The sequence below is a fragment of the Lactuca serriola genome, chromosome 4 (assembly GCF_051521515.1).
Source record: "Lactuca serriola cultivar US96UC23 chromosome 4, Lser_US96UC23_V15, whole genome shotgun sequence".
Classification (NCBI taxonomy): Eukaryota; Viridiplantae; Streptophyta; class Magnoliopsida; order Asterales; family Asteraceae; genus Lactuca; species Lactuca serriola.
The window spans coordinates 84,536,329-84,608,417 of NC_136411.1; the positions used below are offsets into that span (position 1 = coordinate 84,536,329).

General features: G+C 34.7%; 5 protein-coding genes across 7 annotated transcripts; 3 read left to right on the top strand and 2 right to left on the bottom strand.

Moving 5' to 3' along the window:
• The first annotated feature begins 9,338 nt into the window (after window positions 1-9,338).
• LOC145102038 (putative heat stress transcription factor B-4a) lies at window positions 9,339-12,656 on the top strand. The gene is made up of 2 exons (XM_079039365.1): window positions 9,339-9,762; window positions 12,081-12,656. Exons 1-2 carry the CDS (start codon window positions 9,478-9,480, stop codon window positions 12,447-12,449), a joined length of 654 nt encoding a protein of 217 aa, XP_078895491.1. The 5' UTR covers window positions 9,339-9,477; the 3' UTR covers window positions 12,450-12,656.
• A 3,267-nt stretch (window positions 12,657-15,923) lies between these two features.
• Window positions 15,924-20,565, top strand: LOC145102040 (uncharacterized). The gene is made up of 2 exons (XM_079039368.1): window positions 15,924-16,411; window positions 16,593-20,565. The coding sequence occupies exons 1-2, from the start codon at window positions 15,979-15,981 to the stop codon at window positions 16,736-16,738; spliced, it is 579 nt and encodes a 192-aa protein (XP_078895494.1). The 5' UTR covers window positions 15,924-15,978; the 3' UTR covers window positions 16,739-20,565.
• Window positions 16,947-20,290, bottom strand: LOC145102039 (DNA mismatch repair protein MutS, type 2). The gene is made up of 5 exons (XM_079039367.1): window positions 19,815-20,290; window positions 18,687-19,545; window positions 18,085-18,609; window positions 17,552-18,016; window positions 16,947-17,472 (listed from the first exon to the last, which is right to left on the bottom strand). Exons 1-5 carry the CDS (start codon window positions 20,288-20,290, stop codon window positions 17,155-17,157), a joined length of 2,643 nt encoding a protein of 880 aa, XP_078895493.1. The 3' UTR covers window positions 16,947-17,154.
• Window positions 20,566-33,108: 12,543 nt separating the features above from the next.
• Window positions 33,109-37,815, top strand: LOC145102041 (transcription factor-like protein). 3 transcript variants are annotated; one of them, XM_079039370.1, is made up of 17 exons: window positions 33,113-33,265; window positions 33,640-33,769; window positions 33,885-34,057; window positions 34,150-34,317; window positions 34,519-34,587; window positions 34,796-34,889; window positions 35,030-35,133; window positions 35,220-35,265; window positions 35,350-35,409; window positions 35,510-35,578; window positions 35,915-35,998; window positions 36,290-36,373; window positions 36,613-36,698; window positions 36,928-37,018; window positions 37,103-37,183; window positions 37,298-37,372; window positions 37,504-37,815. In XM_079039370.1, exons 3-17 carry the CDS (start codon window positions 33,945-33,947, stop codon window positions 37,636-37,638), a joined length of 1,359 nt encoding a protein of 452 aa, XP_078895496.1. In that variant the 5' UTR covers window positions 33,113-33,265; window positions 33,640-33,769; window positions 33,885-33,944; the 3' UTR covers window positions 37,639-37,815. The 3 variants fall into 3 exon arrangements, with proteins under 3 accessions (XP_078895495.1, XP_078895496.1, XP_078895497.1); XM_079039369.1 differs by lacking the exon at window positions 33,640-33,769 and having other exon boundaries at window positions 33,109-33,265; XM_079039371.1 differs by lacking the exon at window positions 33,640-33,769 and having other exon boundaries at window positions 33,114-33,265; window positions 33,890-34,057.
• Window positions 37,816-39,088: 1,273 nt separating this feature from the next.
• Window positions 39,089-41,171, bottom strand: LOC145102042 (E3 ubiquitin-protein ligase AIRP2-like). The gene is made up of 5 exons (XM_079039372.1): window positions 40,902-41,171; window positions 40,330-40,480; window positions 40,159-40,225; window positions 39,726-39,960; window positions 39,089-39,627 (listed from the first exon to the last, which is right to left on the bottom strand). The coding sequence occupies exons 1-5, from the start codon at window positions 40,979-40,981 to the stop codon at window positions 39,417-39,419; spliced, it is 744 nt and encodes a 247-aa protein (XP_078895498.1). The 5' UTR covers window positions 40,982-41,171; the 3' UTR covers window positions 39,089-39,416.
• Window positions 41,172-72,089: the final 30,918 nt, after the last annotated feature.

The following is a 72,089-nucleotide window of genomic DNA, read 5'->3' on the forward strand; positions in this document are numbered from 1 at the left end:
CAAAAGTAATATATCTTGGACCAGTGGTTGCGAAATCCCCTTTTATATGACTCTTTGTAATTGGTTTTTGTTCACTAGCTTTTGCTAGTTTTCTTTTTATAATATGTGGCTGTTAAAAAAAACCTAAACAAGACGAAGACCTAGTTTAAACAAAATCAATTTTCAATAAACAAAACCCATATTACTTAGAGGTGGTTTGAGGCTTATCGGAGCTCACATATCACATACATATACCATGAGTCACCATAGAATTTAAGCACGAGACTGTGATATTGTATGGTTGCGTAGCTTGCATATTTCTAGATTTTATGGCCAATGGGTGTTAGGTTTTATGGTTGGTGGGTATATGGTTGGGGATTAGAGCTCGACGAGGAACGTGTGGAACCTATGTGGCATGATAAACATTGTCATGGTGTATGCACATTAAAGTGGTAAAGAATCACGATGTCCCCTTATCGATTCCCTCTCATCCGTCTCTTCTCCCATCATGTCACTCTATCTTTTTGCTTTATCCCTCTTCTCCCCCACTCCCTTACTTATGGTAAAAATGGATCCATCCTATATGGACCTAAGGTGGAGCTTGATACCTTTATCACCTTTCCTTCAAGCTTAAGGTTGCGGGACTGGAGCTCAGCAAGGCACATGTTGAGCCTAGGTGGCATGGAAAAATGGCGAAGAATCTCTGCACCCTTTGTCGAGTCTCTATTCTTCCTTATCTTCTTCCACCATGCAACTATCACTTCTTTCTCTAATTGTTTATCTATCTATCTATTCTTCCCCGCTCCTTTGCCCATTGTAAAAATGGCTTCATCTTACATTGAGCTAGGATCAAGCTCGACACCTCCATCACCACTAATTAGGTCTTGTATGGCTTGTTACTACTCTGTGTGTGTGTGTGAGAGAGAGAGAGAGAGAGAGAGAGAGAGATGTTTTTTCCTTTTTAATTAAAAGTAGTAAAATAAACACTTAAATTAAATTAAAAGGGGTATAAATATCATTTTACAAGTATAAATGACAAAGTTGATAAAATTTGAAATCATGACTAAACGCATAGATATTTTTATAACATGATCTTATGATCTTTTACAGACCATATAAACCAATGATGAAATTTTTGTATTAGTTTTAATTTTCGTCTAAATGTTCTCTTAATTTTTTTAAAATATCTTACGGATAATAACATATTTATATAAATTTATATATTAATCCAAACCGATCCCCACAATATCACATCTCAAATGGGGGCACTCTTTTTCAAACTAAACAATAAACAACATTGTTTCCATTACCTCCATCTTAGGTGTGGAGAAAAAGGTGCTTTCAACCGAACAAACTTACTTGGGTAACTTTTGTCACGTCATCACAACGTATAAAATGGTTTACTTTTTAGTCTTTATAGATGGCTATGTTTGTTTAAAAAAAATAGTTTATAAGTTATTATTTTAAATTATTTATATTAACATTTCAACAGGTTTATTGAGTTTTTTAAACTTTCTTCCAAATATACTATTTATTAGTATGAGATAACTTATTAAGATCATGTGTTTCACACTCGTCCTTGCCCCCTTTCTTAACAATTATCGAAACTCCTTTCTCAACAACTAACCACCATGAGCACCACCACGATCGTAGCCATTGATTCTTTTTTCTTGTTATTTTGTACTTAAAATTAGGACGATCTCAAATGAAGGTTTTAATAATTCGATTCAAGTATTGTTTTTAGAGTAAACCGATTTAAATTAATCCATTATGTTGGACCTAGTCTGATTCAAACCTAATAAAACCTTATTCCAAGCAGGATGATTATGAAACATAGTCTCGATCCTTAATTTTGACAAATCAGCCGTTTTTTTACACTTCGAAGAAACGATAGCTAAAATAATAGTTTTAGACAAAGTGTCGGCAAAGTGCTTCAACTTTCGAAAGTGGTGCCCATGACAAGAGTACCTACCTCTTTATCGATGGTGTCTGAAAGTCAAAAGAGAGCCAAATATCGTAATCGACAGGAGAATGAGTAGTACTTCACAAGCCTCTCATCGAATAGTAACAAGATTTTTCTATTTGCTCTTATTTTACTATTTTAGATATTTAGTTATAAAAAAGTTTTTCTGTCATCTACTAATCTCCAAGGAAGAGGACCCACTAACAAGTAATAGTTTTTTGAATTGTTTTCTTCATAAATAAGTATCGTGAATTAATAACAGAGATAATGACTTGATATGTTAAGATATTTTTTGAAATATACATATTTAGTCCTTATTCTTTTCTTTTTGTAAAATAAACTCTTATACTTTATTAATATGTACACATTAGGTCATTTTCACCGGATTCTACAGGTTTTGCTAACGTGGAAGGGTTTATTTTACAAAAAAAAAAAAAAAAAAAAAAAGAATAAGGACTAAATGTGTACATTTCAAAAAGTATCTTACCATATCAAGTCATTTTCCCTTTCTTTTATTTTGTTAAAATGAAATACTCAGGTGGCATCCACATATCCACAACGAGATTTTTCCAACTTTTATTCATCATGAAAAAGAGGGAGAACCCCGATCTCCGGCGACTCATTTGTGTGTTCCTACACATCACTAGTAGCAAGGAGGAATGATGACAAAAACAACAAGGTCGAAGGGGGAGGCAGGAGGAAGTAGAGACGGTAGTTGGCGGCAAGGAGCTGCTCTAGTAGCCCCCTCGTCGATTCTTTCTTCTTTTTCTGGCAAAATATCTCAAAAATGGAGGCAAAGAGAGACAGATCGGAGAAACACAACAGGTAAAGGGTGTTTGGCTGTTGTTGTTCGACCGGAAGGAAAAGAGACCAGAAAGAGAAGGGTCGCCGCCCTTTTCTTGTTGCTGGAGGATCACCCACCTCCGGTGACTAAGCTAATTAATTTCTATTTAGTGTCACGTGTGCTTCCACATCAGCAAAACCTGTAGAATCCGGTGAAAATAACATAATGTGTACATATTAATAAAGTATAAGAGTTTATTTTACAAAAAAAAAAAAAGAATAAAGACTAAATGTGTACAATTCAAAAAGTATCTTACCCTATCAAGTCATTTTTCCTAAAAGAAAATTCGTATATGACCGATATACCGGGTAGAGCCGGTCACAAGGATTGCGTTGTTACAAAAAAATAAAGTATAAGGGTTTATTTTACAAAAAATAAAAATAAAAATAAAGATTAAATGTATACATTTCAAAAAGTATCTTACCCTATCAAGTCATTTTCCCTTAATAATACTAAATATTCGGATCAAGGGCGTCATGACTTAATAATACTAAGTATTCGTATCAGGGGTGTCATGTTGATTTTGAAACTCATTTGCGAAAAATAAAATTGAACCTCTAAACATAGTTTTTTTTATATATAAGCCCAATTCATTTATACTAACATAAGTCATAACTATTAAGAAAACAATAAGATAAACTATAATCGAACATAATTACAACTTATATGAATCGTGATTCTTTGATAACATTTTTATAGAAGTAAAGTTCATAAACTCTTCACAATCTATACTTTCCAATATATTGCTATAAAAAACTATCATTTCTAAGTCATTAAGTTTTTCTTGTGACATTTTTACCATAAGTATAAATTTAACAACTTCAATATTGAGAAATTTGTTTTTGTAGACGCAACAATAATTATAATAGTTATCAAGACTCTATATGCATTAACTATATTAGGAAAAAGGGTAAATTACACCAATCGTCCCTCGTGCATATGTCAGAAAGCGTGTTTAGTCCCTATTTTCAAAAATTAACTCGGATCGTCCCTCGTTTGATTTCAACTTGCACGCTTCATCCCTCAAAGATGATTTTATTGCGAACTTAGTCCGTTCCAGAATTGAAATGACGATAATACCCTTGTGTTTTTATTTTATAATTAATTTATTTTTACCCTTATTATTATTAGATTAAAAAAAATAATAATAAAGCCCTTTCACTTTCCCCACACTTTTAATCATAAATAAACACACATATACGATGAGAGGGAAAGTGCAGACACAAATCGTCGGCCACCACCATCGTCTCCACCTCCGGTGAACCTTTCTCTCCATTTATCACCATCTCCAGCCAATTCCGTCAGCCCCAGAAACGAGGATATCAATTTCATATCGATAACTCTTCTCGGATTCTAATCTTCGATCTGCTTCTTTAACGGAAGAAGGTTAGGGGTTTTTTATTTTGTTGTAATTGTTGCTTGTTCGATGTCTTGTTTAGATGAAATAGACTCATCATAATGACTCTGGTGATCTCCTCTCCGTATGGACCAAGACTCCCGGCGGTCTGCTCTCTGTTTCCGACGGGTTCTACATAGAGATGGAGACGTTGCCGCCGCCTAGGGTTTTGATCCGCCACCTAGGGTTTCTGATCGAGCTCCACCTTCTGTTTGGGGTTCAGTAACATAAGAAATAAAGTGTGCATGATGATGGGGTGGTTGTCGGAGGTCCGATTCTTCACGTTTTTTGGTGGTTAGCATCATCGATCTGAGGTTCTTCGATAGCAGCGGGGTTTGGGGTGACCGCCAATGCATTTGATTTTGAATCCTCTTTCTTATACTACAACTCGTGAGTTTCTATTTACAGGTTTATAGTTTGATCTTCAGGTTTAGGGTTTAGTTAGCTTTGATTTCATGTTCTTGTTTATTAAATTTAGGGAGTGATCGGACATAAGACACATCTTCCAAAACAGGTGGTGGGAGAGAAATAGTAGTGAAAAGTGGTGGTTTCTGGTGGTGATAAGTGGTGGTTGACGGTAGTCATAGGTGATGATAAGTGGTGGTAGCTGAAGTTGAGAAAGAACCGGGAATAATTTTGACATTTAATCAATAATGGAGATGATGTTTATATTTAATTAAATATTTTTAATAGATTAATAATTTATAATTAATAAACATATAAAAAAGAAATAAATAAGGGCAAAATGGTCTTTTTATGTCCAGAGGGACGAAGCATGCAAGTTTTAAGCAAACGAGGGATGGTCCGAGTTAATTTTTGAAAATAGGGACTGAACACGTTTTCTGACATATGCACGAAGGATGATTGGTGTAATTTACCCTAGGAAAAAAAAACCTACTTTTTTTTATATATTTTAAAATATTGGTTGTGTTAGTAGTTTCATTCGGTAAAAAATCGTCAACCAACTTTAGCTATAGATAAAGTTAATTGGCGTCAATATCTGATCGTTCACCATATTTAAGTGTAGTAAAAACTCGTCAACCAACTATAACGACTTGGCGAGTTCAAGAGAAGAAGTGACATCGTAGTGCTTTCTGACTTGGATTGACGAAAATAAGATGTTGAATTGATTTTGGACCTTGATTACTAGTTTATTATAACAAATCATATGTAAAAAATTAGGCCCTCTTCACGATATAGGCTTTATGCGATCGCCCACCCCACACACCCATTAAGACGCCCATGACTCTGGATTACATAAAATAGTAAAAATAAGTTATCAAGATTATCTTTTTGATGTGTGTTAATTCAAATATTTTTGAAAATCATATTTTAACAACGTATATACAATTTATTTTTTAGAAAAAATTACATAAATGGTCCCTTAAATTTAATCCAATTCACAGCTTCGGTCCAAATTTAAAAACGTTGAGATAACCTATATCTATTGTTTCCTTTTTTGGCATTTTTCATCTCTGGTCCATGAAAATGAATATTTTACGTTTTCTAATATCTTTCTATTTCTTTTACTCATCTATAATTTTTATTAATATAAACTGGAAAATGGCCCACTCCCGCTCTTCTAGACCCATCGTCTTCATATCTATCCTTCACCATGGTCCTATTTTATCTCCCCACCAACTTCACCAAACTAGCATGATCTATTTTGGAGGGCAAATATTTAAAATAAATAAATAAATAAATAAAAATCAAACAATCTGGAATGGTTACTTCAATTTTAGGGCAATCACATCTCCAAGGAGTTTTTTTAATTTATGGGCAGTCGCTTATCGACCATAAATCTCTTACATGTTCACATCCTCCATTTTGACCGATTTGCACATTATTATTACCATCTCAATCTTCTCCAACATAAACGCATTAATCTATAGAAGGTGAAATTTTGTCGGAGATATGGTAAGATGGTGAGTTATTGTCGAAACATACTCTTTCGGAGTTCCACTTAACTAGGGAAAAAGAAGGAAAATAGATAGAAGTGAGAAGAAATTAATTTTTTTTTGGTGTTTATGAGTTTTATCAAAGGAATAAAATAGAAGAAAATTGAATGATTATTTTTCTGATAACTTTCCTTTCAATTTAGAAGAATTTAAAAAGAAATAAATAAAATGTTTAATTTGCTTTTTATTTCTCTTAAACTTAAAAACACAAAATACAAATTTATTTTCATTTGCTTTCTTTTCTTTTCACTCTTTACTTTTTTTCCCCATTTCTTTTCATTGCTAAAACTTAGGAACCAGGCTTAAGGGCATCTACAATGGAAGCTTAATATGAGTTGAATAGATGGTGATTATGATTTACTAGAGTTTGAATGAAATGTAGGTGATGATATGGATGATGATTGAATGGAAGAGTTGTGCGCTGATTGAGTGATTGAATGAAATTAATTTTTTATTTTTCAATTAAATTTGAAACCATATATATATGTAATCATATTCTCTTATCTTTTTATATTTGATTTTTATATTTTTTTTAATTAAACCACAAATAAAATTAACCATATTTTTAGGTATTATATTATTTAATGTATCAATTTTTAGGTTTTATTTTTTCACATAATAATACAAATGAAGTATTTAAAAATAAAAACTCACTTAAAAAGAAATATACCGTTACAAATCTAATAAAAACTAATTCCCATAAAATATTACATTAATCAAACTATTACATATTAATTTCAACTGTCATGGATCCAAGTAGCATGTCGGAGGAGAGATAACAATTTAGATTAGCCGTTGTGAAGAGGTCAAGATAAAATATAATCTGTAGATGTCAATTTTTTTTATTAATGTATTTTTAGGTTTTGTTGTTTTAATTTTTTTTTTTTTTTTGGTATTAAATGCTTTAGGTTTCATAAATTTTAATTAATGTATATTTAAGTATTGTAATATTTTCTAATTATTATATCTTTTATTTTTAAATTTAAAATTATGTTTAAAAATATAATGATAATGAGGTGGAATTTTATTAAAATGTATAGGGTTTCATGGAGTGTGGATGTTAAGAAGTAAAGTTAAACACAAAGTGAAATATGAATGTGACAGTGATGTATCAATCCATTAAACTTCTTAGAGTTCAATTGATTGTGAGTACCCTAAGTGGTTGCTAGCATAAGTCCAAGTTACAAGTAAGAGTTAATCTTATATAGGAACCATAGTAAACGATAAATAATAAGATAAAAAAGGGGGATGAGGGTGTGGTTGGGTAGAATGGGGGTGGGGAGAGTATAGAAGATAAAATTAATTATAAAAATATAAGATAGTCGTTTCACATAGACCAAAAAAACATATGAATGAGATCTATCAACTATTTAAAAAATGTTGTATTGAAACGGCCAATTTGACCAAAATACAAATTTTTGCAATTTACTCTTACATAAGATAAGCAATCACAAACAACTCCAATCGATGATTAGATAGTTTTAAAATATATAGATTATTTTAAAGAAATTACTACTGGTAACTAAATTTTATAGTGGTGTATGTATATATTATTATTATTATTATTATTATTATTATACATGTTTGACTAATAAAATTTTAAATAAATATTCATAAGCATCATTATAATTGATGGGTTTTAAGAAAAAAACGAGTTTTGGGTTCCAACTTTTAAATAACTTGATATTTTTATATGGATTATAGGCGTATTCGGCATGAAGTGTTTAAGAGCTTCTAGTTTCTAACGTTTGACAAAAAGTTATTATTTTAAAGAAATTACTACCGGTAACTAAATTTTATAGTGGTGTATGTATATATTATTATTATTATTATTATTATTATTATTATTATTATTATTATTTTTATACATGTTTGACTAATAAAATTTTAAATAAATATTCAAAAGCATCATTATAATTGATGGGTTTTATGAAAAAAACGAGTTTTTGGGTTCCAACTTTTAACTTGATATTTTTACATGGATTATAGGCGTATTCGACATGGAGTGTTTAAGAGTTTCTAGTTTCTAACGTTTGACAAAATGTTCCATATTTAGCAGAAAACCTCGTTTGACACTATAAATTTCTAACGTTAGTTTAAACAAAATGCTTCAAATCCAAATGCTATTTCATGTAGCTTTTAATCGCCAAGCTTCTAACGTTTATATATATATATATATATATATATATATATATATATATATATATATATATATATATATATATATATATATATATATATATATATATATATAAAAGAAACAATTATGGTAAGAATTTCTTACATTTTTGTAACCGTTTACTATTTATTTTTAATTTCTTGATTATTTTAAACATAAATTAAAAATAAATATTACATAAGTAATCAAAAATCAAAGATTTTTCTAGTTTCCAACGATTAATAAACTTGTAAGGATAATCAAACTTTTTTCAATTGTATGCATTAAGCTATTTTTTTGCACATATCTGTAAACATCAATTCACCAATGTTATTATATCAATAGGTAATGAAAATTTATCCTAAATTGAGAAATGCTATACCCATTTTTGTATATAATTCTAGACATATTTTAGTATATTTTACGAATTTGGCCAAAACATATTTTATAAACATGCTTCAATTTATAACATTTTTATTTTTACAAGTTAATTTTTTAATGAAAAACTACGGTGTAGAAAAAAGTTGGAGCAAATAGTTGTAAAAGTCATAAAATTAGTAACTTTATAAAAAAATGTAAAAATAGTTTTTGTAAAAAGTTGTAAACAAGTAAATTTATAGGAAAAAAAAAACAGTTTTTAAAAACATGTGAGTTGAAAGTTATAAAAAATTGAAGAAATTTGCAACAAAGCTTAAAATTTTAGTCAAAATTATACAAAAAAGAAAGTTGTTAGCATGTTGTACTTTCTATAACATGTCATCTGGACAAATTTGGGACAGTTTTCATGGTTTATTTAATAAAGTGTAAATTGATGTTTTCTAAACATTTAAAATAATTCATTGGTCAATAATGATTTTTTAACATTTTATTTTAGTTTATTGGAGAAATATTAAAAAATAATTAAATGTAAAAAATTACAAAATTTTGTTATATTGGCAATTCATTGTTATTATCTTTTCTAAATTATAAGAATTTATGAGTAGGGTATTTTTAGAAGGAATTATTAAAATTGTATCATGCATGCACTTGAGGGGCAAAAACCAAAGACAAATCACAAATGTGACATGCCATCTTCCCTACCTCTATATTCTACAAATACCCCACTCTCATTAACCTCGGCTTTAAACTCTTTTCTCGGTGTTCACTCGCCGGCAGATCAACGTACCTCTTCAAATCACCATGGACGCCGATCATCCGCCAGATCCATCAACATCTAGCCGGAGATCAACCACAGCATCCCCCAAGGCTAAACTCCCAGCACCGTTTTTGTCAAAGACTTACGATTTATTGGAGGAAGAAGAGGAGAGAGAAGAGAATTGCAGCGGTGGAGGGCGGATTGTGTCATGGAACACGGAGGGGAATGGTTTTGTGGTGTGGTCTCCGGCGGAGTTCTCCGAGCATATGTTGCCACGTTACTTCAAACATAATAACTTCTCAAGCTTCATTCGTCAACTCAATACCTATGTATGTTTTCACTCTGTCTCTAGTCTCTCTCTTTTTCAAATATATATACAGGCGAAAAATTATTTCTTTGATTTGTTTTTGTTTAAAATATGATGATTAAATTGGTTCGTTTAATCAAATCGTATTAAGAACAAACTGAGCCAATTTCTGCAGATTTTTTTCACGAACAAATCAAAGATATATACTCTATCGAAAATCCAAAATAAAAATAAAAATTAACTACCTTGAGATATAAATATTTTACGTCATATTGTTTTATTAAAATGTACTTACAGCATTGTTCATAACAAAAAAAAATAGCAATAAAGTACTATTTCTAACAAATATATCTGAAAAATCAAAGGTTACTTAGTCAGTTAGCTAGTCTTATGAAACAATGTAAATTCTTTTTCCTAAACCTTACCTACCGAAAAAATTAAGAAGTATGATTTTCAAAGTCAATATTTATCATATTTTGTTTTATATGTAGAGTGTGATGTATGACCTATATGGTAATGAATGTGTATAACACATACACACATACACGTACGTACGTTTTCATTAAAACTCTTTGTTTATTCATATACATTTGAACAATTGATCGATCATTCTTTACACTAATCTCAAGTTAGCATATGCTATATATATTATATAGTTATATAAATTCCACCCGTGTTTCTCATTTCTTAAATACACTAGCAAAACATATAAGATTCTTTTTGGCCATGAGACTACCTACCTAATTTGACCATCTTTGTTTATGTAAGTACATATGCATGTGTGTGTTTATATATTGTCAAGATAAAGTTATAACCCTTAGTGCAAAACGTATGGAAATGTAGCTAACCGTTATAAAAAGTTAACTTTGTTCATCTTTAGTTGGTAAATGGGTTTGTTCTTTAGGGAAAAGTGAGCTTCATGATTTGAGAAAGTGAGCATAAAGCCATTGGAGGAGTTATTAACATCGATGTGTATTATATATATAAGTCTTAATTATTTGCAATTAAACTACCGTATTTTAAAGAGTATTTAGTTGAAAATCTTTACATTGTAAGAACATGCATATATGATTATCAATTAATTTAGATTTTTGCTATTAGTTTTTTGGTACTTAATTGGATCGGTCTTTGACGAATCTCATTGGAAAACAAAGATGGGGGCTTTTGTAACTCATATTTTTAAACTTTTATTTGTATAGAAGTAAAATTCCATACAGAAGATCTCTGAGGTTTAAACACTTACACATCCAAAATATTACTATTAGGATATTATGATTACTCATACGTGGGTCTTAAAATGGATTGAAATAGCTATAGGCGGCTTAAATGATGATTTTTATCATAATTTATTATTATTATTATTATTATCTTTCTATAATGCACTCTAAAATAAACTTTTTAAAAGTAATTAATAACTTTCGGTGTACAAAAAGTGCAGTGATATATCTTTAATTGTTGATTATTGTTACTTAACGGATTAAATTGGTGGTAGCCGCCATATTTACTCTTTTAGAGGCAATTTTTAATAAGTTTTGAGAAATTTTAATATAATTATTAATATTTTTCAATTTCAATAAAAATATACCATTAAAACTATTTGAAATTAAACACAACTTTTAGCTTGACATATAATTTAATAATAATAGTTAACAATTAGTTTTATATCTGAATTGTCCTTTAGCATAGACCAGAAGGAAGAATCATGCATATCCGAAGCTCTTTCGTGATTCTCCCAATACATTTATTCCTTTGGATTAAAGACAGATAAAGTATTGTTTTCTTTAACACTTTGCTAGTCTTTTTATAATAGAATTTCCTCCATTTCAAAAAAAATGTATTGAAATTGGTATATATTAATATTTCTCTATGATTAATAATAGAAAACAATAAAAATGGATAAAATATTATATTTATTCAACAACAAAAATTTGATTAATTACATTTGTGTTTAATAATGTTTGTTTTGTTGTGGCATGGAAGTCTTGGCTGTTGAAAGCCAAAGATTCTTGCCCACGTGCCTTTAGAATATATGGTGGAATTTAGGGGCTTTTATAAGAATAGAACACATTGGTTGATTGATTGACTTCAATCTTTTGGTTCTCTTTGAATGTTCTGTAATTCAAAATTTTGATAATTATAATATTTATATATAGTGTTTGTAAAATTTGACTATAATATGTGATTATTGACGATGTTATATTTCTTGAAGAATGTGTGGATAATTGCTACACAAAGGTATTTTAAGAATAAAATATAAAAGTTACCTAATTTTATTAGAGCAAAAATCTGATTCTACACACACAAATACATATGAGAAAGTTTGATAGAAATGGTTTACAGGGATTTAAGAAAACAGCTTCAAAGAGGTGGGAGTTTCAACATGAGAAGTTTCAAAAGGGTTGCAGACACCTTCTTATGGAGATGAGCAGAAAGAAATGTGAGCCCAGTGTGTTTCCCACATACCTGAAGCCTTCATCAGGAGAAACCGATCATCATCATAATCAAACACCATCATCATCATCCATTGAAGAAGAGAGCATGGTTTTACTCATGGAAGAAAACAAGAACCTCAAAAAGGAGAAAATGGAATTGGAAATGCAAATACAACACTTTAAATCCATGGAAACGAAGCTCTTGGATTGTGTTTCTCATTACATGGGTAATAATAACCAATTCCAACACAATGATAGTAATAAATTCTTACGTTGATAATACTGGTTTCTTAGTTCGTTACTATGTCTATCAGTCATGAAATTTTACTTTAAAACTTTCTTTTTTAATCCTTTCGTAGCCTTGAAATCAACCAAAAATATATGGTTTTGAGGGGATGAATGTGTGTGTGTATATATATACACAAAAAAATTAAGCACAAGTATTAACAACTTAATTGGGTTTAATAAAAACCTTTTCTTTGTATTGCTTATTGCATAAATACATACAAAAACTTTAACCTTAAAGGCCCAACAGCACAATACAGCCGCCAAACCAACTGTATGTTAGCTACGTTTTGATAATCAATGATTTCCTTGTAATCAACATTGCATTACTGAAAGGTATAAATACAAGGAGGCCATGGGCTGATACATACAATACATATACTTCTAATGGGCTAAATACCAACTAATACATGAATATGAGTCCACTAACATCCCCCACAGTTTGAGCACGAGGAGAGTTTCGAATGTTTAAACTGTCTTGAAATCATTAAAAAGAGTAGCCAGAAGTCATTTGGTAAAGATATCGGCATACTGAGCTGAGGACAGAACGTGAAAACACGAACACGACCACGGGCAACTAGATCGTACACAAAGTGAATATCAATCTCGATGTGTTTTGCTCGTTGATGTTGAACTGGGTTGGAAGTCATGTAAACGGAGTTGATGTTGTCACAATAAACAATAATGGTTTTGGTAGGCGGACATCCAATCTCCCGAAGTAAGTTATGAACCCAGCAAGTCTCTGCAACAGCGTTAGCAACGCCGCGATACTTGGCCTCTGCACTGGAGCGTGAAATGACACCTTGTCGTTTAGACGACCAGGATATAAGATTATCACCCAAAAATGCATAATATCCAGAAGTGGAATGGCAGGAAACTAGACATCCCCCCAGTCTGCATCTGAGTACACACAAAGATCGGACGTAGAGGAAACATATAACTGTAAGCCATGGTCTAGAGTCCTGCGAAGATAGCACAAAATGTGTTTAAGGGCATGCATGTGAGGTTTGCAAGGATCATGCATGAATAGAAAAATCTGTTGAACAGCAAAGGCAATATCTGGTCTAGTGAATGTGATACTAAAGTTCCCCAGCCAAGCTGCGGTAAAGCGAGGGATCAACGACTGGGGGTCAGTAGCATCCAGCTTATGTGTGGCCTCAGCAGGTGTGCAAGCTGGATTGCACTGGAGCATATGTGCGCGCTCGAGAATCTCAGAGGTATACTTATGTTGAAAGAGGAAAAGACCCTGCAGGGAACAGGTGGTAGAGATCCCAAGAAAGTAGTTAAGAGCGCCAATGTATAGGAGTAGATATGTTGTATCGGTACCCTGATGATAAATGAAGAGAAAGGAATCAGTAAGATTGTGTTTGAATCCCATGTGAAGAACATGCTGAGTGAACCGCTAGTACCAGGCTCTGGGAGCCTATTTTAGGTCATATAAGGATCGTTGAAGGTGAAATACATGATCCGGATATTGCAGATCTCGAAAGCCCGGGGGCAGATGCATGTACATAACCTTCTGAAGATGACTGTGAAGAAAAACATTCTTCACATCAAGCTGGTAAATCGGCCAGTGGAAATAGCAAGACCAAGAACAGTATGAATAATAGTTGGTTTGACAATCTGGCTAAAAGTCTCATCACAATCAATCACTTATTGTTGACTTCGATCGTTTGCCACAAGACATGCTTTATAGCGTGATAATGAACCGTCAACATTAAACTTCTGTTTAAATAACCACATGTTAACATGAATAACTTTGTACAAACATCTATTAATTTTATTAAGCCAATATACGCAATAGAGGTTGTTTGAACAAAGTTTTTTGGATAAATTTAATTAAATTATAATCGACATGAAAATATAAAAAAAAAATAATAGACGTCTGGTCGGGCGAAGTTCATATGGATAATCATATATGTACATTTATTAATTTTGTTAAACCATATACACAATAGAAGTTATTTTAACCAAGCTTTTATAGGATAATTTAGTTAAATTATAATAGATGCAACAATATAGAAAAATATGTACGACAAAAACAAAATATATCAAGTTCAGTAAGTTCCCTTAGTAGAACAACTTATTCAAATTATTCGATATGTGTCTAAAATCTAAATGAACTTAGCCATCATTGAGAACACGAGAATGAATCTAATCACATTTTTTCATTGCTATTTAAGCACTTCAGCATACCAGCGTGACGGTAAATGTAATATTCATATATTAATATGTAATGCCACCGCCTCCCTTTTCTCCACCACCTCCACACCAGCATTGCCACTGTCACAGCCATCACCTCCTCCCTTTTATCCCATAAACACCATAAAATCTCACAAAGTATATAAATAATGCAAATAATCACCCATGCAAGCATGTTATTATTTTGTCAAACTATGTCGAAAAATGCTTTAACGTCCGACCAACCGAATTTAAAGCTTGGTAACGGGATTTTACAATGGCTGCAAAATTAAATTTGATATCTTTTGATTGATGGAATTCACGGATTTCACTTGATTTAGAATTAGAATTGAATATAGATAAAATGGAAAATGTAACAGAATTGAGGGGAATTCGAAAATTGGTGATAAAAACGAAGACATTGTCTCAATCCGTTGATGCAAACCATCCGTGTCAATTTTTCATGAGCTCCAGCCCTTTGAGAGCTTTCGGTACATTAAGATGAACATCACAACTTCCAACGGATCAAAAGTTATGTATGTTTTAAGTTGGAGATCTTGGCACACCTTTTGTCGGACTCTCGCTTATCCATAAAGGATAATGTTTATTATTGTTTAAGGTCTCAATATGTTCTACATCATAATGACCTAATCTCATATACATCATGTACAATTACAACATTGAAGATCATTTCTGGAAGTTTAATAGAAATTCCAAGTTAATTACAGCTATAACTTATAACAACTCTAAATTTTCCTAATCCAAAGTATAAGGTTTCACATATTGTTTATCAGAAACACGAACTCTTGCTTCATCCACAATGGACAAAACCGGTTCCAATAGTAACTTGGTAAGAACGATTTTCCATGTTGTACATATAAGTTGTCGTACAGTTTTGAAAAAGGAGTAATGATTACATGACCATTATGCCCCTTGAAATGTGTCACGTCTCAACCGTTTCTCAATAGATACAAAACTAATGACTATGTTAGTATGAAGGTAAAGTGTAAGCTAATCAATAGTTTGTGAAAGTTCAAAACCGTAGTCAAGGGACTGAAATTGTAGATTTAGCATACGTCTAGGGATGATTTCTGTAGTTTACGGTAAAGTTTATAAATGGATTATTTACATGAAATCCCATATGGTTTTCATGCACCAAACGTCAAGGAGAGAAATGAGATACTCATGTGATTTGTTTTGTTACTTGCACCACCCTCAACTATTATCACCTTTATTTGCTCACACAAAACAACACAAACAAAAAGCCCATATCTTCACCACATAAAACCCCAATATTAATAACTTCCCACGCCCAAAGGACTCATTGAGTCATAATAACAATGGCAACATCTACATCTACTAGACAATGGGTCTGCTTAGCCATCTTAGCCCTCATGGGCTCAACCCTAGCCATGGCTCACATGGTCAAGCCTCCTAAAGTAGCTGACTTGGATCATGAGGAAAAGCCACCTAAACCGACCAGATTACCTAAGCTCCAGATGGATGATAGCGGTGAAGATGAAAGCTTACGGATGGATGATGGAAATGGTGCCCCGGCTAGCGGTTGCGACGGCCACCAGGCTCAGGCGACCACCCCTGGTTGGGAGGAAGGTGGAGGAGGAATCTATGGAGGAGGCCATGGTAGTGGCGGTGCCACCTTCGGGTTTCATAAGATCAACCCGTTTCCGGCATTCCCGTTTGGAGCTTTCGTGCCAGAGGTGTCCTCATGGGGAGAGGGAGGTGGCTATGGTGGTGGATCAAATGCCAAATCAGGTGATGCTTAAGTATGCTACTCTATCTATCTATATAAATTCTACAATCAAATAACTAAAATCCACGTTAACTCCATTTATGTACAAACATATATATAAACAGACTAAGACATGTACTAAATAACTGATTGTTGACCCACGTGGCATTCAGTCTCACAGTTTATTAAATGATTATTTTACAGGTACAGGTAGAGGCGTACAATGTCATTGTTCAAATGGCTATGCGATGCACTACACCATGAGCCCCATCAATTTTCCACCCATGGCCATGGATCCCACCATGAAAAGGGCCGGTCCTGAAGACATGGCTCCAACCTCATCACCCTAAACACCTTTTCTTTTCTATGATATCACTAATTATTGTATTTTCTCTCAAAACAACTTTACTCAATTTATCATCTTCCGATAAATAAAAATTATTAGGTATGTCGCATTTATTTTTGCTTCTTTTGTCTACTTTCGGAGACCAAATCAAGTCACAAAATATAAACAAGTATAGTATGACTATGATGTAAATACATTAAGCACATTTACACTAATTTTCAATTTAGTCACTTAAATATTTATAGCAGTGATCAAACCATTATAAATTTTTGGTCATTTACAAAATATCCTTTTTCCTACGATTTAAATACAAAAATAATCAATACGATTTTCTGTATTTTTCCTAAATAAAAAAGCAAATTCTTAAATGACATTTTATGCACATTACCCAAAGAAATGTTATCCATACCGCATATATATTCATTTGATGTAAGCAACTGTACAGCCATAATTAGTCGGACCATCCTGTTCAAACTTGACAACCCGCGGATGTTTTTTTAATATTTGGAGCGCGCATTCCTTCACAACACCCGTACCCATCCCATGGATTACAAACAAAACCGAGTTAGACCCGCTTATATTAATCGCCAAATTAAGATTGTGAGACGCTTCCTCCACTCGCATACCGCGTAAATCAACCGTGTTTTTTGATGTCTGCAACACCGGTCCATACGAAACCACTTCACTATTGCTTCCCTCTGATAAATTCTTAAGGCTTTTAATCCTCCGTGTCCCTCCCTACACACACATATACATATATACTTCTCGATCAAATTAGTTATTTAATAAAAAAAAATGTAATTCCCCTATTGCATACCTGTTTTTTTGTGTTTGATTTTGAATTAGCAGTCTGAATGATATCAGAATTGGGAAGAGGTGTTATGGTGTTTAGATTCACACGAACCCTAATTTTTCCATATTGAACAAGGGCAGTGCCATCGGTTGTGCCAGGTGGCTCGACTATGGTTGCCTGTTTGTTTCCTAATCCGCTCACAATTACTTGATCTCCAAGCTTTACTGTAAAAGTAGACCTATCGGTTTTTATGACAGATGAGTCTTCAGCATTCTTGTGAGATTCAACAATTGATGAAATGGCAGATTCGGATTCCTTAAGAAGCGTATTAAGTTGATCAATACTTGTACTTCTAATTCCAGCTTCAAAATCCTCCACTATTTTCTCTAACTGAGATTTCACTGTTGCTATTTCCTTTTGGATTTTTTGAGTTTCCTTCGCCTTAAGAGCAGCCTCACGTCCCACAAGATCATCCGCCTCATCCCTTATCTTTACAATGAAAAAACAGAGTGTAAAGTACAGAAAAGAGTTCACTATATCAAACAAAGAAAGCGTACCTCATTATACAGAGTCATGGTATTCGAATATATATCTGCAGCTCTGTTAGCTTGAATTTCTAATCTGTTTTTTTCTTCCATTAACGACTGATAAAGCAAACCTTTTCGCTTCTCAGCCTTATCAGGCATTAATCTTTTCACCCATGTTTGTGCTCGTTCAACTATTTTTTCATCAAAACCAATTGATTTAGCAATGGTCAACGCGTTTGACTCGCCTGTGCTTCCCCAAAGTATTTTGTACGTGGGTTGTAAAGTCTCTAAAGAAAACTCCATTGCTGCATTCTCATATTGGGAATTCTTTTCCTTTAAAAGAGATAAATCTGCATAATGTGTAGTTGTAACTGCTAGGTTGACTCTATCTTTAAGATACTCTAATATGCTGGTGGAAAGTGCCACCCCTTCTGATGGATCAGTTCCACTTCCAATTTCATCGATAAGAATGAGTGATTGTTTTGAGGTCACTTCCAACATCTTGCAAATTCGTGACAGGTGGCCACTGAAAGTTGAGAGGCTTTGTTCCAGAGACTATAATTATAAGAATGAGAATGTCAGAATGTTGCTTCTTTTTAACTACAAGTGTAGAGTATTAGTGTATTTATTACCTGGTGATCTCCAATATCTGCTAGAATAAGATCAAACCATGGAAGAGTTGGTTGATTTTTAGCAGGTAAATACATGCCAGCCTTCAGCATAATAGATGCCAATCCTAATGTTTTCATAGAAGCAGTTTTTCCTCCAGTGTTAGGCCCTGAGATCACAACCACTCTTGTTTCATCTCTGACTTTGATGTCAATAGGAACAGGAAATGGGAATGAATCAAAAGATTGATGATCAATCACTCCTTGTTTCAGAGAGGCTTCAAGAAGCAAAGGATGGCGTATACCTTCAATATCTACAGAACCAGAGCCACATATGAGTGGACATACTCCATTGATCCATCGAGCATGAGCAGCTCTTGCAATTGCAAAATCAACCGCTAGAACTCTATCTAACAAGTACTTAATCTCAGACTCTGATTGTGAAATTTCAGATGTGAGCAACCCTAATATGGCTTGTTCTTCAACCCTCTCAGCATTTGAAAGCCTTACTTCCATGTTGTTCAAGTCTACAGCCTCTTTGGGTTCCATGAAATATGTCGCTCCAGAGCTGCTAACATCCAAAACGACACCATTTGGAAGTAATGATTTATGAGAAGCTCTGATGCCAACACACATTCTTGACCTACGTTTGGTTACCAATGGTTTGTCAATACCTCCGGATAGAAAAATCTTAGTTGATATGTCTTTCAACAGAGAGTCCAGATCTTCCATGTTGCTTTTTCTTTCTGATCTAATGATCTCTAGATCTTCACTGGCTCTGTCGAGTATGGTTGAGAATTTGGAGTCTATACAGTACTCTATTTTCTGCTCCAGATCCGTTAAAAAATTGCAATTCTGAAGAATTTCAAGCAGAGGATAGTACCTGGTTAATGCAATGAAGATGATATCCAATGAAACTAGTTCTAACTGAAATAGAATGTGAGAAGGCACCACACTCAACGATTTGTATTTTACGATTCTCTTTGTATTTTAGGGCTAATGTAAACAACGGCTTGGATCAGGAATCAAATGCGCTAGAAGAATTGAACGGATGATGCTAGTTTAAATTTTATATTGAATTCGGTTAAAAGTATAAGGATTTCAAAGAGGTAACAGAATTGAAAGCAAAAACCGACCTAGTGTATAGTATACCTTTCCGATTGGAGAGAAATCTTCTTCAACTGTTCGAACAGATCCCTAGCCGATCGCAAAGTCCGTTTTACCGCAGAAATTTCTCTTATGGAAAGCAACTGACGAGCGACTGAAGACTCGATGATATCCGAAACATCTTCGATTCCGGAGAAATCAGGCGGAAAAGGAAGCGCAAATGCAGCGGACGTCTGATTGAGGAGCCTCCGGCTCTCCTCTGGACTCCTTCCTATAGGAACAAGACCATCTCGGGCAGCCGAAGTTCCCATGGTGGTAGAAGTGAAGGAAGAAACCTGGGTACACACCGACGGCCATTCGAGAATCCTGAACGTCTCGTCCTGGAGTGACTCCGCGAGTTTGAGTCGGCGATTCGTAGTATCCGCCGAGCATTTAACTAAACGGGATTGGGTTTTGAGATTGAGATATGAGTGTTTTAGTTTCGTGGGAGTGGTGATAAAGAATAAATTGCAGAGCTCCATGGACGAATGGAGCTTGGATTGCTATTCTCTGTAAGAAGTAGTAGGACATAATCTTATCCATGCCGGTGGAGGAAAAACGGCGCGGAGTTTACTGAATTTTGAGTCAACAACATTAACGGTTTTAGGTTTTCTAACTTCATATCCAAATAGGTTTTCTAACTTCGAAATTATTATTAGATAAAATTGTAAATATGATCGATGTGTTATGTGTTTTTTGGCTTTGGTTTTTTTGTTTGGATTGCTAGTATTTATGAGTTAGTTTGGTTGCGATTTGATTTTGGAGTATTTATTTTTATTTTTTCTTTTATTTTTTAAAATCTATTTATTTATTTTAGTAATTAAAAATAAGAGGGTTTCTAACGCTCGTAGATCCGGGCTAGTCAATTTAAAGACAATGAGCATCAAAAATAAGTTTTTGATGAAAGATTATTTACGAAGGTTAATCTTAACCAAGTTTTAGAATATGTCTCAAGGGTTCCATAGATATAAAGAACGCCGAAATCCGAGTTATAACGAACAAGTTATGACCCGTCGAAGTTTCGCGACGGAACCGGCACGGCACGGGGAAGCGTAAAAAGTGAATTTATGATAGAAGACTTTTTAGCCTTAGTAATCTAAACCAAAGTCGCAGAGTATGTTAAACCGAGAAAATCTACAAAAAGAACGCCCAAATCTGATTTCGTATGAGGAAGTTATGATTTTTCAAAGTTTCGGCTTAGCAGTGTACAACCCGAAACTCGAATTTTAGTTCGAGCGGTTTTTGGCTTACGCGACCTAAATAAGAGTTGAAGATCTCATTAATAGGAACTCAACGGTAAAAAGACAGACGAAAACGGAGTCCGTATGAAGGAGTTACGAATTCTTCGCGGTCATTTAGCAGTCTAATCTCCTCCTACTGTTAAATTTAAGATCGGTCGAGAGTTAGCCGATGGAGTCAAAATAAAAGTTGTAGATCTTATTTTTACCTATGCGTGGATATAAAGAACATCGAAAACGGAGCTTGTATGCGAGAGTTATGATTTTCAGCCTATAAATAGAGTGTCGGGGCACCCTCATTTCTCACATCTTCCAACTTCTCTTTCTCTCTCTACACTCTCTCTCTAAGCTCCCTAAGCCCCCCTAAAGTCTAGATAAACCCCCTAGCACCCGAAGGAAACCCCGAGGCTCCCAAAGTCCCGAGAAAAGAGTCTTTCGGCTCGGAAACGCTGCTCCAGCGAAGCCCGATTTTTGAGAAAACTCATTGTAAGTGAGCTACGCCTAACCTATCTTTAGTATAGCTTATGTTTTAATATAGTAATATTATTAGGACCTTAAAATAATTATTTGGACTATTATTATGAGTTATATTGAGTATTATTTAACGTTTATATAATAATAATAATAATAATAATAGCTAGACTATTAATTAGTCGCGGTTAACGCTGGACTAAACCCTAGTGGTATTGATACTAGGTTTTATCGAGGGATAATTGTTTTTGAGATAACGAAGCGCTGTTCAAGGGCAGAATCACCACATTTTCAAGTGAGTGCATAGTTCCTTTCATGAACATGATTTTAATACAAGTATTGATTGAAGTATTAATTATATGTTTATGTGCGAGTTAATTGATGTTGCCTGAAATACGTGTTAAAGAACATACCTGATTATATGATGATTTAGGATAAAGAGTAAACCTGAATTAATTATGAGGAATATTGAGTAGTATTTTCTTACGAGTACAAGTGAGTTATACTCATAGAATATGTCATCAATCCGTGAGCATGGATTAGACATAGTCATTCGTCCCTAGTCCGAGAGTATGGATTAGGCATAGTCATTCGCCATTAATCCGAGAGCATGGATTAGTCATCCATCCCTAGCCCGAGAGTATGGATTAGGCATAATCATTCGTCATTAATCCGAGAGGATGGATTAGTCATTCGTCCCTAATCCGAGAGTATGGATTAGGCATAATCATTCGTCATTAATCCGAGAGTATGGATTAGTCATTCGTCCCTAGTCCGAGAGTATGGATTAGGCATAATCATTCGTCATTAATCCGAGAGTATGGATTAGTCATTCGTCCCTAGTCCGAGAGTATGGATTAGGCATAACCATTCGTCATTAATCTGAGAGTACGGATTAGGTAAAGCCATTCATTTCTGATCCAGGAGTATGGATTAGGTAAAACGGTTAATCTTAGGTTTGAGAGTATGTGTGACATCCCCAAAATCTCGGCCAGAAAAGACCGATTTTCATTTATGCTTTTAAATATTTTCAGAGTAAATCCTTTTGATTTGAAAGAGTTGCGGAATTTGTTCCCAAAAACAAAACATGATAAAACAATGTTTACCGAAGCATTTCATAAAAGAATTGTATTTTCATTATAATCAAAACTCGGGGTGTCATGTTCCGATACAGACCAATAAGCATAAACGAATACATTACAAGTCATATAACAAATATAAACATATGCAGACTTGTAAACAAAACAACTTGATGGTTCATCCATCTCATGCCCTTCCGCCACTTCCTGTAATACAATTTAAAACTGAGTGGGTCAGGCTTGGGAGCCTGGTGAGCATATAGGGTTTTCAACCCACAATAAATAATCATATTTAATTTTCACCAATCAACAATAACCCAATTACCCATTCCCGTTATTCTCACTTTATGTCCCTAAGACAACTAACATAAGGGACCTAGTCTAAGAATATTTCATCGGGGCGACAACACATGCTTCGGGGGTACCTCAGCAATATAAGTCAAATAAGGCAACCATGAGGGGGATGGAGTGCAGCGAATGAACACCCAAGTTCATTAACACCTACAGGTGGCGAACCTGCTAATGTTTCCACAAGACTATCTAGAAAAGTATGTGGTCGTCATCTAAACTCCGCTAGATGACTAAATCAAACAACAACGAGGCCTCTCATCTGTTTATTACACACCAACTATCTACCCATGTTCTACCCAACATATTAGTAGATAAAAATATACATTTGTATACATAGTTTAAAAACCTGTATAGCATGCTTTAATCAACACATATATCACATAACAGATGAGGCACACACACATAACACATATCTCATAGAGAAATAAGCAGATCTAAAAGATAGAAGAGAGTGAATACACATTCACACATAACACAACCAAATATATACACATAGCACATATTTTATTTGAAATACTTCGTATTATTGTATTTGGAAGAAAATAACTACACACTCACTTGATCAGAAGATGATCGGACAGCTCTACGACTTGCAAAAGTAGTAATCCTCAGCAGATCTGGAAGATCTCTTCAAAAATCGAACTTCTCGCGGGCATAGCTTTGGCTCGAGAACCGCACTTCTCGGGATCTTCGGGATCTCGGGACTTGCTTCGGAACTTGGGAATATTACCGGGGCTTCGCGGTACTTCTGGTACGCAAATCGATGCAAAACGGGAGAGAGAAGAGAGAAAATAGCAACCCTAAACGGTTGGCCCTTCAAATCTATTTATAGGGCAAATTTGGCCCTTGCCACGTCGTGGCAACCTTGTTCCACGTTGTGGGCTTGGTCGTCACTGCATGCGTCATCCCAAGTTACATCTGGGGGCCTTCCGGAGGTGTCAGGACACTTGCCACGTTGTGGCAACCTTGTTCCACATCGTGGGCTCTGACAGTTTTGGGGTTTCGTGCCCCGAACTTCAGAAATTCATAACTTTCGCATACGAACTCCGTTTTCGACGTTCTTTATATCGCCGCGAAGGTGAGATTATGCTCTACAACTCTCGTTTAGACTCCATTGGCTAATTTTGACTTTATTTTTAATATATTATAGGTATATTACTTATATATTATCTTTAGTAGGCAGGGACAAGAAAACTCCGTTCGAAATTCATAACTCCTTCATCTGAACTCCGATTCCGTCTGTCTTTCCGTCATTGCACTACTATCAATGAGATCTTCAATTCTCATTTAGATCACTAAGGATAGATATCTATCTACCTTAAATTCACTATTTACGTCGCGCTGGGTCACGCTGGGTCGTGCCGGTTCTGTCGCGAAACTTCGACAGGTCATAACTTCTTCGTTATAACTCGGATTTCGGCATTCCTTATATCTCCGGAATCCTTGTTTCGACCACTACAACTTTATGAAAATATATCGGGCTTATCTCACACTTTAATTTTGACGCTTATTTTTATTCTTAACTAATCAAACCACATAATTAAGCAATTAAGCACAAAACACATAATATTCAAATAATACACTTTTATTATGTCAAAACGGGTTACAAAGGTTAACCTAGACTATTACATTGCTAAAAATGGCAAGCCCAGAAACACAGGCGTTACAGTATGGATAGTCTCGTTGTGAGGATCGACGAGGTGGGATAAGAGTTGCTTATACATATATGGTGAAATTGTACATTTTGTGAGTTCTAAATTATATATATGATATAACATTATGGGATTGAAATCCCTATGTACTCACCAGGTTTCCCAACCTGACCCACTCAGTTTATTTATATCACAGGTATTGATATGAAGTCACATTACACTGAGAGATTAAGGAGATATAAATCACTAGTGATAATGAATGTAAGTTCTGTTTATGCTTATGTTTCTGTATTGACGATGACATCCCAAATATTTTAAAATGAATAAAAATACATTTCCTCGGAAATGCCTTGATAATGTAATTATCATGTTTTTCTGGGAACAAATTCCGCAACACTTTTATTTAAAATGTTACTCTGATTTTTAAACAAACCATAAACAAAATCGGTCTTTTCTGACCGTGAAAATGGGGATGTCACACACTCTCTCCCTCCAACCACCCCTTCACCACCTATCTTACTAGCCTTCATCCTTCATATCTTGGCTCTACTATCGTCATAAAAAAACCACCGCTTTATTCCCTCATCACAGAACCGTCAATCTACACCATAAACCACACTTAGCTCTTTTCACAAACTTGACCAAACACCACCCAAACCCATCCTTATACATCCTTTTTACCGCCACCGATTACAACCAAAATACCAATTGAAAACTTTCACCATCAACCTTCTAAATCAGCCACCAATCACCACCATAAACACTCCTTCGCCCCTTCCTTGAACCACACCATCAACCACCCATTACCACCATCGTTAATCATCATCAACCTAGCCATGACTTTCACTACTCTTAATGATCTTAGTCCTACCAAATCAACAGAAGAAATACACCCATGTTCTCGTATTATTGCTAACCTGAGATCTCTATTCAGAACAAAGAATAAGAAAGGGGAAGGAGACCTGTAATCGATTATGGAGAAGACACCGTGTAGGCGTCGATCGATTGGAAAAAAAATTGGAGATTGTCGATTGACTTTGAGAAGAAGAGAGGTTGTGATTCTCAATGTTGATCGATCGTGGGGTAAGCCACAATAGTAAATGGCAGGAAAAAACCCAAAAACTCTAATCGCCTTCTTCGTCTTTAGATTTTGAGATAATTTTCAAACCATCTTACCCATTTCCTTTTTCCAATTCAAAACCCTGACCCTTCCTCTCCATCTCCTTCTTCTTTATAATCAAGAATTGTGGAGAGTTGGGGTTCCATTTAAACAGGAACATACGGAGAGAGAGAGAGAGAGAGAGAGAGAGAAAGAAAAAAGAGAAAGGGGATAGAGAGAAAGAGAGAGAGAGAGATGTCTATATATTGTAATAAAACTTTAAATTAAATATAGACAAAAATGAAAAAATGGTCCCTGTGGTATGCATTTTTTCTGAGGTTCAGTCCAAATTTTAAATTATATTAAGAGGTCGGTAGCGGTGGTGGAGAGAAAGATGAAGGTCTTACGCAACAAGGAGATACCTTTAGTAAAGGTTCAGTGGCAACATCGAAGAGGCCCCGAGTGGACCTGGGAGCCGGAGACGGAGATATGGGAGCATTATCCTGAGTTATTTGCAGCATCATACTTTGAGGATGAAGTCTAGTTCAATTGGGTGTGAATTGTAACATCCCGATGATGAGTTATTTTTTCAATTTTAACCATATATATGAAGGAATATTTCATTTTGACCCTTATGCATGAGAAGGATTGCTTAAATGGCCCATAGTGGCATTTTGGTGATTTTGGCCAGAGAGTTAGTACGTTATGCGTACTGCGGCGGGTCCTAGTACGCGAGGAGTACACCGCGTATGTAGGGCGTACGTGATGGATTCTCAAACCCTAATTATCAGGGTTTGGTCCATATATAATCATCATTTACTTCTCATTTCTCATTCCCTCATCAGCCTCCACCTGAGAAAACGTCCCTCTAGCTAACCCTAAGTGAGAAGAGTGCATCTTGAGCTCATCTTTGTGTTTTGGTGGTATTATTGAAGAAGAAGAAGAAGAAGGTGGTGGGAAGCCTTTGGAGCTTGGAAGCAACTTGGATCTAGGATTCTCTCCTTGCTAGCAACCTCCAGGAGGTAAGAAGCTCATAGCTTGATCATTTTATCTTATAGATCTACCCATTTCTTCATTTAGGGCATTTTTGGTCCCAACTATGATGATTCTTGAGCATGCCATGCTCTTAGTGAGTCGTTCTTTCAGACCTAATGAGGGGTCTTGAGTCATAAAAATGTGGTCTTGATGCTTCGTTTTCCCCATGCATGCTCTAGAAGGTCTTAAGGTGTTAAGAAGTTGGGATTTTGTGTATTAAGCACTTAATGGGCATGTAAAGTCACAAAGTTGGAAACTTTTTGACTCTTATTGGTATTTTGGCCTTGGATCTTAAATTGAGACATGAGAGCTTAACGTATTAAGCTCTTATTGAAGAAAAAAGGAATATGTGTGTACACTGTGCGTAACCCAGCGTACGCCGTGCGTACGGGGTCAACCGCCCAACTCCGGTCAAAGCTTGAGTACACCCAATATAGGAAATGAGTGTGCCCCGCGTACTCAGCTGAGTGGACCAAGTTGGCCCGTTGACCTTGACCTTTGACCAGAGCTTTAACCAGATAGACCTAGGGGTATATTAGATATTTTGAGCTGATTAATTGAGATTAGGTCATTGGTGTTGGTTAAGTGATCGTTGAGCCAATTTTCGAGAACGAGATTTATTCAGCTTGCATTCAGACTGTGAGGTGAGTTTTCCTCAATGTACCATGGGTTGAAGGCACCAAGGTCGACCCATTAGTTTATGTATCATGGTTATAGGATAGTGATATACGGTCATTTGGCTAAGTAGTAGATTTGCATGATTTTTTGTATTTGTTGGTTTCGTGTTTAAGTTTATATGTTTCATATGTCGACATATTGTGTTGGTTGAGGTCGTACTGCTTTGTGTTGTAGCCAACAAACCCAGGAGCATTCCAAATATGAGTTGAGGGCCCAATTGGCATGCCAGACTCAAGCATTCCAAATACTAGTTAAGGGGCCAATAGGCCAGCCAGACTCGTACTGAAGGCTCAAGAGTAATCTAGACTTAAGATGTGACATCCCCATTTTCACGGCCAGAAAAGACCGATTTTGTTTATGCTTTATAAAAATCAGAGTACCTCTTTTAATAAAAATGTTGCGGAATTTGTTCCCAGTAAAACATGATAAATACGTTATCAAAGCATTTTCGAAGAAGAGTATTTTTATTCATTTAAAACATTTGGGATGTCATCTTCAATACCGAAACATAAGCATAAATAGAACTTACATTCATTATCACTAGTGATTTATATATTTTTAATCTCTCAGTGTAATGTCACTTCATATCAATACCTGTAATATAAATAAACTGAGTGGGTCAGGTTGGGAAACCTGGTGAGTACATAGGGTTTTCAACCCATGATAATATAGTTAACTTGTTTCTTCACATAATACATGTCAAACAATTAACCCGATTACACATCTCCATTATCTTCATTTGATATTCCTTAAAGTATTACCTTAAGGTTCATCTACTATATCGTATTTACCTCTCATCTCTTTACATCGTATTTCCTTATATGTTCGTTCCTAAGGACTTTTCCTAAGGATCATCGCCTACATCACACAGACAATAATGGTTCGGGGATTACTCCCTTAATCCTCACCTAGTAAGGATTGGAGTATCATCGCATGAATACGTAGTTACCACATCACTTGAACTCGTATTTCATCACCTACAGGTTATGAGTCTGCTGGTGTTTCCACGGGGTTGTCTATAATAGTCCGTGGTCGCCATCTATACTCTGGTAGATGACTACATCTCCAAATTGCCGGACAAGGTTATAGTATCTTCCATCCTACATCACCAATTCATCATCACCTATCTATCCTAATTATCATCACGTATCTCTCATCATTTTATTTCATCACACACCAACTATTTCATCTACCCATATTTTATCCCAAAATATTTGTTGATATAAAATAAATATACAGTTTAACTCATTTAAAACATGTATAAAATCATTCAACCATCATACACATCAAGTATTCAGACAAGATGCACACATAGCATGTAATTTATATAAAATACTTCATATCTATGTGTAAGATGAAAGTAACTATGCATTCACTTGTTAAAGTGGTGACTCGGTACTCGGACAACGCTTCGTTATCTCAAAACAATTTTCCCTTGACAAAACCCAGTATCAATACCACTAGGGTTTAGTCTAACGTTAATAGCGACTAATTAATAGCCTAGCTATTATTACTATTATATAAACATTAAACAATACTTATATAACCTATAATAATAGCCCAATTACTTATTATAAGTTCCTAATAACGTTACTATAATTAAATAAAAGCTATATTAAAAATAGAATAGGCGTAGCTCACTTGTAGCAGGTTTTATAGAAAACCGGGCTTCGCTTGGAGTAGAGTTTCCGAACCGAAAGACCCTTTTTCTCGGGACTCCGGGAGCCTCGGGGCTTCCTTCGGGAGCTAGGGGGTTTACCTAGGGTTTAGGGGGGTTACGATAGGCCAGAGAGAGAAAGTAGTGAGAGAGAGTATGATTTTTGGTGTGAAAATCCGGGCAACTTCGCACCCTTTTTATAGCCTGCGAGGCCTCTCACTACGTTGGGCGTAGTCTTCACCTCGTACAACACGCATCGGATACAAGGTGGGGCGACGTGGCTCGTTTTGGTTCGCAAAAAGGAGCAGTATGCGGGGCGTAAGTAGAACGTTGGGCGTACTGAAGGCCAGGTGTCATTCATCCGACGTCCGTTTTCGTCTGTATTTTTATCGTTACACTACTATTAATGAGATATTCGATTCTCGTTTAGGTTGTGTCGGCTAAAAACCGCTCGATCTAATATTCGAACTTCGGGCTGTACACCGCTAAGACGAAACTTCGAAAAATCATAACTTCCTCATACGAAGTCAGATTTGGGCGTTCTTTTTATGGACGCTCTCGGTTTAACGTATTCTACGACTTTTTTTTAGATCGCTAGGGCGAAAATCGATTTATTGTAAATTCACTATTTACGCTTCCCAGTATCGTGCCGGTTCCGTCGCGAAACTTCGACGGGTCATAACTTCTTTGTTATAACTCAGATTTTAGTGTTCTTTATATGTATGGAACCCTTGAGACATGTTCTACAACTTGGTTGAGATTAATCCTTTTAAATAATCTTCCATATAAAACTCATTTTTTTATGCTTGTTGTCTCTAATTGACTAGCCCGGATCTACGGGCGTTACATATGATGAGGATCTTGCAGGGGTATTCCAGACATAGGTTGAGGACCCCAGTATATGTTTATATATGTGTTGTGTTGTTGAGCATAACAACATTACTATATGTACATGCAACCCTAATTACTTTGGATCTAAGTTTTTCTCTAGTTATACATACAAATAGATCTTCCAAAGCAATAACCCTAATACTAGCAAACAATTTCAGAAAACCAATATGAAACTAGGGTTTGAGTGTTACCTTTCTTGTTATCTCGTAATAACAAGTAATCCACCGATGATCTTGGCTCTTGAAAGCTTGAGTGTCCCAAGTGTTGCAACTCTAATGGAGTCACAAACACCAAAAGCAAAGGATGAGTGAGAGAGAGAGGGCAAATTTCGGCTAAGGTTTCCCATGGAAGCAATAGCCGAAATTGGGAGGTCAGGGGGTCTTTAAATAGTTGTGGTTGCTAGGGTTTTCAGGTGGAAACCATAATCCTTGCTTAGGCTCCAAGCAATCCATGAACCCTCTTTCTAGAAGGCCTTGGACGATTTCTATAGGGCCTCCTATAGATTTTGTCCAACCCTTTCAAAGGGAGTCCATCAGCCCAATACTGCAACTATCATTGATTTGCAATATCAGTCCTTGCACTTTTAACCAGTTCCTTTAATCCCAAAATTAATACCAAATTAATTTCTGATTAAATACTAGTTAAATAATATGATTTCTAATTAATATATTATTCTTATAATATATTAACAAATCATTAAACAACCTTTATCTCTAAAGTTATCCTGTGAAGTTGCTATGGTGAAGGCAACCCAAAATGATCATGGTACTATCAGATCAAGTACATATCAATTATAGTTATGGGCTTAGACACCTAATCCAACAATATGTTGTGTGTTTGGTACTTTGGAGGAACTCACTATGCTTTGGATTACAGTTTTAGTTTACAGTTTCAGGTACTTCCGAGGATTGTAGGAAGGCGAAGGTGTGATCGTACACAACTTCTTGTTTTATGTCACTTGGTCTTGAGAAAACTCTGCTTTGAAATGATGTTTTTGAAACAATGACTATTTTTGTAAACAATGTTGATTAATGGTTTATTTTGAAATTTTAAATTTATTGTGATTTTTGGGATGTCACATACTTACATAGGATCTTAAGCTAATTGATTTGTTTTCTTCTTATTTGTTAAGCATGTAATTACCAACGATTAGGATGTTCTTTAAGAAAAAAAACATAAGAAATATAAGTTGGATCTTAAGATTATCAATCTGTTTTCTTCTTATTTTTGGGGTATTGAAGTTTTTGGCAAGAAACAACGTGAAGTTCTTGAAACTTCTTCTTGTTAGGGACCTTGAGCACCCCAATTTGTTTTTTGAATGACGTGAGCCCCGTAGAAAAGGAGCTTTTGCATCATTGTAAAGAGAAATCAGAACAACTAGAAATTGAAGAAAAAACGAGATGTTTTCTTTATTGATGAATCAATGAATCGTATAAGATCCATGAAATGATTTGCAATGTTTGGCATACGAGCCTTTTTTGTATGTATATTCTCCCATGATTACTACATGATACACTTATCATTTTATGATTTTATGAGTCGTGAGGTTGGACATATGAGAATTTCTCGAGAAAATGGTTAGAAGCATATTACATTGCATCAACTCTTATATTGACTTAACTGATTTTTTTATTCTTACTTTAATGATGTTGCTTGCTTATGACTATAATGATGGTATTTTGATTATGATTGTAAGATGAATAATGACTTATGACTTTTATTTTAGAAAGACTTGTGTTTTACACTAAAGACTTTAAGAGTTTTCAAGGAGTTAAAGATTTTCATAACCGTTTGGTGAATCAAGATTTTACTTTTATCAAGAGTTTTTATAAATGAATTTTGGGATTTATTATATGTAAAAGGATCATGTAAATTCTTTTTATTTCAAAAGTGTGAAATCTCGATATTATTCACTAAACATTCCTAATGGCTAACCTATTAATGACATGGATTTAGATGATAGTAACAAATGAAGAGTTATAAGAATACATACATCAATATTATTCATTAGGCATTCCTAATAACTAACCTATTAATGACATGGACTTAAATGATAGTAGCAAATGAAGACTTGTAAAAATACATGGATATTTAGAAGGTCACTTGGCTGTGAGGTTGTTTAAACTTATGTAATGATGTGATAATTGTTTCACCCTCTTATTTGTATGATTAGATACTATTAAACTTGTATTTTAAAGATTGTGGAACCTTATTTCCATAAATGGTAATTCTAAAATGATAAAATGAATTTAAAATGATTTTAACAATTAAATAAAAAGAGGGGTGTTTCATTGTTACCGTTCTAGCGGATCTCGTTGTCAATAGCAGATCTCGTTGTCAATATTTTGTATTGGTTGATTTTAATAAACAACATATAAATTTGTTGTGAAAGATTAACTTCTATTTGCTATGTACAAGAGTTAATAAACCTAAATATAAGTACAAAGAATTCTTGATGTAAGAATTCAATTAGCGTGGTGTTATTTATATATTTTTGTAATTAAAATAACATCAATTACAAAAATATTGTTCAATTCATTGGTATTAAACATGGGTAGGGATGAGCATGAGACGTAACAGTACCAACCGATACCGTTCTCGATTCTCAAATATTGAATTTATTCGAAAATCAATCCTGAATATTGTACCAAGTTAATGTTACCAGGAATGATATCAGTACCGAATCCTGAATTTTGTGATTTTGGAATACCAAATACCGTCCCATATTTTTAAATGCGGTACGGTTTAGTTCGGTATCGATAGAGATCAACATTTTGGTAGAAAATGACTCACTTTCATTATTATTTCCATTTGTTTTTACAAGAAGTTGACATAATATGTCAAGTCAGCAAAAATGGCCACTAGTATAAACTAAGTATAAACTAATTAAAAAGAAAAAAAAAACAAAAATAAATAAACATGTAAAAATAACAAGTTTGCATGAAAAATCGGGAGCATAATTATTAAAAAAGCATCCGTAAAATAAACAGTTTTATGAATTTCTTACAAATTCCACTTTAGAGAAATAAAAACTGTTCTAAAAAAATTGTTGTTATAAAATAAAAAAAATTACATGGAAATATGAGATCAAAATACAAAAAGTTTAGGAAGGAAGTAAAATTCGTAAAAACTTACCTAAACCTTTTTCTTTTTTTGTTTTTCATGTTGTTCCTTTTTCCGTTTCTCAACTTTCTTCCAGCCGCATTACACACGAAATCGCTGCTGGACCGCCATCGCCGCTATCTTCTCCGATCATCGTTTCACAAAGTCTTCCTCGACACCGTCAATCTCCTCCGAGGAATTCAGGTAATAAATCGCACAAGTCTCGCCCTTTCTCCCACTAAATCGCCGCTGGACCCCCATTTTGTGTTTCTAAGTTTTTTGAACTGAAAACCTACTCGTCAATATACACGAACTAGTAAATTATAAATATTATAATGAAACGACTGGAAACTATGAGTAGATCAATGACATATGGAAACAAAGAAGTTTTCTACCAGATATGTATCCTTTCGATTTTGCATTGCATATAAGGTGTTTGAGAGAATTCCTTAGTGGGCTTCCATGCAATTTTACTTGGCATTGCTTACAGTATGGTTTGCATCTATGTTGTCTGTACCCTGTGATTTGTTTTGATTTCTCGTGCTTCATGATTTATTTGGCATTTGTGGAAATAACAGAACACCATTCAAGAAACACACTGTGTATTTCACGACTAAATGTCTGTTAAGATGCACATAATTGAATTGTCAATTTGTATCACATTCCTAAAGAGGTGACTCACTGTGCTTTAGAACACCAACTTTACAGGTCCAATCATTTCTCTAGTTTGTAGACATTGTTTTGCCAAATTAATTTTCAATATGTGCTTCAATTTCACAATGAATTCCAACACAATAATTCGTTAACATATGATTATGAGCAGGAAAGGTTCACAAATTCATCCCTATAATCAACACACCTTCTATCTTACAAGTTGATCAAGATGCCTCAAGTGAAGATTATAGCTAAGAATTTCATGGACATGGTGTCTTCCTTACCTGCCATGAAGCTCGACAAGCTATACGAGAATGCCTTCATTTGTGAAGCTATTCTCAGGTTATCTCTTTAAGTCCATCACTTTTTCATTGTTAATATATGTTTGATGTTTGATCATTTACACAATGTGTTAACCACATTTTTTTGTTCAGGTCTTTGCCACCATTGGCCAAAAAGTATGTTCTCCAGTTGTTGTACATAGATGTGCCTGTGTCAGCCAGTTCATTGCAAGAATGGGTTCTTGTTGATGGTGCTTCAAAGCATAGAGTTGCTGTTGATAGACTCATTCAATTGAGAGTATTTACTGAAACTGTTGATAGGTACATGTGTTTGCTTAATTCCCTTTTACTTATTTCTTTTTTCAAACAGAGTTCCCTTCACCTATCTGGTTTATCTTTTGATGGATGATTTTTAGTTCATTAGATCATTTCCTACTTCATTTTCCATTCAATTCAAGATTATATAAAGTCTCTCCCTTTTGAATTAAGTCTATTTGCTCATGTCCTGAATTGTGTCTGCAGGAAGAAGGAAGCCACTTACAGGTTAAACCTGATGTTTCAGATGAACCTTCGGAAGCATGTTGTTCATGGGTAAGTCATATGACTTAAATCACTTAATTTAGTAAGCTATATGAATGTGTCTCGTTTTGACTTAATGCAGAAAGAATGACTTAATGGGAAAAAAGCTTATATACCTCTATTGTTGAAACTTGTATCCCAACTCATCTCCAATGCTGATTGCTTATGTGTGTGTGTATGTATGTATGTATGTATGTGACATATGAGGTGGCTTTTGTAGTGGTGTGTTGCCGAGAGAACCTATGGCTGCAAATATAACAGTAAGACTCCCAAGCTTAGAGGAGTTAGACAACTATGCTGCTCAACAATGGGAGGTATGAAACCTTTGTATAATCTTTTTATGTAGTTTGTGTTACTTTCATTAAATTGTGAAGAATATATTTCGGTTTCTATCTTAAATCATTTTGCAGCTTCAGTATGTTCTCTTTGATGACTTGCTATTGTGGCAGTTTAGTGTTTCTTGCTGCATCTCATAAACTCTGCTGAAGTTGAGGTTACAACAAAGAGCATCAGTCCTTCCATGATGAAAGTCTTCCAACGAGGCCTTTTAAGTCAAAGGTGGGTTTTCAAAATTATTTCTTAAAATTATACCATTTTTCTCTTTAAAATATGAATCTTATGATGGTTGATTCACATTTCCATAGGGACAATGAAGGTTCTCGGCTCACAGAAAGTGGTTTTCAGTTCCTGGTATGAAAAATATGTACTTGAATTTTATTTATATTCTGTATTTTATTAATTATTGATGTCCTTTTTTTTTTTTTTGCATTACAGCTAATGGATACCAATGCACAACTCTGGTATATCATCAGGGAGTATATCAGTAATTCTGAGGTATTCATATTTTTTTGCATCTGTATCCAATTTTGACAAAAAAATTTCTATATTCTCTAAATACTATATTTTGAGTCCTTTTTGAAATTTTTGTGAACAGGACAGAGGAGTGGACTCTGCAGATCTGATCTCATTTCTGCTAGAACTTAGCTTTCATGTTACTGGTGAGGTATCAAAATTTTTTTTTAATATATATTTTAAAGCATAAATGTGATTTTTTAATGTAATATACCCAAAGGAGGGTTTTGGTTTTTCTGGAATTGGAATTCAATTCCATTCCAATCCCGTGTTTGTGGAGTACGGAATTGAAATCAATTGGAATTCACAAATTCCTTTGACTGATGGATTTCTACTTTCCATCTTAAAACCCATGGATTTCGATTCCCAGCATTTCATCCCTCCTTACAGATACTCAAATACCCTTTTAACCCTAAAATTTCACAAGTCAATAGTAAATATGTGTTTCCCTATTGAGGCTGATATTTTAATTTGAAAACAAAAACAGGCATATAATATGAACACTTTAGACGAGATACAAAGGATAACAGTTAAAGACCTTGCAGACTTGGGACTCATCAAACTCCAACAGGTGAATGCTACTACATTCGTTTTCCCATATTTTGTAAGGGTTAAACGCAAGAAATGGCAATGTACTTTCATGTCCTTTTTTGTCATTTTCGGGTCCTACTTTCATTTCTTCCTGTTACAGTTACAGTAGCACTGTACTTTAAAAAGTCTACCCAATTATAGCAATTTCATCATTTTTCACTGCTATAATTCGGTAGATTTTTTAAAATACAAGAAAGAAAATTTTAAAAGTAAAAAGTAAAGTGTAGATATATTAAAAAATCTATTTCATTGGCATCTTTTGTTTCTGTAGGGGAGGAAAGATAGTTGGTTCATTCCTACAAAATTGGCTACCAATCTCTCTATTAGCCTATCAGATGCATCATCAAGGAAACAGGTACAATATCTCTAAATTCCTGTTTGATGATTTTATGAAATAAAAAAAAAAGTTCCCATATGCTGATGTGGCTACAAAATTCCAATATGTTAAAATTTTCATATAGGAATAAAAGGATTGTTTGCATATATATATATATATATATATATATATATATATATATATATATATATATATATATATTGAGAATGTTGAAAAGAATTATGATTTTTATCAGCTGATTTTGTGCTGGTTTCTAGGGATATGTTGTTGTGGAAACCAACTTCAGGCTCTATGCCTACTCAACCTCTAAGTTACATTGTGAAATCTTAAGACTCTTTGCAAGGTACTCTCTTTATATTTTCTACATGTTCTATTTGCCAAAAACTTCACATATTGTTTACTTGATTTCTTTTTTCGGACTGTTAAAATCATATTATTTTTTGTTAGTTACGTTATATGGTGGTTGATTTTTATCACACGATAAATTGTGTAAAACCAATAACTTTCTACAATGGATAAATTGTAGTTATTCTAGACAGAGGATTAATATTTTTTATGTATAACTTGCGCAGGGTAGAATATCAACTTCCTAACCTGATTGTTGGATCCATTACAAAAGAGAACCTCTACAAAGCCTTTTCAAATGGCATTACAGCAGACCAGGCAAGCATCAAACATCCAAAAAAAAAATGTAATTAATATTTCATGAGTAGGATTGGATTAATGTTTTTTTTTCTTGATTTGCAGATAATTTCATTTCTTCAGCAGAATGCTCATCCTCGTGTTGCAGAAAAAGTGCCATCTGTACCTGAAAATGTCACAGACCAGGTTACTCCAAATTTCCCATTATCATAATCTTATCTTCAAACAAACATATAAAAAATAAATAAAAACATGTTATTTGTGTTGGATTGATATTTAGTATTTGATAAACAACAACAGATAAGGCTGTGGGAATCAGATCTAAACAGGGTAGAGATGACACCTGCTCATTTCTTCGATGATTTCCCATCAAGGGTAAGAAAAAAAAGGTTAAATGCAAAAATTAGCAACTTACTTTCATTTGTTTGAAAGTTGGATGCTATAAAAAAATAAATAAACAAAAGTAGGTTGCTATTTTACTTGTGTGAATTCATTTTTTTTTGTAGGATGTGTTTGAAGCAGCTTGCGACTTTGCAAGAGAATACAGCAGTTTGCTATGGGAAGACTCGAAGAAGATGCAACTTATAGTCAAAACTGAAATTTATGCACACATGAAAGAATTTCTCAGCCATCAAAAATAGCTCTGCTCCCTTACTTTATTATTATTATTATTATTATTATTATTATTATTTTTTGATAAAGTTTCCAGATTTAGTGAAAATAATATGTGATATATCCGTTTCACTTTGTAAATCTGATATTTCACATGCATATTTGTGTATCATGTGGTTTTGCACTGATGAAAATGGTTAAATATAGCAATGTTGTAATGCATTTATGTAAATATTTATGAGGATAAATGGGTAATCAAACGTATTCCAACAAAAAATGCAAGAAATAACTAACTATTTTCATTTATTTCTTTATTATAAGCCTCTTGTTTTAATTTCATTGTCTTATCGTATGTTACATATATTTATCAAATATTACATAAAGTAGTCCATTTAAAATTGGAGAGTTTAAAATATGATGTATGTTTTAAAAAAACAAATGAAATTGAAAGTTTTTTTTATTGAACATTTTATATATAGTACAGATAATAAACTAGCTAAACTTTAAAAAAAATGGATAGGCTTTACCATATAAAAAACTTTATATTTTTAATTTTTATTTTTTTTTAAACCTAAACTTCTTTTATTCCAGAAAACTCTTGCATATTTCTAACTTTTTCAATTACAGCCAACAAATTGTTTAAAAATTAAATTATTATTCAATTTCAAATTAGAATGCAAAGAACTTAATTAGCAGGCACAAAACCTCAGTCTCTAAAACCTTATGTTTGCCAATTGAAGGTTTTACATCTCTTATTGGAAATTGAATAATACATTGTTCAAAGATTTTGTTGACTCTGCTATTAAAAATAAGTTAAAAAAAAATCTAATAAGATTATTATGGACTATCGTCACTTGTAAAATTGAAAATGTTTCTAACAGAAAATTCATGAAAGCTGAAATTAGATACCAAACATATATTGAAGTTTGTAAGTTGTCTTTTCTTTTTGATTTTGAAAAACCATATAAGATACTAAGTTAACCAAGACCGTTTTTTCCCCTGCTGTAAGTTGTTTTTTCTTTTTGATTTTGTAAGTTGATTTTTGATCTATTGCTGCTTTCTTTGAACATTAGCAAATAGATTTTGATAAATGTTTTTTCTAACAAGATATTATTTCTCTTGAACTAAAAATATGAAATGTTTCCTTCGGATTATGATGTTGTAACATGAGCTAAAAAAAAAGTGTGTCAAATGTGAGTTTTTTCAAATAAGAAGTTAGAAGTTTTTCCAGGAAAAAATAATGTAAAACCAAAAGATCATCAGTAAACCAACTCAGAAAATAAGAAAATACATGGGTTTCTTTTTTTTTTTTTTTGAAAAAAAAAAATTGATTTAACCAAAAACAATCAGAAAATACAGGTGTTCTATACAATTAACCCTTTAGAAAAAGGTTTGCTGTTAAAAAATGATTTTAACAATCGATTATAATTAATAGAAAAGACATTTATACCATATTAAAGATAACCCCAAAAGAAAATATGAAACCAATTGTCAAGATTATCTTCAACGAGAACTCCAAAAGCTTTGTGAACCAAACTCCAAATCTATACATAAATTTACCATCAGCAAAGCTTAAGATTCCAACTCACTCACGATACCAAGGGCAATACAGACATTTAGCGTGTCACCATTCAAGCATATCATATCCATATACATATTTACTACATACAATTACCAAACAACCCTTTTTTATGTTGCAAGTAAAAACTATCTCCACTTCAAACCCCCTGCCCACAACAAACTCTCAGGCCGGGTTTCATCTAACCACCAAATAAAGAGGGGTAGATACGTAAATTAGTCAATTTGCTTACATCAAATGCGAATCATAGGTGTCAAAATTTGAGTCAGGGACAACAAGAGGCAGCTTGTCTATATACATGAACAATCTTTTCAGATTTTCTCTTGTTATTGTGGCCATGTCAATTGTTTCCTTATAGTCAACATACACCCACAACTCCCCCGAGTCAACTCGCTTTAGACTCACCCGGCAAAACGGGCATGATAGCGACCTTGTACGCCTTCACAAAAATCAACATTTTTTTTAAATTTTTTTTATTTTGTTGCAAAAGCATAATATGCATATTCAATTATTCATTGATAAGATAAAGAATCATACCAATCGTTATAGCAGTTTGAGCACATGGCATGGTTACATTTTGGTAAAACAAGTTTGCCATTCATCTCCATGCAAATACCACATTCTTCTTCACGTTCAATGTCAACATCAGAACATCGATTATAATCTTCATCTTCTCTTTTCTTATACCTTTCCATGCATACCTTCTTCTGTTTTTTCTCTTCCGAATCACTCACACCACTTTGAAGTTGCATCAAAGATGGATATATAATACCTATCCATCATATCATCATCCTAAACATCAACTCCTTAAAACAATTAAAAAAAAAAAAACACCATAGTAGATGTAAAACACAATCTTCTTAAAAAAGATAGGACTCGGAGTGACACTCATGTCAATGGGACAAAAATAGATATAGAAAACGGTTTTGTTAAGCTTTATAATTGGATATTAAATCATATATCAGTATACCATAGAATTCTCTTATGCTAGCCTTCCTTTCATGAGTAGACATGGTGGTGGTGCCATCTGCATAAACCTGTAGTGTATGCAAGCTAGAAACTTTATGAATGGAAATTAATCGAATCATATATCTCATAATTCATAAATAAAATGCTAGAAAAAAAAAGTTTGAATTTTGACCTGAAAAATCAGGATCCGCAAGAGTCCAAGAGCACCGGCCAGGTGGCAATCAGACCATTGAACGAAGAAAAGAAAGAACTGTGCAGCCGGGCTATAAGACATTCTCATCTGAACACAGGCACCATCATACTCCCTTGGGAAATCAGATGCCCTGCACCTCATGAACCAAACCATGGATTTTAGGGTTTTTTTTTGAGCTATACCCTCAAATTGACAAACAAAGAGCAAATCGTAGCATGAGAATCAATGTTAATTCATACAAGTTGAAAGAAACAGATTGAAATTCAATTAGTCTTGGAATTTTTATGATGGAAAGCTGCTTTTGTTGATTAAAAATGGTGAGATACCTTTATCCCATATAGAAGCAAAGCAACCACTAGAGTCGAACATAAACCAGATACATGTGTATTTCTGACTATGAAATAACTCGTGAATCCATATATAAAAAAACCCCAAATTCATCTAAGAGATTAAAAGCCCAGAGACTAAATTGAAGGATTTACGAATAGAACATTGAATTTCGTAAAAGGAAATCACGAGAGGAAAAGATAAGGGAATGGTTGACTTCTTACAGAGTATTAGCATGTTGAATATCTGCTTCAAGGAGTTTGAGAGAATCCTTGAACGATTTTCTCATTGATCCCACATACATCTCTTTGTTTCTTCCGCGAAAATAATTACACAAATTCACACACCATCTACTGAGATTCGTGATGACTTTCTCTCTCTAAAAACCCTAGAATTGTTTTCTCTCTCTAGGAGTGGGGTGAGATCAGTGGTAACTTCTCTCTGTTCTCGAGAGAACTGAAGAAGGAGAAGAACTGTGTCACTGTCAAGCTGACACGTGGATAAGAAGCTGGTGGAACTTTGAAGTTTTTAGATTAATAGGATCTAGTGGTAATTATAATACTAATAATTGTATAAAAAAGAATTAAAGTGGTTATTATGAAAAGAATCAATTATATTAGATTATCCTTCAGTTCACTATTCCAAATAATTGTTTTGTTTTTGGTATTAAATTTATATAGAATTTCATACCTAGTCCCTTAAGTTTTCCTTAAGTAACTTCTCCTCTGATTTTGTATTATTGATTTGCATTTCGTCATGAATTCTGTTTCTTTCTTAACGTAATACCACTTATGTTAATTGCAATGTTATTAGCACATTTTTTTTAGGAAATTAAGTAATCTAACCAATATAAATGAACAATTTGATGACAATAATTATTTTTTTTTTAAATTTTATAAAATGACCAATTACTCTGGAATATCGTATTTCGGAGTGGGCGGTGATTGATAAATATCGTGTCCAGAACCTGACACCTGTATATTTCGGTCTTAAAAATTGTATTTTGGACTATGTGTTTTGAAATAGTGTATTATGGAATAATTATGTTCATTTCGGATTTCATGCAGTTATATAATTTCTATATGGTTAAAAGTAAAAACCCATACAAAATTTAGATATTCCGGACTGGTTTCTCGTAGTTCGAACTTGTATATGCATTCTAGAATGAGAAGTTAAATATCCTCCTAATTTTTGTTCCTACAAATCCTCCTACCCAATTAAATAGTGACATGTATAACATTTAATGCCCATTTATTGAAATTTTAATATACAAATATGACACATGTCATTATTTAATTGGATATGAGAATTTGTAGAAACAAAAGTAGGAGGATATTTAATTTCTCTTTTGGAATACATAAAATTGTTTCGAAAGTGAAATGCAATTAAATTAAAGAGTAAAACTCACCTGGTTTGTTGAATCAGTTGTAGATAAACTTAAACAGCTTTGTCCAAAATACCGGTAGCTAGAGCTTCAAAATTTCGCTCTTCGGAATGTTTATTTCTATTTTTGAGTGTCTCATATATATATATATATATATATATATATATATATATATATATATATATATATAGTTGTTCATGTTTTTTAGATAGTACTATTACTCTATTCCAAATCACGCGAGCAGCCATTAGCCATTACTAAGAAATTTTCATATATTCATTGATTCGAAGTATTTTTTATTTGATTAGTTTTAATCGTCTTTTTTTTTAATAGAAAAAAAGAAAGACAATGAAAAAATAGATTTTGTAAGCTACCAATGTATCCTTTATTCGTACGAAATACCATACGAAATAGAACGCTTAGAATGGATATAAAGAAATTCTTTGATTGGTTCTTCCCAAAGGAATGATCTATTTTATTTGACTGATGGGGCCAACAAACAATTAATTATAACAAAAAAATATCTAAAACAATCTAAATTAGAAATTCAATAATAACTAAAATAAAGAAAAGGTATATATATATATATATATATATATATATATATATATATATATATATATATATATATATATATATATATATATATAATTGAGCTATTTTGGTCAAGAGACCGGTTAATTTTCAAAAAAAAATATTGGTTATTATTTTTAAAAGTAAACTAGTATGTGATTAGATTACTCAATTTTTCTTTTTTGTTACAACTATTGGTCGTATTATATATGCAAAGTATAAAATGTTACCAAATCCAATTTTAGTGTACTGCTTCAGGCATAATAATTCTCAACCTACTCTAGATATTTGTCCTTTTAATATAAGGTGTTTGGATGGAAAAAATATAGACGAATGATCCAAATAAATTGAACTAAATCCATGAATCTAGAAAATTCTTGAACAAAATCCTAACAAAGAATAAGGGTGGAAAATGTGAATAATTATATCCTAAATTTTAATGATCTAATTGTCTTTGAAAGAAAAAAAAATGTGTTCCTCGTCATGAACATGTTTGCTTGCGATAGTTGTGGGCTCTTAGGAGAATTGATGAAGTGCATTATTATTACTTGTATATCTAGGAATTATTTAAAAATGTCGTTGTTAACAATGATTGTACTTTTACCAATATGTATGGGTCCACGAGGCTTGTATTGCTCTCTCAAAACCTTGTTTTCATGTTTATAAAAATAAAGTAACCAACTCATCAAATATTAGATAAAGTATCGAAAAAATCACTTCTATGAATAGAGTTTAAGTAACATACTAACATTCAACATTAACTACGGATAAGCATTCAGGCTACTCGATGACGATTTAGAGTATGTGGATCCAGAATTCGGGATGTGGTGGGTTTAGCTCCATATATGAGACATGGAATTGGTGTCGACTTCAAAGTTGGGTCCCAAGTGAAATTGGGTCCGTGATTCTTGATTTTTATAGATTGTTATTTTAATCAGCTAATGTATTTGTTGTATATTTTTTTAGAAACGGCTGAAATTTGCTGTATATTTATATTTTTGAAGTATTTTTCTTTTAATTTGTAAAAATGGTAATTTTTGACTTAGAGCCGGTTTGTTGTATATTCACGCTCAATAATTTTTATAGATTATAAGGGTTGACAAACTAGCTTGTAGCTTATAAACAGGAATATGACTTATACGGGAACTATAGTCTTTTTATGTAAGACAGAGACCAAGTTCGTAACAAAATTAAACAGTAGGGACCATCCGAGTTAAAAAAATAAATTAATTAAAAAATAAACAGTAGGGATCATCCGATGATATACAAATATGTGTGGTCTATTAATTTTTTTAAATATATAAAAAATAAATACATAAGTAAGAAAATTAATTAAAAAATAAATTAAGACAAAATTGCAAGTTTGGTCCTTGTGGTATGTCAAAAATTGGATGTTTGATCCAAAAAGTTTTGGGGTTGCACCGGTGGTCCAAAAGGTTTGATTTGTTGTGGAATTGGTCCAAAGGCTTAACAGTCGTTTGTGCCCTTTGTTAGTGTGAGGGTATTTCTGTCAATTCACACCCCTTCTTTTAAAATCTTATTAAAGTAGGACATGCTTTGAAAAGATTTATGTCAAGTGGCTAATTTTAATTTAAAGCTACAACTAGAGGGACTGGTTTTGCCAATTTGATACAAAATTTGGGTAAAGGGACCAACACGGTCATCATCTTAACAAATCGGGGGAAAAGTCTGTCTTCATCAGATTAAGAAAGAAGGAACGAACGGAAGCAATCAAAAATCAATGATTGTTTTGGTCCTGTAAGACAAACGATGGAGGAGGGGTTCTTCACCTTCGTGTCTGATCGGAGAAGAAAAGGGAATGAAAGCAGCAACAGTTGCCAATCCCATAGAGGGCACCACCTGTGCTTGGCTTGTTTGGACAAGGAAAAGGAAAACGAAAGTAGAAGAGTGGTTCAGTGGTGGCTGTTGTCAACAGCAGTGATGGCGAGGGGGTTGCTCCGGCGGCCTCCTTGACTGATTTCTTATCCTGCGAGGGCTGATCTAATAGGCTCGGTTATCTCTCTTCGTCGACTACCACCTCCTAACACCCCTCGCCGCCTCCTCTTTTTCCTTCCTCTTCTTCGGCCTAAGTCGAATCCTAGAGGCCATCACCGATTGCGAATCAATCGATGAAAAATCAGAAGCCATCGGACCCCCTTCCTTCAACCAAAAGAACGATCGAACATTCGCTGATTTCGTGTGCGTTCTTCTTGACTGCCTTCGGTTCATTCCCGTCCCAATCTCCTCTTCCTCTCAATCGATTATGCATTCCTTCTTCCCTTCGTGTTCTATATTCATTTCCTTTGCGTTCCCCTTGACGATCGATCAAATGACGAACAAAAAAAATCCCTTGACCACTTTCAAATCGGGTTCCTATTTTGACCAGTCAAAAGTCAAAGTGGAATCAAAATTTAATTTAATTTATTCAAAAGTTACCCTTATTTGACAAAAAATTTACAAGATCAATCCTTTTGGGCAGAAATACCCTCACACTAACAGAGGGAACAAACGGCTGTTAAGCCTTTGGACCAATTCCACAACAAATCAAACCTTTTGGACCACCAGTGCAATCCCAAAACTTTTTGGACCAAACATCCAATTTTTGACATACCACAGGGACCAAACTTGCAATTTTGTCAATAAATTAATAAGGGCACAATAGTCTTTCTAGGCGATACATGGACCAAATGTGCAACAAAAATAAACAGTAGGGACCATCCAAGTTAAAAAAAAATAAGTTAGGGACCAAAAACACAAATTCCCTCAAACCACAGGGACCATTCGTGTAATTTAATTTTTACTTTTCGCTTTTTTCATATTTGGGTAACTATTTTTTTTGTACACATCTAGGTAACAAACTTATTGAAAGCGTTCACATATAGGATTTAACCTGCTATAGCAGGTCATAATGGTCATATGTGAACACTTCCAACAAGTTTGTTACTTATATGTGTACAAAAAAAAAGTTACCCAAATATAAACATACCGAAAAGTTAATTACCTTAATAAGTAATATTCCCCTTATAAACTATCTAAAATTAGTTTATAAACTATTTTATTAAAGTACAAACTATTTTTATGATTTTACTAAACGCTAATTTAAAATATGTTACGTAAGTGTCTTTTTTTTTTTTTCTATTCAAACTTGACCTAAATTTTAAGAGCATCTCCAAAGTGTTTTTTTTAAAAAAAAATATATTTTTACCATTTGGTTGACCGCTTATCACAATACAATATCATTGGAGTGAAGAGTTGTGTTTACTTTTTGTATTGATACTAATACATATATTGAATTATTGTTTAGGTTTTGTCTATCTAACCCTTCTAATACAATGATATTCAGTTTTAGTCCAAAATTTTTATTTATGTTATAACTATTTATTATTTATTTATTAGTTAATTAACTTTATTATATATATATATATATATATATATATATATATATATATATATAGAGAGAGAGAGAGAGAGAGAGAGAGAAAGATAGGTTCAGATGTTTAATGTATCTATTGTAGTATTGTATGTATAATTCTTGGCCAATCATTCTTAAGGGGTATTAATGTAATCTTAATATATAATACTAGGCGAATGACCGTGCGTTGCGCTGAAACACTTATATAGTTGAATTCTTTAGACATAATTGTTTTTTAAATATAACAATAACTTTATTATTAAATTTGATATAATATTTCATATACTAAATTGATATAATATATTGATTATTTTGAATTAAATGATAATATATACATCTATTATAATTGCATAATATCAATCGTTTGAATAGCTTCTACCTGCGAGTTGTATATAAATAAAATTAAATATAATATATGCTTTAATGTAATTTATCGTTGTTGTTATTGTTGATTAATTTTTTAAAATTTATTTGCTTAATATTTTAATTTTTATCATTATAATTATTTAAAACATCAAACATTATTTTTTTGATTTTAAATGTAACAATATAATCATTTATATAGAGTTATTTTTAACTCTTGTTATTGTAAGTTATTTTAAGCTACTTATTTGAAAACTTTTAACGACTATAAAAATATTTTTAGCAAATATTTTAGTTAAATTGAGATTACAATTTAGTTTTTTCATTTATCACTACAATTTATCACTTTTAACTATTTATATAATATTCTTTGGTTTTTTAAGGGGAACTGAAATTTATATTTAAGTTGACACTGTAATGTTATATTTATTTTCTCTAAACTGTTCATAAGTTGTAACTTTAAATTAATAATGATTTACATACAACAACATTTTAAATCTAATTAATTTAAGTATAATATGTGAAAAATTAAATACATAACTTTATAAGTAGAAGTAAAGATATTATTTTAAAATTGAAATTTTGTTTATTTATGATTACGTTTTAGGTTTGATATTTATTTAACCTTATTAACCAACTTATAATCATTATTAGAAAGACACTACAATTTATCACATTTAATTATTTCAAAAATATTTTTTGGTTTGTTTAAGTTAAACTAAAGTTTATATTTAAGTTGACCCTGTAATGTTATGTTTAACTTAATAATTTAAGTATTTTATGCAAATTGTTACAAAATTATATATTAAAATGATAATGGCTTACATCCAACAATATATTAAAACTAATAAACTAAGAATAATATGTTAAAAGTTAAAAAACATAACTTTATAAGTAGATTTAAAGATATTATTTTAATACTGAATTTTTTTATAAATTATTACACTTTAGGTTTATTATTTATTTAACATTATTAACCAACTTATAATAATTATTATTATTAGAAAGAAATTGAAAAGTTATGGGAGTTTCAAATGAATGTGGTGAAATGAAAAATGCATGGGAGTTTCAAATGAATGTGGTGAAATGAAAAATGCATGGGAGTTTCAAATGAATGTGGTGAAAGAAAAAATGTTTCCTTTATAAGTATACTAGGCGAATGCCCGCGCGTTGCGCAGAAGCATCTATATAGCTGAAATTTTTACAAATATATGTTTTTTTAAATATAACAATAATGTTGTTGTTAAATTTGATATAATAATTCGTATACTAAGTTGATATAATATATTGATTATTTTGAATTATATGATAATATATACATCTATAAAAACTACATAATCTTAATCTTTTGAATGACTTCTACCCATAAGTTACTCATGAATAAAATTAAATATAATATATGGTTTAATGTTATTTATATTTGTTGTTATTGTTAATTAACTTTTTAAAATTTATTTGCTTAACGTTTTAATTTCTATCATTGTAATTATTTAAAACATCAAACAATAATATTTATTTTAAAGGTAACAATATAATCATTTATATAGAGTTATTTTTAAATATTGTTATTGTAAGTTATTTTAAGCTACTTATTTAAAAAAAATTAATGATTATAAAAATATCTTTAGGAAATATTTTAGTTAAATTGATATTACAATTTAGTTTTTGCATTTAGCACTATAATTTATCATTTTTAACTATTCACAAAATAATCTTTGGGTTTTTGAAGTGGAACTGAAATTTATATTGAAGTTGACATTGTAATATTTAAATTAACAATTTAAGTATTTTGTCCAAACTGCTCAAAAGTTGTAGATTTAAGCTGATAATGGTTTACATACAACATATTAAATCTAATAACTTAAGTATAATATGTTAAATGTTAAAGACATAACTTCATAAGTAGAAGTAAAAATATTATTTTAATATTGAAATTTAGTTTATTTATGATTACACTTTAGGTTTGATACTTATTTAACCTTATTAACCAACTTATAAGCATTATTAGAAAGACACTGCAATTTATCACTTTTAACTATTTACGAAATATTCTTTAGGTTGTTTAAGTTGAACTAAAATTTATATTTAAGTTGATCCTGTAAGGTTATATTTAAATTAACAATTTAAGTATTTTATACAAATGTTTCAAAAGTTGTAGCTTTAAAATGATAATGGTTTACATACAACAACATGTTAGACATAACAAATTAAGTATGATATGTTAAAAGGTAAAAACATAACTTTATAAGTAGAAGAAAATATATTCTTTTAATATTGAGATTTAGTTTATATATGTTTACACTTTAGATTTTATATTTATTTAACCTTATTAACCAACTTATAATCATTATTAGAAAGAAATCGAAAAGTCATGGGAGTTTCAAATGAATGTGGTGAAAGGAAAAATGATTTCTTTATAAGTATACTAAACGAATTCCCGCGCGTTGCGCAAAAACACCTATATAGTTGGAGTCTTTACAAATATATGTTTTTTTTTAAATATAACAACAACGTTGTTGTTAAATTTGATATAATAATTTTTATACTAAAATATTGATATAATATATTGATTATTTTGAATTATATGATAATATATACATCTATTATAACTTAATAATCTCAATCGTTTAAATGACTTCTACCATCGAGTTATACATGAATAAAATTAAATATAATATATGGTTCAATGTTGTTTATAATTGTTGTTATTGTTAATTAATTTTTTTAGAATTTATTTGCTTAATGTTTTAATTTCTATCATTATAATTATTTAAAACATCAAACATTATTTTTTAATTTTAAAGGTAACAATATAATCATTTATATAGAGTTATTTTTAGCTATTGTTATTGTAGGTTATTTTAAGGTACATATTTGGAAACTTTTAACGATTATAAAAATACATTTATGAAATATTTTAGTTAAACTGAGATTACAATTAGATTTTTTTTCATTATCACTACAATTTATCACTTTTAACTATTTACAAAATATTCTTGGTTTTTTAGTGGAACTGAAATTTATATTTAAGTTGACATTGTAATACGCAGAAACACCTATATAGTTGAAATCTTTACAAATATATGTTTTTTTAATATAACAATAACGTTGTTGTTAAATTTGATATAATAATTTGTATACTAAATTGATATAATATATTGATTATTTTGAATTATATGATAATATACACATCAATTATAACTTTATAATCTCAATCGTTTGAATGATTTTTACCCGCGAGTTACACATGAATAAAATTAAATATAATTTATGGTTTAATATTATTTATAGTTGTTGTTATTGTTTTTTAAAATTTATTTGTTTAATGTTTTAATTTCTATCATTATAATTATGTAAAACATCAAATATTAGTTTTTGATTTTAAAGGTAACAATATAATCATTTATATAGAGTTATTTTTAAATATTGTTATTGTAAGTTATTGTAAGCTACTTATTCGAAAACTTTTAACGATTATAAAAATATCATTAGGAAATATTTTAGTTAAATTGAGATTACAATTTAGTTTTTTTGTATTTATCACTATAATTTATCACTTTTAACTATTTACAAAAAAAATATCTTTTAAGTGGATCTGAAATTTATATTTAAGTTGTCATTGTAATGTTATATTTATATTCACAATTTAAGTATTTTGTCCAAACTGTTTAAAAGTTGTAATTTTAAACTGATAATAGTTTACATTTAACATCATATTAAATGTAATAAATTAAGTATAATATGTTAAAAGTTAAAGAGATAACTTTATAAGTAGAAGTAAAGATATTACTTTAAAATTGAAATTTAGTTTATTTATGATTACACTTTAGGTTTGGTATTTATTTAACCTTATTAACCAACTTATAATCATTATTAGAAAGATATTATAATTTATCACTTTTAACTATTTACAAAATATTCTTTGGGTTGTTTAAGTTAATCTAAAGTTTATATTTAAGTTGACTCTGTAATGTTATATTTAAATTAATTATTTAAGTATTTTATACAAATTGTTCCAAAATTGTATATTTAAAATGATAATGGTGTACATCCAACAATATATTAAAACTAATAAATTAAGTATAATATGTTATAAGTTAAAAAACATAACTTTATTATTAGAAGTAAAGATATTATTTAATATTGAAATTTAGTTTATATATGATTACATTTTAGGTTTGATATTTATTTAACCTAATTAACCAAATTATAATTATTATTAGAAAGAAATTGAAAAGTCATGGGAGTTTCAAATGAATGTGATGAAAGGAAAAATAGATGGGAGTTTCAAATGAATGTGGTGCAAGGAAAAATGTTTCCTTTATAAGTATATATAATATATATTTATCCGAGATAATTAAATGTTAGATTGATATCAACCAAATTCCTAAATATCAGACTATTAAATATGGATCTTATCAACAAAAATATTATATATATATATATATATATATATATATATATATATATATATATATGCATCATATACGTTTTATTCAATTGCAGATTCATCGTTCATCATATTCATATCATTTCTCTTATTCTGATATTTCTTTAATTTAGGTATGTTGTTCATCCACGTTTTTATTTTTATAGTGTTGACTAATCATTTTTCATATGCATATTTAGTTTTGTTATATTAATAGTTGATATTAATCCTTCATTAGATTCATATCATATTTGTTCTTATGATATTTCATTGATTAAATTTAGTTTTGTGTTTTCCAGAACAAGGATAATATTGATAACAATAACAATGATTTTTCTGATAACAATGGTCGGAATGTCAAGCAATCCCAAGTGAATCAAGATTCGAAGAAATTAAGAAGATGTTGGATTTGTTTTGGTGTTGGTCATGATAGGAGGAAGTGTCCTCAAGCAAGGGTCAAGAGAGAGTAGATGTTATTTCGTCAAGATATTTTAGGATTTGAATAATGTTTTCAATTTAGTCTTATTGGATTTTATGGAGTTTTATTTCAGTATAATAAAGATATGGATTCATGAATTTTAGGGGTTTATTTCAGTATAATAAAGATATAGATTCCATGGATTTTGTTATTTATCATATGCCGACATATATGTTGTTGCAAATGTATTTTTGTTGTCATATTTATATAGAATTATTCGTAAATTGTGTTATACATAATGTTATATGTAAACATTCTGTTAGAACGATGGTTATAAAAAGTATTAGAAAGTAAATGTTGATTATGATAAACAGAATAAACAAAAACACAATTTAATGTTTGTTTTTTAATTCATTTTGTTTTTCTATTCGTATAGAATAAGTGTTCACAAATTCATATTAATTAATGATTAAACAAAAATTTCGTTAGAATTATTATTATCAAATTCTTCCAGAATGTTAATTTGTAGTGAATATACATATCAAACATGAGCAAACTACATTTAGTGTAATTCTTATTACATATATTCTTACAGAGCAAAACTTGTGGTATAATGAGACCGTGATATAATTATGTCTCTGTTAAGTTGTATTAGAATATACAGAATAAATGTGTGGAAAATAATTTTTTTTGTAAATCTTGTTTCAAATATTCTCACAGAATAACAGTCTGGTATATACATTGATTTATTAGTATATGCGTTTATTCCATAATAACCAGTAATCATTTGTAAATTCATACAAAATAATTTTTTTTTTCAAGTTTGCTGAATAAATTAATTAAAAGTCTAATTTAAAACGCAGGATGTTTCGAAGTCTTATCTATGGAATTTATTATATTTGGAATATGAATATGTCAAATATTTAGAATATCATGATGAATAATACGATTTTGTGTTGATTCTCATCTTTACAATGTTTCTAAAAATTAAAAAAAATAATCGATAATAATGAATGCAGATATCATGCCTTTTTAGTTACATATCAATTACACGGTTTTTCCTTTTTTAATATATACTGATTTGACTCAAAGTTTGTAATATTCAATTTATTTTGCTTTCTCCTGGTGTTCAATCGTGCTGTAAATTATCTTATGGATGATACAATATCAGCTGGTGACGATCATATTCATGATCAACATGGATATCCTAAGGATTATGCACATGATTATGAAGATTTCGGGTTAGCTAATCATGATTCTCTACATAATATTGATTTTCAAATATTCGAGAATAGCAATCTAAATTTAGGTGAATTTACCTTATAAGTTTTTATACTTGTTAATTTTTATAATAATAATGTTGAACTTTTATATTGTTTTTTGCAATATGTCGTAACTTGCACTTGCAAAGATGAGGATCCATTAGAACACATTCAACATCATATATATATATATATATATATATATATATATATATATATATATATATATATATATATATGACAATTCCGAATATCAATTCGGTGATTGTAGTAATCATAACCCAGGTGATGTATCTTAAGTATTTTTTTTACATTATATATTTAAGCATCCATTACACACATTCTAATTAAATGATGCAAAAAACCGAAAACGAGTTCAGTGATAATGAGGCAGATTATAGTATAGTCGATGATAACATTGATTTACAGAAAGGTTAGTATACGAATAAGAAAAAACTTTAATAAACTAGATGTATTATTTGCCAATTTTTTAAATGTTAATCTTTTTTTTATGCAGAACAATCTCATGTTAAACATGATTATGTTTCTCCTGGTGGATCATCTTATTGGATTCCTGTTGTTTCAGACCACATAAAACCTAAAATCAATTCAATTGTTGATTCATATATGTGACAACCCAAGTTGTCCCGTTACATTTCCCCGTTACCGTTAACGGAATATTCCACTGTATAAAAGTTCCGTTAAATAGAGGGCGTCAGTTTAATAAACATTTCCATATGATTACCTTTAACATGCCGTTAAGTCATGATAAAAGGGAAATAAAAACACAGGACACACATTTTCATTCATTTAGAAAATGTCAAGTTTTATTATTACGACCACTAAATCGGGTGCGACCAAAAGCCCCGTTTAACGGCAGTATCGGGTAAAATTCCACTGAGGCCCGACTGTGAAACCTATATATGGGTGAATGGAGTCCATTGGAGACTTTTTACACTCTCTCTCTATACTCTCTCGCTAGACCCGTTTTCGCCCCGAATTCGCAACCAAACGCTTCCAAATTGTAAGTCCGCTTACCCTAGCTTATTCTAAGCGTATTAATTTATGTTTAAAGCCCAAAAATCATCCAAGAAGGCATAGGATAAGGAGTTTACGACCTAGGAACATTCTAGGGCCGTAAACCCCTAAAAAGGTGCTAAATATGCCTTTAAACTTGACCATAAGCTTAGAAACTAATAGGGGTTATAGCCTAGGGGTGTTTAAACACTAAAATGCATGGATTTAGGACTCAAAGAAGAGTTTACGGCCCAAGCACATGCTTAGGCCGTAAACTCCACAAGTCATGGTCCCAAATGTGCACCAAACTCATCCTAGGGCTTATTACATAATTTAGGGACTTATTCCTTTGAGTTTAGGACACTTGAACACTCCAAAATGAATTAAAGAAAAGATTTTACGGCCCATGAATAGTCAAGGCCGTAAACTCCCAAAAATCATGCCCAAAAGTGTGATTTTGCCCCCCTAATGGCCTTAGACATTTACCATAAACTACTAGGAGGGGATCTAAGGACTTAAACCCAAGAAAATGAGACATTTCTTGGAGTTTACGGCCCAAGCATTATCTAGGCCGTAAACTCCCCAAACCCCCTCAAATGTTGGTTTTAATCACCCAAAATGGCATCACACTTCATTAGAAATCACTAGAAAGGCATTAGGGGCTTAAAACTTCACTAAACTCAAAGATTGAGAGTTTACGGCCGTAAACTCCCTTGGGAGAGTTCCTAGGCCGTAAACTCCTATAAAGTACCCTTAGAAGCCTCAAATCCAATCATGCCTTTGAGGAAAAGTGCTTAGAATAATTCTATGAACAAGCTAGAAGCATCAAACACCCAAGAAATTGACCTTGGGAGTTTACGGCCGTAAACTCCCTTAGGTTGGGCCGTAAACTCCTTGTTTGGTCCATGTTGGTGTTTTAAATCCATTTACACACTAGATATGTGAGTATAGCAAAGTCCCACAGCTGATAGGAGACCCTTAGCACCCTTAAACGCTACCCGGGACCCCAAACACTCAACCAAAAGTGTTTTTCCACTCCTTTGAGTGTGTATAATTGTTTAATTAGTATATTATATGCTAATTGTATGTGAACATATGTTATCATATGTTAAAATAGGTCCTTGTGTGTATTCAAGTCCTTGCGTGACCCCGAACGCCTAAACGACACTTCCGTCGGACCTACTTACACCAGGTGAGTTCATACCCCTGAATGAACCTTTTAAATGCTTTTAAATGTTTTATAAGGGGGGATTACAAGTTAAACATGCCAGTTATCATATCAATCACATGTGATTGATAACCCGCATGCACAAGATTTTACCACTATACACTGGTTTACTGAGTAGGACACTGTAAATGGCTTTCAAAAAGGATTTTTAAATTGTTCAAGTTCTTACTTTCATAGCTTATCAAAGATTCATTTTCAAACTGATTTATAAAGGATTCCCAAAGATTTCTGAAGGTTTTCACACCCATTTTATCAAAGAATACAAATGCGATTTTCCTGAGTAATAAAGTCTTCAAAGGTTTTCATGAACACTTTTGATTGTTAGATACCGCTGCTTCGCTTATACTTATTTTATACTCCTACTCTGTAATGCTTTCGCTTATACCTGAAGTCATTTATACCTGATAACGTTTATACTTATTCATCCTCTTACTTAGTGATACGATTCTTCCTCGCTTATACTTGATATCAACCCTACTTCACTTATACTTGATACGCTTTCGCTTCACTCATTGTCGCCTCTACTTCATGATACGCTTATACTTGTGCGACACTTCTACTTCACTTGCGAACGCTTTTACTTCACTTATGAGGCGCTACTACTTCACAAGGATCACTTCTACTTAAAACGCACTTAGCCATAGTTAGATGTATGTCCGTGCTCATATAGGTATATATAAGTAATGATTGAAAGACTTAGGAAGGCTCGTCGGCCCTATTTCCTTTTCTTCGTTGAGATGTGGTCTGGTGGGATCGGGTAGCCGTCCGAAGGTCGTTTGGTTCATTAGTTAAATACTATGTATATGAGTATGGACATACAGGAAATTCTCTAGTCAAGTCAGTTAAGAATCTCTGCCTCTGTTCTACACTTACTTTAGAAACACACTACCCACCGTTCGAAAGTCTTTACCTCTAGTATATCACTTACATAAGAAACCCACTCCTCTCAAGAAACACACCACCCTCCATTTGGGATGCATCTTCGGGACGCGGCCTTCTCCGTCGTCTAGTTGGTAACCAGAGTCTCCTGTAGGGAGAGCGGACATTATGTGTATAGGCCTATACGGGATTGACAACCCCGCACCCTGACTGCTAGCTACAGTCCACGGACCACCAAGCCAAGGGGTGACAAATGTCACATTCTATAGATGCTTGTAGGGCGTCTGGAACTCTAGTCAGTATGGTTACGAGTATCCTGGGTTGCCTTATAATTCATGGCTTTAAGGTAACGGTATTTCGTCAGCAATTTACACTGTATGCTGATGTCACTTTTCAGAGTCACACTGTTTCGACCTTGCTAGCTGTATCTTTCATTTGATACTGTCTGGGGTCTATAGCCTCTGTTTCGACCTTGCTAGCTGTATCTTTCATTTGATACTGTCTGGGGTCTATAGTCTTTGTTTCGACCTTGCTAGCTGTATCTTTCATTTGATACTGTCTGGGGTCTATAGTCTTTGTTTCGACCTTGCTAGCTGTATCTTTCATTTGATACTGTCTGGGGTCTGTAGTCTTGGTTTTGACCTTGTGAAAGATACCTTCCAATTGGTATCGTCTTCGGTCTATATTCACCGTTTTAGACCTTACCAGCGGTACCTTTCATTTGGTACCTTCTAGGGTCTATGTCTCCCCTTGTTTGACTGAACCAGGCGCGTCGTTAATTCGATACCCTCCTGGAGTCTATGATTCTTTGCCTTAGTCAGCAGTCCTCACTGCTGAGGCATATATTATTCCCTGATGTCTCCTGCTTTCTTTAATAATCAAATTCAGTATTTTGATAAAAATAGCAACTAAGGGAAAGCTACCTCTTACTACAATACACTGAAACAGTCTTGATAGAAGGCTGCTTTATTTAAAGAAAATATAGGATTTTCTGGAAAGAACACTGAAGCAACGAAAACACTTAAACTACTACTTATTAAAGTTATTTGACTAAATGACACTAAATACTTATGAACTCACCAGTATTTATAAAAATGCTGATACTCGCTTTTAAAATAACTTGTAATCTCAGGTCAACAATTAGACAGGTACATCCCCGGAGTTGCTGATGAAGATGGCTTAAGTACCTTGCTGCACTTTATATAAGTTGCTTGTATTACTTTGATACTATGTAATGTAACCATGTAAAATTATTCTATTAATGCAATGTTTTGTTGTACTTTGATTACTATATGCATGTGTTGTGATACTTGACATGACGTCATCCACCCCAGAACGTTTCCGCCGTTCCGGTTTTGGGGTGTGACAGATTGGTATCAGAGCATTGTTTATAGTGAGCTAAGTATATCAATTCATAAAAGATATACAGCCTATAAATACAATGGGATAAAACACTCTGACCAAGAAATTATACTTTAGAATATAACCATATTTTACCAAAGTATAATAACAACCAGAATCTAAACACTCGAACAAAAGTATCACAAGAAGGACAATAATAAAAGTCTTCGGATGTTGAGCACTACAGTCAAACTTGGGCAGTTATGTAATCGTAAGATGGGATAAATGTAACCTGATCAACTACATTTATCCGAGATGCGATGAACGTGTGCTCGGGAGTGATAGTGGTGTGCAGCAGATCTGAAACTTACCAAATAGGAATTCTAGAGCCAAACATAAAGTTAAAATACTATAGGAGTATTTTAGAACGCTAAAAGATCCACACTAATCCCAGAATCATAATCAGAAGATAAGACTCAAACAAGAATTAAAATACCATAGGGGTATTTTAGAATCTATAAACAACCTTGCGTGAATAACCAAAAAGATCCCTATTGATATACCTACAACTACAGAGGGTATACTTCCAAGATTTTATATAATAAGGACCCCATAGGCTAAGAATGTGTGGTTTCGCTCTGTTTCCTTTTCCTCGTTGGGATGTGGTCCTAGAGTAGTATCACATATTCGAAGGCCTATCGGATCTAAGCTATATAGGATTTTTATACCCTGTGTAATCGTAGCAGGACTCGATATGGATCATACAGTGAAATGTTAATAATCTCTTAGGATTCTTTAGACATTTCCGTTCTCGCGCGAACCCCGTAGAAAACCCTACTCACTTCAGTGCTTGACAGAAGAGTTGATTCTGACCCAGAGGAGATTCATTGAGAAGATTTCCTGTTCGGAAATAAATGAACTGGGTCGAGACTATTGAATGCACCAAGTGCCCATATTCTCTTAGGGACAATGGTGAGAGATTCGCCTAAACTTCGGAGATTCCTAGTCATCCATCATGAAGTGATGACACCCACAGTTGGAATCAGAAGGAAGGCGGAGTAGAAACTCAATAAGTCCATACATGAAGAGAACCCTAGGAAACTACCCGGAGGAAACCAACGCCGATTCCAGTCAAAAACACGAGGCAGACCGAGGGAGCTAGTACATGGAACCCGGGAATTGTCTTTTCCTCGTATTCGTCACGATAATTCACCCTAAAAATGATGCAGTTTAGTGAGTTAGTGGTTACACTACTCACGCTATGTGTTAGGTAAATCGTCGTTTCCCGTTGCCAGATATACGAATAGGGCAGATCCCCGCATCTCTAATGAGAGAATTTTAGCCATCTGCCCTTGAGAGTCTCTCTTTCCGCAAGTTTCGTTCCGAACCATTCTCAATTCTCTCCAGGCCGGAGAGTGAAACTTTTCCCAGTATGAAGGTAACTTAGTCGGAACGACCCACATCGTATGGCCTTTTTCCGATACTCATACTCTTACCTTGAATTCCAGGACTACGTCATAGGGCTGTAGGTCAACGTTCAAACAACTAGTACCCAAGGCACGGGAGAAATTTATGCCTAATACGTTCAGGACAGAAATGTCCAGGGTTAACCATCGTCTCTCATTACCTTGTATTCCTTCCGTGTAGGAAAAACCATGCCACCAAAGAAACATAACCAATCCGCAAGCAAGAAACCTGCCCTCTTATTCGATGAAGCTACGTTCCAAGCTGCAGTCTCGGCAGCCGTAGCAGCTGTCATGGCTCACCTGAATGCTAACAACGCCAATGTTAGCAAGGGCCCTGTTGGGATTTCCAATCCTGGCAATGGACGGCAGCAACCCACTCTTCCACACTCAGCCACCCAAGAACCTCCACTGAACCCACTAAAGAGAAAACTCAAGATAGAGGAGGGAAGTACCTCGGCTCCAGGACCTTCCGAAGGGCAACGAGTTGAGGCAGTCTATACACCTGTCAATCCTTCCCTCCCGATCTCAAGAAGACCATACCTAGGAGGCCTTCCCCACTGCAGCAAGTGCGGCTACCATCATCATGGTACCTGCCGGGAACTTTATTGTGCTAGGTGCCACATGCTGGGGCATACTGCTCGTGTCTACAGAACCCCGGTTGAGTTCATTACACCAGCCACCAATGTGGCGACCCGTATAGTTTGCCACCTATGTGGTAAGATGGGACACTTTAAGAGGGACTGACCAACCGAAGGGAAAGACAAAGACATAGAAGGAGCCTGACACTACTGCTTAGGGAGAAGCAGCAAGGAAACTCGTTAGATTTTTGGTACGTCTCTCGATCCTGGATAACTAAGCTAAGAACAATAAAAGACTAATTCAAATATAAATTCTTTCCAGTAAGGCGAAAGTCACAGCACTGTTAAAGAAATTTAAAATTCATTAGGTAAAACTATAGTGGCTAAACATATACGTTACGGCCATGTATATCTAAGATGGACAGACCTAGAGTGAGCGAATGCCGCCTCATTTCCTGTTCCTCGTTTGGTTGTGGATTTAGGGCGGGGTCGCTCAGTCAACAGTCCTACCCACCTTAAATATACATGACTAGTATATGTGAGGCGATTATAGAAACGCCTTGTGAGAATTCGTTCATGAAAAGATACTCTATTCGGAAACACTTAGAACTCTCTATAGTTCCGCGTCGACTCTATCAGTCCAAGTATCCGCGGTAGCGATACCTAGGACGAAACTCGAGACGCCTAGAACTTGTGTGCCTGTTCGGCACATGACTTTATCGATCTTCACTTTATATCATGTCGAAGTGTGCCAACTTCGACGACCGGTTTGACTTCGTGCAACCATGTGTACATTCTAAGTGCTGTGAGCTTTCTCCATGGCCATATCGGCAAATAAAGGTTCCTCCGAACCCAAACCTAACACAAATAATCACATCTAATGCAATTCGTCAATCGTCCCTCTTATCTCAAACCTTCCGAAGTACTCAAGTGAGGGTACCCCACGCCGTCGATCGACCCCTCGTAGTCAAATGAACACCAAAGTGAAAGGCACTGCAAATACCTCAGAAAACGACAACCATCCGAGGCATACTCCGTAGATTCCCCTGGGTGACCCTCCTCACCTCACACATCAGGTTCGTGAACCTAGAGAATAGAACTCATGAGGCTGGCCACTATGACCGGGTATACTGTTGGCATCCATCAAGTATTGACGGTTAAGCCAAGCATGAGTTCTACCATGAACCTCTTCGCAAAACACTTTCACCCCATTCGATAACATAGGAGCAGAAATCAAGAGAACTACTGCGGATTGAGCTAGTAAAGTTCCGAGTGAAGAGACCCTATACCCACTAGATTTGACTTAGACCAAGAAAAACTCAGAACCTTCGGGAGAGTAGTTGCGGTAGGTGCTCGCACCTGCTCCTGCACCTTGTCCACCCAGTTATAGACCAGTGGTGCCTATCATCCTCCACCCTCTCGCAGGGAGGAAATCGTCGTCGCCCTGTAGACGATAGACTTCATTCCCCGAAGTGAACACTAGGATACCGAGAACCACAGGGTAACCTTCGCAGCCAAGAATACTTGGTCAAGTGCGAAGGTAGTTGCGTTAAATCTCATGACCCGGATCCCGAAAAGATTATGGACTCGACACCAGCTTTGGTGTTAGTCGAAGGATTATGCAGGAGCACGCACTCTCCACGCTAGAATAAACCACAATCTTAGAGATTCCTTGGACTAATAGGTGTTCCACGAATACTAACTCGGGCAGAGATAGTAGAACCACCTCCCGAGATAGTCCAACACTCGTCTGGTGAAACCCTATCTCCCCGACCCTCAGGGTTTCCGTATCTCAAGCGTCGTTAGTGCAGGTCCATTTGCACAAGCTTGGGATAGACACTCTATAGCAAACCAATGACCTTAGTCGCGTAGCCTACTTGACGATCTAGGAAGTCTCTATCAGCCAATAAAAGAAAACATGAAACTGGAGACCACTTGAGATTCCTAGGAACCAACCCGAAGGACTACACTACCAGTACGAGAGAGAACGTTAGGAACTTCGGAATGGCGATCACGCCAGTGATGATCTTGCCATAGAAGTACACTATGTTCTAAGTACTGAAAGGCTCTGCCCTTCCGAGAGCGTAGGACCATCCGAGAATACTCATGGAGGCTTGGTCCAACCCTTTCCAGGCTGCCATTACCTTCGGATATGCCACCAGATTCACACCCAATCGATCCACTTCTTAGACTTGATACGTGATTTCCCGACAACACTTTTCGTACCTCACTCATCTTGATAGAATACATCGAGAACCCTGACTTCATAGATACACCAGTCAGAACCCGCTAGCTACACTAGACGGAATCCGCATCCCGTATGTGAAGGTCTGTGAGAATGACAACCACAGACTAGAGATCACTTGGGAATGCAAGGGCAACCGTATAGGAAGTACTCCCTTACCTCTACTCGGCAGTTCATACCTACTTCCTTGCCTAGACCTGAATTTCGGGACGAAATTCCCTCTAACGGGGGATGATGTGACAACCCAAGTTGTCCCGTTACATTTCCCCGTTACCGTTAACGGAATATTCCACTGTATAAAAGTTCCGTTAAATAGAGGGCGTCAGTTTAATAAACATTTCCATATGATTACCTTTAACATGCCGTTAAGTCGTGATAAAAGGGAAATAAAAACACAGGACACACATTTTCATTCATTTAGAAAATGTCAAGTTTTATTATTACGACCACTAAATCGGGTGCGACCAAAAGCCCCGTTTAACGGCAGTATCGGGTAAAATTCCACTGAGCCCCGACTGTGAAACCTATATATGGGTGAATGGAGTCCATTGGAGACTTTTTACACTCTCTCTCTATACTCTCTCGCTAGACCCGTTTTCGCCCCGAATTCGCAACCAAACGCTTCCAAATTGTAAGTCCGCTTACCCTAGCTTATTCTAAGCGTATTAATTTATGTTTAAAGCCCAAAAATCATCCAAGAAGGCATAGGATAAGGAGTTTACGACCTAGGAACATTCTAGGGCCGTAAACCCCTAAAAAGGTGCTAAATATGCCTTTAAACTTGACCATAAGCTTAGAAACTAATAGGGGTTATAGCCTAGGGGTGTTTAAACACTAAAATGCATGGATTTAGGACTCAAAGAAGAGTTTACGGCCCAAGCACATGCTTAGGCCGTAAACTCCACAAGTCATGGTCCCAAATGTGCACCAAACTCATCCTAGGGCTTATTACATAATTTAGGGACTTATTCCTTTGAGTTTAGGACACTTGAACACTCCAAAATGAATTAAAGAAAAGATTTTACGGCCCATGAATAGTCAAGGCCGTAAACTCCCAAAAATCATGCCCAAAAGTGTGATTTTGCCCCCCTAATGGCCTTAGACATTTACCATAAACTACTAGGAGGGGATCTAAGGACTTAAACCCAAGAAAATGAGACATTTCTTGGAGTTTACGGCCCAAGCATTATCTAGGCCGTAAACTCCCCAAACCCCCTCAAATGTTGGTTTTAATCACCCAAAATGGCATCACACTTCATTAGAAATCACTAGAAAGGCATTAGGGGCTTAAAACTTCACTAAACTCAAAGATTGAGAGTTTACGGCCGTAAACTCCCTTGGGAGAGTTCCTAGGCCGTAAACTCCTATAAAGTACCCTTAGAAGCCTCAAATCCAATCATGCCTTTGAGGAAAAGTGCTTAGAATAATTCTATGAACAAGCTAGAAGCATCAAACACCCAAGAAATTGACCTTGGGAGTTTACGGCCGTAAACTCCCTTAGGTTGGGCCGTAAACTCCTTGTTTGGTCCATGTTGGTGTTTTAAATCCATTTACACACTAGATATGTGAGTATAGCAAAGTCCCACAGCTGATAGGAGACCCTTAGCACCCTTAAACGCTACCCGGGACCCCAAACACTCAACCAAAAGTGTTTTTCCACTCCTTTGAGTGTGTATAATTGTTTAATTAGTATATTATATGCTAATTGTATGTGAAAATATGTTATCATATGTTAAAATAGGTCCTTGTGTGTATTCAAGTCCTTGCGTGACCCCGAACGCCTAAACGACACTTCCGTCGGACCTACTTACACCAGGTGAGTTCATACCCCTGAATGAACCTTTTAAATGCTTTTAAATGTTTTATAAGGGGGGATTACAAGTTAAACATGCCAGTTATCATATCAATCACATGTGATTGATAACCCGCATGCACAAGATTTTACCACTGTACACTGGTTTACTGAGTAGGACACTGTAAATGGCTTTCAAAAAGGATTTTTAAATTGTTCAAGTTCTTACTTTCATAGCTTATCAAAGATTCATTTTCAAACTGATTTATAAAGGATTCCCAAAGATTTCTGAAGGTTTTCACACCCATTTTATCAAAGAATACAAATGCGATTTTCCTGAGTAATAAAGTCTTCAAAGGTTTTCATGAACACTTTTGATTGTTAGATACCGCTGCTTCGCTTATACTTATTTTATACTCCTACTCTGTAATGCTTTCGCTTATACCTGAAGTCATTTATACCTGATAACGTTTATACTTATTCATCCTCTTACTTAGTGATACGATTCTTCCTCGCTTATACTTGATATCAACCCTACTTCACTTATACTTGATACGCTTTCGCTTCACTCATTGTCGCCTCTACTTCATGATACGCTTATACTTGTGCGACACTTCTACTTCACTTGCGAACGCTTTTACTTCACTTATGAGGCGCTACTACTTCACAAGGATCACTTCTACTTAAAACGCACTTAGTCATAGTTAGATGTATGTCCGTGCTCATATGGGTATATATAACTAATGATTGAAAGACTTAGGAAGGCTCGTCGGCCCTATTTCCTTTTCTTCGTTGAGATGTGGTCTGGTGGGATCGGGTAGCCGTCCGAAGGTCGTTTGGTTCATTAGTTAAATACTATGTATATGAGTATGGACATACAGGAAATTCTCTAGTCAAGTCAGTTAAGAATCTCTGCCTCTGTTCTACACTTACTTTAGAAACACACTACCCACCGTTCGAAAGTCTTTACCTCTAGTATATCACTTACATAAGAAACCCACTCCTCTCAAGAAACACACCACCCTCCATTTGGGATGCATCTTCGGGACGCGACCTTCTCCGTCGTCTAGTTGGTAACCAGAGTCTCTTGTAGGGAGAGCGGACATTATGTGTATAGGCTTATACGGGATTGACAACCCCGCACCCTGACTGCTAGCTACAGTCCACGGCCCACCAAGCCAAGGGGTGACAAATGTCACATTCTATAGATGCTTGTAGGGCGTCTGGAACTCTAGTCAGTATGGTTACGAGTATCCTGGGTTGCCTTATAATTCATGGCTTTAAGGTAACGGTATTTCGTCAGCAATTTACACTGTATGCTGATGTCACTTTTCAGAGTCACACTGTTTCGACCTTGCTAGCTGTATCTTTCATTTGATACTGTCTGGGGTCTATAGCCTCTGTTTCGACCTTGCTAGCTGTATCTTTCATTTGATACTGTCTGGGGTCTATAGTCTTTGTTTCGACCTTGCTAGCTGTATCTTTCATTTGATACTGTCTGGGGTCTATAGTCTTTGTTTCGACCTTGCTAGCTGTATCTTTCATTTGATACTGTCTGGGGTCTGTAGTCTTGGTTTTGACCTTGTGAAAGATACCTTCCAATTGGTATCGTCTTCGGTCTATATTCACCGTTTTAGACCTTACCAGCGGTACCTTTCATTTGGTACCTTCTAGGGTCTATGTCTCCCCTTGTTTGACTGAACCAGGCGCGTCGTTAATTCGATACCCTCCTGGAGTCTATGATTCTTTGCCTTAGTCAGCAGTCCTCACTGCTGAGGCATATATTATTCCCTGATGTCTCCTGCTTTCTTTAATAATCAAATTCAGTATTTTGATAAAAATAGCAACTAAGGGAAAGCTACCTCTTACTACAATACACTGAAACAGTCTTGATAGAAGGCTGCTTTATTTAAAGAAAATATAGGATTTTCTGGAAAGAACACTGAAGCAACGAAAACACTTAAACTACTACTTATTAAAGTTATTTGACTAAATGACACTAAATACTTATGAACTCACCAGTATTTATAAAAATGCTGATACTCGCTTTTAAAATAACTTGTAATCTCAGGTCAGCAATTAGACAGGTACATCCCCGGAGTTGCTGATGAAGATGGCTTAAGTACCTTGCTGCACTTTATATAAGTTGCTTGTATTACTTTGATACTATGTAATGTAACCATGTAAAATTATTCTATTAATGCAATGTTTTGTTGTACTTTGATTACTATATGCATGTGTTGTGATACTTGACATGACGTCATCCACCCCAGAACGTTTCCGCCGTTCCGGTTTTGGGGTGTGACAGATTGGTATCAGAGCATTGTTTATAGTGAGCTAAGTATATCAATTCATAAAAGATATACAGCCTATAAATACAATGGGATAAAACACTCTGACCAAGAAATTATACTTTAGAATATAACCATATTTTACCAAAGTATAATAACAACCAGAATCTAAACACTCGAACAAAAGTATCACAAGAAGGACAATAATAAAAGTCTTCGGATGTTGAGCACTACAGTCAAACTTGGGCAGTTATGTAATCGTAAGATGGGATAAATGTAACCTGATCAACTACATTTATCCGAGATGCGATGAACGTGTGCTCGGGAGTGATAGTGGTGTGCAGCAGATCTGAAACTTACCAAATAGGAATTCTAGAGCCAAACATAAAGTTAAAATACTATAGGAGTATTTTAGAACGCTAAAAGATCCACACTAATCCCAGAATCATAATCAGAAGATAAGACTCAAACAAGAATTAAAATACCATAGGGGTATTTTAGAATCTATAAACAACCTTGCGTGAATAACCAAAAAGATCCCTATTGATATACCTACAACTACAGAGGGTATACTTCCAAGATTTTATATAATAAGGACCCCATAGGCTAAGAATGTGTGGTTTCGCTCTGTTTCCTTTTCCTCGTTGGGATGTGGTCCTAGAGTAGTATCACATATTCGAAGGCCTATCGGATCTAAGCTATATAGGATTTGTATACCCTGTGTAATCGTAGCAGGACTCGATATGGATCATACAGTGAAATGTTAATAATCTCTTAGGATTCTTTAGACATTTCCGTTCTCGCGCGAACCCCGTAGAAAACCCTACTCACTTCAGTGCTTGACAGAAGAGTTGATTCTGACCCAGAGGAGATTCATTGAGAAGATTTCCTGTTCGGAAATAAATGAACTGGGTCGAGACTATTGAATGCACCAAGTGCCCATATTCTCTTAGGGACAATGGTGAGAGATTCGCCTAAACTTCGGAGATTCCTAGTCATCCATCATGAAGTGATGACACCCACAGTTGGAATCAGAAGGAAGGCGGAGTAGAAACTCAATAAGTCCATACATGAAGAGAACCCTAGGAAACTACCCGGAGGAAACCAACGCCGATTCCAGTCAAAAACACGAGGCAGACCGAGGGAGCTAGTACATGGAACCCGGGAATTGTCTTTTCCTCGTATTCGTCACGATAATTCACCCTAAAAATGATGCAGTTTAGTGAGTTAGTGGTTACACTACTCACGCTATGTGTTAGGTAAATCGTCGTTTCCCGTTGCCAGATATACGAATAGGGCAGATCCCCGCATCTCTAATGAGAGAATTTTAGCCATCTGCCCTTGAGAGTCTCTCTTTCCGCAAGTTTCGTTCCGAACCATTCTCAATTCTCTCCAGGCCGGAGAGTGAAACTTTTCCCAGTATGAAGGTAACTTAGTCGGAACGACCCACATCGTATGGCCTTTTTCCGATACTCATACTCTTACCTTGAATTCCAGGACTACGTCATAGGGCTGTAGGTCAACGTTCAAACAACTAGTACCCAAGGCACGGGAGAAATTTATGCCTAATACGTTCAGGACAGAAATGTCCAGGGTTAACCATCGTCTCTCATTACCTTGTATTCCTTCCGTGTAGGAAAAACCATGCCACCAAAGAAACATAACCAATCCGCAAGCAAGAAACCTGCCCTCTTATTCGATGAAGCTACGTTCCAAGCTGCAGTCTCGGCAGCCGTAGCAGCTGTCATGGCTCACCTGAATGCTAACAACGCCAATGTTAGCAAGGGCCCTGTTGGGATTTCCAATCCTGGCAATGGACGGCAGCAACCCACTCTTCCACACTCAGCCACCCAAGAACCTCCACTGAACCCACTAAAGAGAAAACTCAAGATAGAGGAGGGAAGTACCTCGGCTCCAGGACCTTCCGAAGGGCAACGAGTTGAGGCAGTCTATACACCTGTCAATCCTTCCCTCCCGATCTCAAGAAGACCATACCTAGGAGGCCTTCCCCACTGCAGCAAGTGCGGCTACCATCATCATGGTACCTGCCGGGAACTTTATTGTGCTAGGTGCCACATGCTGGGGCATACTGCTCGTGTCTACAGAACCCCGGTTGAGTTCATTACACCAGCCACCAATGTGGCGACCCGTATAGTTTGCCACCTATGTGGTAAGATGGGACACTTTAAGAGGGACTGACCAACCGAAGGGAAAGACAAAGACATAGAAGGAGCCTGACACTACTGCTTAGGGAGAAGCAGCAAGGAAACTCGTTAGATTTTTGGTACGTCTCTCGATCCTGGATAACTAAGCTAAGAACAATAAAAGACTAATTCAAATATAAATTCTTTCCAGTAAGGCGAAAGTCACAGCACTGTTAAAGAAATTTAAAATTCATTAGGTAAAACTATAGTGGCTAAACATATACGTTACGGCCATGTATATCTAAGATGGACAGACCTAGAGTGAGCGAATGCCGCCTCATTTCCTGTTCCTCGTTTGGTTGTGGATTTAGGGCGGGGTCGCTCAGTCAACAGTCCTACCCACCTTAAATATACATGACTAGTATATGTGAGGCGATTATAGAAACGCCTTGTGAGAATTCGTTCATGAAAAGATACTCTATTCGGAAACACTTAGAACTCTCTATAGTTCCGCGTCGACTCTATCAGTCCAAGTATCCGCGGTAGCGATACCTAGGACGAAACTCGAGACGCCTAGAACTTGTGTGCCTGTTCGGCACATGACTTTATCGATCTTCACTTTATATCATGTCGAAGTGTGCCAACTTCGACGACCGGTTTGACTTCGTGCAACCATGTGTACATTCTAAGTGCTGTGAGCTTTCTCCATGGCCATATCGGCAAATAAAGGTTCCTCCGAACCCAAACCTAACACAAATAATCACATCTAATGCAATTCGTCAATCGTCCCTCTTATCTCAAACCTTCCGAAGTACTCAAGTGAGGGTACCCCACGCCGTCGATCGACCCCTCGTAGTCAAATGAACACCAAAGTGAAAGGCACTGCAAATACCTCAGAAAACGACAACCATCCGAGGCATACTCCGTAGATTCCCCTGGGTGACCCTCCTCACCTCACACATCAGGTTCGTGAACCTAGAGAATAGAACTCATGAGGCTGGCCACTATGACCGGGTATACTGTTGGCATCCATCAAGTATTGACGGTTAAGCCAAGCATGAGTTCTACCATGAACCTCTTCGCAAAACACTTTCACCCCATTCGATAACATAGGAGCAGAAATCAAGAGAACTACTGCGGATTGAGCTAGTAAAGTTCCGAGTGAAGAGACCCTATACCCACTAGATTTGACTTAGACCAAGAAAAACTCAGAACCTTCGGGAGAGTAGTTGCGGTAGGTGCTCGCACCTGCTCCTGCACCTTGTCCACCCAGTTATAGACCAGTGGTGCCTATCATCCTCCACCCTCTCGCAGGGAGGAAATCGTCGTCGCCCTGTAGACGATAGACTTCATTCCCCGAAGTGAACACTAGGATACCGAGAACCACAGGGTAACCTTCGCAGCCAAGAATACTTGGTCAAGTGCGAAGGTAGTTGCGTTAAATCTCATGACCCGGATCCCGAAAAGATTATGGACTCGACACCAGCTTTGGTGTTAGTCGAAGGATTATGCAGGAGCACGCACTCTCCACGCTAGAATAAACCACAATCTTAGAGATTCCTTGGACTAATAGGTGTTCCACGAATACTAACTCGGGCAGAGATAGTAGAACCACCTCCCGAGATAGTCCAACACTCGTCTGGTGAAACCCTATCTCCCCGACCCTCAGGGTTTCCGTATCTCAAGCGTCGTTAGTGCAGGTCCATTTGCACAAGCTTGGGATAGACACTCTATAGCAAACCAATGACCTTAGTCGCGTAACCTACTTGACGATCTAGGAAGTCTCTATCAGCCAATAAAAGAAAACATGAAACTGGAGACCACTTGAGATTCCTAGGAACCAACCCGAAGGACTACACTACCAGTACGAGAGAGAACGTTAGGAACTTCGGAATGGCGATCACGCCAGTGATGATCTTGCCATAGAAGTACACTATGTTCTAAGTACTGAAAGGCTCTGCCCTTCCGAGAGCGTAGGACCATCCGAGAATACTCATGGAGGCTTGGTCCAACCCTTTCCAGGTTGCCATTACCTTCGGATATGCCACCAGATTCACACCCAATCGATCCACTTCTTAGACTTGATACGTGATTTCCCGACAACACTTTTCGTACCTCACTCATCTTGATAGAATCCATCGAGAACCCTGACTTCATAGATACACCAGTCAGAACCCGCTAGCTACACTAGACGGAATCCGCATCCCGTATGTGAAGGTCTGTGAGAATGACAACCACAGACTAGAGATCACTTGGGAATGCAAGGGCAACCGTATAGGAAGTACTCCCTTACCTCTACTCGGCAGTTCATACCTACTTCCTTGCCTAGACCTGAATTTCGGGACGAAATTCCCTCTAACGGGGGATGATGTGACAACCCAAGTTGTCCCGTTACATTTCCCCGTTACCGTTAACGGAATATTCCACTGTATAAAAGTTCCGTTAAATAGAGGGCGTCAGTTTAATAAACATTTCCATATGATTACCTTTAACATGCCGTTAAGTCGTGATAAAAGGGAAATAAAAACACAGGACACACATTTTCATTCATTTAGAAAATGTCAAGTTTTATTATTACGACCACTAAATCGGGTGCGACCAAAAGCCCCGTTTAACGGCAGTATCGGGTAAAATTCCACTAAGCCCCGACTGTGAAACCTATATATGGGTGAATGGAGTCCATTGGAGACTTTTTACACTCTCTCTCTATACTCTCTCGCTAGACCCGTTTTCGCCCCGAATTCGCAACCAAACGCTTCCAAATTGTAAGTCCGCTTACCCTAGCTTATTCTAAGCGTATTAATTTATGTTTAAAGCCCAAAAATCATCCAAGAAGGCATAGGATAAGGAGTTTACGGCCTAGGAACATTCTAGGGCCGTAAACCCCTAAAAAGGTGCTAAATATGCCTTTAAACTTGACCATAAGCTTAGAAACTAATAGGGGTTATAGCCTAGGGGTGTTTAAACACTAAAATGCATGGATTTAGGACTCAAAGAAGAGTTTACGGCCCAAGCACATGCTTAGGCCGTAAACTCCACAAGTCATGGTCCCAAATGTGCACCAAACTCATCCTAGGGCTTATTACATAATTTAGGGACTTATTCCTTTGAGTTTAGGACACTTGAACACTCCAAAATGAATTAAAGAAAAGATTTTACGGCCCATGAATAGTCAAGGCCGTAAACTCCCAAAAATCATGCCCAAAAGTGTGATTTTGCCCCCCTAATGGCCTTAGACATTTACCATAAACTACTAGGAGGGGATCTAAGGACTTAAACCCAAGAAAATGAGACATTTCTTGGAGTTTACGGCCCAAGCATTATCTAGGCCGTAAACTCCCCAAACCCCCTCAAATGTTGGTTTTAATCACCCAAAATGGCATCACACTTCATTAGAAATCACTAGAAAGGCATTAGGGGCTTAAAACTTCACTAAACTCAAAGATTGAGAGTTTACGGCCGTAAACTCCCTTGGGAGAGTTCCTAGGCCGTAAACTCCTATAAAGTACCCTTAGAAGCCTCAAATCCAATCATGCCTTTGAGGAAAAGTGCTTAGAATAATTCTATGAACAAGCTAGAAGCATCAAACACCCAAGAAATTGACCTTGGGAGTTTACGGCCGTAAACTCCCTTAGGTTGGGCCGTAAACTCCTTGTTTGGTCCATGTTGGTGTTTTAAATCCATTTACACACTAGATATGTGAGTATAGCAAAGTCCCACAGCTGATAGGAGACCCTTAGCACCCTTAAACGCTACCCGGGACCCCAAACACTCAACCAAAAGTGTTTTTCCACTCCTTTGAGTGTGTATAATTGTTTAATTAGTATATTATATGCTAATTGTATGTGAACATATGTTATCATATGTTAAAATAGGTCCTTGTGTGTATTCAAGTCCTTGCGTGACCCCGAACGCCTAAACGACACTTCCGTCGGACCTACTTACACCAGGTGAGTTCATACCCCTGAATGAACCTTTTAAATGCTTTTAAATGTTTTATAAGGGGGGATTACAAGTTAAACATGCCAGTTATCATATCAATCACATGTGATTGATAACCCGCATGCACAAGATTTTACCACTGTACACTGGTTTACTGAGTAGGACACTGTAAATGGCTTTCAAAAAGGATTTTTAAATTGTTCAAGTTCTTACTTTCATAGCTTATCAAAGATTCATTTTCAAACTGATTTATAAAGGATTCCCAAAGATTTCTGAAGGTTTTCACACCCATTTTATCAAAGAATACAAATGCGATTTTCCTGAGTAATAAAGTCTTCAAAGGTTTTCATGAACACTTTTGATTGTTAGATACCGCTGCTTCGCTTATACTTATTTTATACTCCTACTCTGTAATGCTTTCGCTTATACCTGAAGTCATTTATACCTGATAACGTTTATACTTATTCATCCTCTTACTTAGTGATACGATTCTTCCTCGCTTATACTTGATATCAACCCTACTTCACTTATACTTGATACGCTTTCGCTTCACTCATTGTCGCCTCTACTTCATGATACGCTTATACTTGTGCGACACTTCTACTTCACTTGCGAACGCTTTTACTTCACTTATGAGGCGCTACTACT

Coding starts and splice junctions, on each gene's coding strand:
- LOC145102040 (XM_079039368.1), top strand. CDS start 15,979: ATGGCAACATCTACATCTACTAGACAATGGGTCTGCTTAGCCATCTTA. Junction 16,412..16,592: donor TGGATCAAATGCCAAATCAG/GTGATGCTTAAG, acceptor ATTATTTTACAG/GTACAGGTAGAGGCGTACAA.
- LOC145102041 (XM_079039369.1), top strand. CDS start 33,945: ATGCCTCAAGTGAAGATTATAGCTAAGAATTTCATGGACATGGTGTCT. Junction 34,058..34,149: donor ATTTGTGAAGCTATTCTCAG/GTTATCTCTTTA, acceptor TTTTTTGTTCAG/GTCTTTGCCACCATTGGCCA. Junction 36,699..36,927: donor ATCTTAAGACTCTTTGCAAG/GTACTCTCTTTA, acceptor TAACTTGCGCAG/GGTAGAATATCAACTTCCTA.
- LOC145102042 (XM_079039372.1), bottom strand. CDS start 40,981: ATGTATGTGGGATCAATGAGAAAATCGTTCAAGGATTCTCTCAAACTC. Junction 40,226..40,329: donor TGCGGATCCTGATTTTTCAG/GTCAAAATTCAA, acceptor CATACACTACAG/GTTTATGCAGATGGCACCAC. Junction 39,961..40,158: donor TAGCATAAGAGAATTCTATG/GTATACTGATAT, acceptor TATGATGGATAG/GTATTATATATCCATCTTTG.
- LOC145102039 (XM_079039367.1), bottom strand. CDS start 20,290: ATGGAGCTCTGCAATTTATTCTTTATCACCACTCCCACGAAACTAAAA. Junction 18,017..18,084: donor CCATGACTCTGTATAATGAG/GTACGCTTTCTT, acceptor TTCATTGTAAAG/ATAAGGGATGAGGCGGATGA. Junction 17,473..17,551: donor AATCAAACACAAAAAAACAG/GTATGCAATAGG, acceptor ATGTGTGTGTAG/GGAGGGACACGGAGGATTAA.
- LOC145102038 (XM_079039365.1), top strand. CDS start 9,478: ATGGACGCCGATCATCCGCCAGATCCATCAACATCTAGCCGGAGATCA. Junction 9,763..12,080: donor TTCGTCAACTCAATACCTAT/GTATGTTTTCAC, acceptor AATGGTTTACAG/GGATTTAAGAAAACAGCTTC.